Genomic DNA, 71,765 nt, shown 5'->3' with positions numbered 1-71,765 from the left:
TTTCTTGGCAAGTTTCTTCAGAGGGGGTTTGCAATTGCCATCCTCTGAGGCTGAGAGACTGTGATTTTCCCAAGGTCACCCAGAGGATTTCCATGGCTAAGTGGGAATTTGAACTCTGGCCTCCAGAGTTGTAGTCCAATGCTCAAACCACTGCACCACACTGGCTGTATATGTGAGAATTTATTCATAAATTCTCTGCATAAACATCCATTTTATATGGACCCTAACAGTGTTGTGTAGTGGTCTGAGAGTAATCTAGGGAGACCAGGGTTCAAATCCCTGCTCAGCCATGGAAACACACAGGACAAGTCACACACCTTCCGCTTCAGAGGAAATTCTCCCAATAAAACCCCATGATATAGTCATAATTCAGAAATGACTAGAAGGCACACAACAACAGCATCAGCAGCAACAACTATTACTGATATGCATTACTGATACATTATTGATATGTATGAGATCATGTGATCAAGAATGCCTTATCAGACTTTGTGATCATGAAAGCAGTCATCACATTAGGCCAAATACAGTTACAGAACCATTTGCACAGTTAGATGCTCAGTGTGTTGAGGGCCAGAATCCTGATGGACAATTACAAATAGGTGACATACTGTTACATATTCGTAACTGCTACATATTCACAATCCTCATGTAGCCCCTAGTTTAGGGGCCATGCAGTGACTATGAAATTACCCCAAACCCTACCTAATAGTAAGCAACCACTGAGAGTGATTGGGGTCTGTTAGGAGTGTGAGTCTTAATGTGTGGTGAAGACATCCTTCTCTCAGGCCAAGGCTCATGTGACTCCTGCACTGAGAAGCAGGCTGAACTTTATAGTATAATAAGTAAAGTTATGTTTTTCTGTACTGGTGGTGTAGTATGTTTTTTTTCCCATTTTTTCTTACACTAGTGTCCTATGTCAGCATCATTCCTACAATCCTGAAGATGAATTCAGCAGCAGCAAGGAAGAAAAACTTCTCTACATGCAGTTCCCAGATCATTGTGGTGGCTTTGTTCTATGGGACTGGCTTCTTTCAGTATCTGAGGTCTGATTCTGCTTTTTCAATACTTTGGGGGTAAAATCTTCTCTATCCAATATAGCATTTCAACCTCCATATTATCCATAGGGATCTAGTAGCACCTTTGAGACTAACTGAAAGAAAGAAGCTGATAGCATGAGCTTTTGTAGACTTCAAACTACTTCTTCAGATGCATAGGGTGGATCTGAGGAAGAAGATTGAAGTCTACTTCCTTCTCTCTGTTCCACCAACTTCACAGGTACAGTTAGTGAGACACAAGACAGGGCCTTCTCTGTGGCTGCCCCTGGGCTTTGGACTTCCCTTCCTAAGGAGGGCAGAATGACCCCCTCCTTGTTGTCCTTCCATCAGCAGTCAAAGAGAGTGCTGTATTGTTTTAAACTGAAGTGGTTTTTTAAATTCCTTGTTACATTTTAAGTGTTTTTTTTTTAAATTAATATTGTCAATGGCTCATTTCTATTTTAATGTTGTCTTTTTGTATACAGTGGTACCCCGGGATACGAATTGACCGCGTTACGAAATTTCCGGGGTACGAAAAAGTTAGATTTAAAAAAAAACTGTTCCGGGTAACGAAAGATTTTTCGGGTTACGAAATTAATTTTGGCGCGAAATTTAAATCCGAAGCGTGGCTAGCGGCTTTCCAGCGGCTTTCCAGCGCCTTTTCGGGTTGCGAAATTTATCGGGTTACGAACGGCGCCGCGGAACGAATTAATTTCGTAACCCGAGGTAGCACTGTATATTACTTATGGCATAATTGGTTTAAATTGTAACCTGCCTTGAGTCTCAATTTTTGGGGAGATGAGATATAAATTATGATGATGGTGGTGATGATGACAATGATGACAAGTTCAGTTTAGCCTTAAAGAAATCTCACCCCTGTCTTCCCTGTATAAGCTCCCATGCACACTGCAATGTTCTGCAGCCAACAAAAAGTGAGTACATAGTAGTCAGTTACTGGGTTCTAGGTTGCATCTCTCTATCCTCTTTGTCCATTAGCCTTGATTATAGCAGAAGGGACATTTTGTTCAGAGGTGGTGTAGTGTTTTGAGGATTAGACTCTGGGAGATCAGGGTTCAAATCTCTATTCAACCATGGAAACCCACTAGGTGATTTTGGGCAAGTCAGCCCCCAGAAGAAGGCAATAGCAAATCATCTCTGATTAAAATGTACCCATAAAACCCCATAATAGGTTCTCCTTAGGGATATCTTAAATCCCAGATGACTTGAATCTACACAAGGAAAGCAAAAAGGTTGCCACCTCCCATCATCCCTATGGTATAATCTTCAGATTTATACCTCCTTTCTTGTGGTTTCTGCCGTCAGGGATTCACAGAGATATAGATAGGAGCTAAACAGGCTATACAGAAATGACAGAGGCATGGTTGTGGAAAAGAAAACAGATACAATATTGATGAATGCCTTGAAGAATCAAGTTCAGGGTAAGACAAGTTCCCAGAACAGTGGTATCAGGCCCAGAAAAAAGAAGAGAGGGGTGCTTTTGGGGCCAGTCTTAAGGACCAGTTAACTTGCTGAGAAAGGGGTTAGGAAGACAAGTTAAACGTTAAACATTTATGTCAGCACACCCTGTTGCATGTTGGGATGAAGAGGCAGAAACAATGGCACCAGGACTTCTTCTTTCCACATTGGAGTGTCTGTTGTAAGGTAAGGCTAGAGCTTACTTTTCATTTTCTTTACATAGTTTATCAAATTGATGCCCGTGTCATCACTAAGCTTGAGACTGGAATTCTGTTGATGCACTACATAGATCTTAAAAGTCCATTAGCATAATGCAATTTTACTTGGTCTACATAGTAAATGAATGAAGTGAATGAATGAAGGTATATTTTCCAATGCCCTCTTCAAGAAAAGAAAGCCCCAGGCGCTGACCAGTCTATCTCTTCACCACTGGCCTTCATGGCCCAGGTGCTGGGAGGGTCTCAGAGTAAACAGCATCCAGAGAAGTCTGGAATGGAAAAAGTTTTGTACCACCGGTCAGGCAATTTAAAAGCCAGGCTTTCCAAAGCACGTTTAACTTTGAGGGCCTGTTCAAAAGGCTGCCTTGAGAGAAATAAACTGCTTAGAGTCTATAGCTTTCTTTTTACCTAGCCCTTTCTTTTCCCAGTGACAACTATGAATCATCTGCCCTTTCTTTGAGGTGACTTAGGGTGCATCTATGCTGTAGAAATAATGCAGCATGACACCACTTTGAGAGCTATTGCTCCATCCTAGGGAATCTTAGGATCTGTAGTTTTATAATGTTTTAGCCTTTTCTGCCCAAGAGTGTTGGTGCTTCACCAAACCACGAATACCAGGATTCTGGAGGATGAAGTCATAGCACTTAAAGTGATGTCAAACTATATTGTTTCTAAAGTATGCCTGTTTGTTTGTTTGTTTTAAACTGTGCACTGGTTAACCTCTGGACTGCAGCTGCACTACAAGCTATGGTTGCTTAGTTAAGTCACTGCACAGGTACACAACAAAATCTCTATCTTTGTCTTGCCTCTTTATCCAGTGCTACATCTATAAAGTTTTGCATCCTTGTTGGGGAGCTTCAAAGGTCTATCACCACACATTTCCCCCCTCTGCATTTATGTGGGAAGTTAAAGGTAGAAGATAATAGGGGGAAAAGTTATCGAAGAAAGTGAGTTATTTCTCACATGAATAACTGAATTTCTGCTTGAAATGTGTGCTCTTTTACTGAATTTACTCAAAGGAAATAAATACGTTTTTTCAGTTAAAGTCTCAGTCTTAAAAACATTTAGCAACAGAAGCCAGAAACAGTGCAGATGTCCATCCATCCAACCCCTTCTGATACAGATTTTCTCCCATTCTGTTTGCATATTAAAATTAGGACAATAGACTGAATGCACAGGAAGATAAGTGGCATTTGGTTGGTCAAACTCTGAAATCTCCATCTTGGTTTCCTCATTAGGCTTTGATAAATTTCTTTAAGTCAATTGAATCTTTAAGTTTGATTGAATCTTTAAGTTCAATTTTTAAAGTTAATTTCCTACAGCATAAAAATACTAAAAATTGGTAAACATTAGGCAACAGATCAATGTATTAGTGCTCAGTGTATTAGCACTAAGCTGGCAAACAGTTTCTGCAATATTCCACCAAACTGATTTATTCAAAGTCCTGTTAAACAAAACTGAAGCAGGAATGGGATGGAATGAACTTAATCTTGTTAGAACAATAAAATAACTGTTCATGGACTTGGCAAATCTGTCAATCCCTAGAACGAATCATAGAGACTAATTCTCTCACAAGGACATAGTTGATGTGTTGCTTGAAAGACAGCTATCTGTGTTAATTTTCACTATTTTCCATGTTTTCTTTTTCTTCTTTCAGCCTAGGAATGCATACTGATAAAAGTGTTCCTGTAGACCCTTGGACTATTGTCCCATTCTGGAAATCTTCCTTTCACCCCAAATATCTGAATTTCTACAGTATCTTCTCTTACATTATGCTTCCTCAAATCTGTGGGTGAAATTACTGCTTCAGATGCCAAATAAGCTTTTGTACTCCAATGATTCTCCCATTATAAAAACATCAGAATTTTTGCCTTGCTGGATTTTATTGATCCTTCCCCCCATCTATTCCTGAAAGATATTCATGCTTTTATGTAGACCACAATGGAATCATTTTAAAGTTTAAATTAATCAGCAAAATGAGTGGAGGATAATCCTTTGTATCTAAGGGTGTTTGTATTATATCTTTCATTTGTTGTATTTGATGCTTGTGTGTTCATTTAAATCAGTTCTTGCTCATATTTAGTACATATTAAGCTGAATGTGTTTATTCTCCATTTGCTCAGATTTTAGATTAGTTAAAGAGATCCATATGGCAAATCAAACTGTAATAACAGAATTTATACTCTTGGGGTTCTCCAATAATCCATGCATACAGGTTTTTCTATTTTTTTTATTTCTATTAATGTATGCAATTACATTGCTAGGAAACATTGTGATCATGCTTGTGATTAAGACTGAATCCAGCCTTGGCACCCCCATGTTCTATTTTCTCAGTCATTTAGCTTTTGTTGACATTTGTTATTCATCTGTCACTCTCCCAAAGCTACTTAGAAATCTCAACACAAAAGAGAAGACTATTTCCTGGGAAGGGTGTATTGCGCAGATATTCTTCTTTTTCCAGGCTGCTTGTGCTGAAGTATTCATCCTCTCTGCCATGGCTTATGATCGGTATGTTGCTGTATGTAACCCACTGCATTATACCACAACCATGAAAAAAGAAATATGTAGACAACTAGTAGGTGGTGCCTGGACAATGGGTTTTTTGTATGGCGTAACGAATGCCCTTCCCTTGACCAGTTTGCATTTTTGCATGGACAATAAAATTAACCACTACAGCTGTGACATCCCTTCACTTCTGGTGCTGTCTTGTGATGAGACTGTCACTAATTATATCGTACTCCTTTCCTCCAGTTTTCTCTTTGGTCTAACATCATTCTTTTTCACTTTGGTCTCCTACATTTACATCATCGCCACCATCATGAAGATTCATTCAGCAGAAGGAAGAAGCAAAGCTTTCTCCACATGCAGTTCTCACCTGATTGTTGTGGTTTTATTCTATGGAACTGGTTATTTCCGCTATTTAAGACCTAATTCTTCCACTTCATCATTTATTGATCAACTCTTCTCCATCCAATATAGCATCTCCACACCCATGCTGAACCCTATTATCTATAGTCTGAAGACCAAGGAGGTGAAGGAAGCTATTAAGAAACTAGTGAGACAAAGATTGCTTACTCATGTGAAATGAATTTTACCAATATTCAACCAGACAATATTTTGGCAGTGAACCGACTTCAACATTAGCTTTCTTTTGCTTCCATATTGTAGAATGTACTAGAATTAATTCTCAATTTGAGAAATGGCAAACTGGTGTCCTTGCAATCTATGTCACTATCATTTTAAAAGAACAAATCTTGCTTGTGCTAAATGAATTTTAACATGAAAACTCCATTACATGTTTGCTTTAGGGTCACCATTAAGTGGGAAACAGCTTGAAGGCACAGAGCAACAACAAAGGCAAATGTGTCATGGAGCTTTCATGACAAGATTTGTTTGGAGGAGGGTTTGCCTTTGCCTTCCTCTGAGGCTGAGATGGTGAGACTTGTTCAAGGTCACTTAGTGAGTTTTGATGGTTGAGTGAGGATTACATCCCAGGTCTCCAGAGTCATCATCCAGTGCTCAAACCATTACACCACAGCAGCTTTACCATACTGAGAGGCAATTGCTGGGCAAGGTTCTTTGTAAAATCTGATTGCTTCCTTTTGGAGTTTCCTATAACAATAATGATAATATAATGTGTAAAACTGCTAAAACACAGCATTACCTCAGGGAAGTGGAACACAGATCTCTAGCAGAGAATTCCAAAAACCTTATCTTAGATATTAAGATCCATTGTGTGAGGCTTGGCAAGACATAGATTGTATTTCCTAGGGATGTAATATCCTAGGGATGTAAATCTTCACTCATTCCATTTTCAAAAGAAACAATGAATAATATTAGCAATTTTCTTCTCACCAGGAGAAAGTATTTACAGTTCAGAACTTATTCTGTGCAGTGTGTGTGTGTGCGTGTGTGTGTGCGTGTGTATAAGAAACAGCATTTTCTGGACAAAATATTATTTCATGTGCAAAAAATGTTGTTTTCTGTGCAAAAGAAAGGTGTGGGTTTTGAGCAGAATAAGTCAAAAACTATAAATATTCTTGTCAGTCCAGGATTCTCCTCATCAGGGTTTCCCAGCCCTGAAGAAACATGGTTTTCAATATTTATTTATTAAATATTCTTTCCATCCATATTCGATCCATCACAATAGTCATCATTCAAGTGTACCTGCACTACATCATTATAGCAGTTTGAGCTCAATGTAATTGCCATGGCTCTATCCTACAGAATTCTGAGATTTGTAGTTTCATGTAGTACTTGGTTATCTGTTAGAGAGCTCTCAGATACACTCTGAGTGTTCTGTGAACGATTAGTTCATGAGTAACAAAATCCATCTGAGAAACTACACTGAAATCTATGAAAGCTCACCCTGTCCATTTCTTTCTTTTGGTTAGCCTCAAAGGTACTACAAGATCTCTCTACATGCTGATTCTACAGACTAACATGGTTATATCTTTGAATTGAGTAGCGTATAATTTGTCACCAAAATATCACAAAATATAGCTACAAACAAATGTGAAGATATCTTCATTGTGTGCATTACATAATGTGATTTGAGGAGGTCCAAAAATGGTTTTAGTAAAGCATAGAAATTTCTTGATCAAGGTTCATACATCTTTAGATGGATTTTTATTAATATAAACTTTAAAGCACTTTAGAATTCCTACCTGAAGAAAGAAAAGAAAAGAAAAGAAAGATTACAATGTTAGGAGCTCTAATTGCAAGTGAATTCCCATTGGCAAGAGAAAGTGCATTGGGAAATGTTCAGAAGGCAATTCATTAATGATTTCATGGGTTTGAATATGCTTAAGAAGAAAGTCTCAGTTCCTGTATCCTATTTGAAAAGACATCTTCTGAGAATCCATTTTTCTACAGTCTATCATGTCAGGAAAGAGGGAACACTAAAGAAGGAGGCAAAAATATTTTATTTCAGCAGGTTAGCCAGACAGAAGGAGAAGAATCTAGGTGAGTCCAGTTCTTTTCAGGTTGCATTCAAAATGACTATTTTGAGGACACACATGCTGTGAAATTTGGAGAAAAAAATTATTGTAATCATTATTAGCTTCATTTTATTTTGGCAATAACATAAATAATTGTGCAAAATAATAACCCATAAATATGCCTTGTGCTGTCGTCATCATCATTCTTAAACTGACAATAACATAGGGTGCATCCACACTGCAGGAATAATCCCACCTTAAGTGTCCTGGCTCAATACAATTGAATTATGGGAACTGTAATTAGTTGTGATCCCAGAACAGAATGGAGTGGAGTTGCATCAGGGGATGTCCTGCAAGAAGGGACATCTTTTGCTCCTCTTTGTACAGTGCTAACAAAGGTCAGTGATGGTGATACTGCTGGTCTCTCTGAGAGTTAACCTCAGTGTTGCTCATCACTACTGCTGGTGCCCAGTAGTCGTTCCTATGACTATTAAGGTACCAGTTTTTCCTTCTCCCCCCTCAGTTCTATCTCTGTTCCCTTTCCCTCTCCCATAGTGTAATGGTTTCCAGGGAGCATTCCTGGAGTCGAGTCAAGAAAACAAGCTAATCATGATTCTTTATGCCAGAAAAAGGACTTTGGGAAAGAGAATGAGTAATGAGAGTCTCTGGCCAAAACTGCAGATTCTGTGGATATGGAAGAGTGATTTTAGCTAAAAGAACTTAATTTAGGCAGTTATTTCAGCAGTTATTTGCTGACCAACCCTGAAATGATGATACAAGACACAGAAAATGGGTTGAAAATAGGGCCGTTTATGTCATTGACCTATTTATGAATTTCTTAACAAACCAGCTGGGAAAGCAGCCTAGTGTGAGAGCAGCTGTAGCTAATGGGCTCTTCCTCCGGCCACCTGGGCAACCACACCTGATCCCTAATGTTAACCCAGAATCTGGGTTATTCGCTTACTGGCCCGCATCAGGAAGGCCAACCAGAATCTCCCTCTTCCCAACCCCAAGGATTAAAGAGTTGGTTTATCCTTCAGGCAGCTTCAAGGGGCATATCTTTCTCACGTCCCAGGTCCCAAGACCCAAAGACGTAGTTCTGGAGATCTCCCTTCCACCCAAACAGTGGCCTAGGTTCTTGTTGAAATCTAAATTACCCCCAACATCTGCCTATGATAACCTAACTAGACACCATCCAAGCCAGTTACCCAATTTCTGACTGGTTATGGTATGGGGTAAGCAAAAAAGCCCTTGGAAGGAAGAAAATTTCCTATCCGGCTTTCAAGCAACCAAGAAACGTTATACTATACCGGTGGTGGGAGGGTGGTTTGAACACAAGGGTGCAAATAAAGAAACTGGGGGTGTCAGGATCATATCCTCTCTGGCCATGCCCCCAGCATCTTCCCACCTTAGCATAACTGCCAAGGCAAGGTTTAAAAGTTTGTCTCGCCTTCGTGGAAGCCAGCAGATTGTACACCATTGGCAGGTTTTATTTTTATTGATTTGATCATTTGTATGTGCAGCACTGTGTATGTTTACAGTGCTTTTGAAATTAAACTATAATAATAATTATAATAATAACAACAACAGCAAACTATATGTCCCATCCCAACACATGCTCACTGTCACAAATATATGCACACATAGTTGTATAATTCAAGCCTAATATTCCCTTGGGCTCACTATTTCAGAAATTGTCATTTGCAGTATGAAGTTATAATTAAAATATGTCACGCATTACATCGGAAGTGTTATTCATAAATTTGATTAAACCACTGACACACAAACATATTAATAAATCTATAGATTGCAATCCTTCTGAATATAAGAGCATTGACTTCTGAGTAAGTTTGTGTAAGATAAGATTATATATACAGTTTTAAACAAGTATCTCCAATTGTGAAATAATATACTAATGTTTTATTTATCTCCTCATGCAGACATTAGGGATATTCAACCAACACTTCATGGAAAATCAGACAATTATTACTGAATTCCTTCTGTTGGAACTTTCAAGTGATCCACAAGTAAAATGGCTCCTCTTCTTTGGGTTTATAAGCATATACACTGGAACACTATTAGCAAATTCCATGATCATATTGGTAATCGGGAATGAGCCTCGTCTTCACACTCCCATGTTCTTCTTTCTCAGACATCTAGCCATGGTGGACATTTGCTATTCATCTGTTACAGTTCCAAAGATGCTAGAATAATAATAATAATAAAATTTTTATTTATACCCCGCCCTTCCAAATGATCAGGGCGGCTAACAAAATGCACCAAAGTGCAAACAAGATACAAAATTAAAAACACACATTAACAACAACAACAATCCTTAAAAACAATAAAAAACCCCTAAGCCCAACCTCACGGCCACGAGAGAGGAGGGAGGCCCACAGGATGTTTAGTCGGGGAATGCCTGATTAAATAGGAAGGTTTTTAAGCCCTTCCTAAATTGGGCCAGGGTGGTAGATGAGCGGAGCTCCGTGGGCAACGTATTCCAGAGGGCTGGGGCAGCTGTGGAAAAGGATCTTCTGGCAGTAGCAGCCAACCTAGCCCCAGGCACCTTCAGGAGTTGCTGCCCAGATGTTCTGAGGGTGCGAGGCGGAATGTACGGGGAGAGGCGGTCCTCCAGGAATCCTGGGCCCAAGCCATTTAGGGCTTTATAAGTGATAACCAACGCCTTATATTGCGCTCGGAAGCGAATGGGCAGCCAATGGAGATCTTTAAGCACGGGTGTTATATGGCTGGTCCTGGAAGCACCAGTGACCAGTCGTGCTGCCATGTTCTGCACCAGTTGCAGCTTCCGAGTTTGGTATAAGGGTTGCCCCATGTAGAGTACGTTACAGAAATCCAGTCTCGAAGTTACCAGAGCATGTACAACAGTTTCAAGGTCCCTCTGAGCCAGGTATGGGCGCAGCTGGCGAATCAGCCGAAGCTGATAACAGGTACTCTTGACCGTCGCATTCACCTGAGCAGTCAGGTGAAGGGAAGAGTCAAGAAGCACCCCCAGACTGCGCACGGAGTCCTTCACGGGGAGCGTGACCCCATTCAGGACAGGTGGAACCACCGTCATTCCTGGTCCAGGGGAACCTATCACTAGTACCTCCGTTTTTTCTGGATTAAGCTTGAGTCGGTTTTCCCTCATCCAGCCCATTACTGACTCCAGACAGGCCACGAGAGGAGAGACGCCATCCCTGGTCACTGCATCAGTCGGAGACATAGAGAAAATAATTTGGGTGTCATCAGCGTACTGATAACCCCGCGCCCCATATCTCCGGATGATCTCTCCCAGCGGTTTCATGTAAATGTTAAATAGCATGGGGGACAAAATGGCTCCTTGAGGGACCCCAGTATTAAGGGCCCGCTCGCTGGAGCACACGTCCCCCAGCTGCACCATCTGGGACCTCCCAGAGAGGTAGGAGCGGAACCACTGGAGCGCAGTGCCCCCGACTCCCACCTCAGCCAGGCGCCCCAGAAGGATACCATGGTCTATGGTATCGAAAGCCGCTGAGATGTCCAAGAGCACCAACAGGGACACGCTCCCCCTGTCAATGCCCAGACGGAGATCATCGACCAAGGCGACCATGGCCGTCTCAACCCCGTGACCCGCTCGGAAGCCAGTTTGAAATGGGTCCAGATAATCCGTTTCATCCAAGACCGCCTGAAGCTGGATCGAAAACTTTGTGGGAAAGCAGAAATCCATTTCAGTGGAGGGATGCTATGCACAGATCTTCTTTTTCATCCATTTTAGTGGTGTGGAAGTTTATTTGCTTTCAACAATGGCATATGATCGCTATGTTGCTATCTGTGACCCACTACATTATTCAACAATTATGAAAAAACAAATCTGCAGGCAGCTGGTGGGGGCAGCCTGGGCAATGGGTTTATTCGATGCTGTTGTCAACACAGTGCCTTTAATACATTTGACCTTCTGTGGACTCAACAGAATCAGCCACTACACATGTGAACTTCCTGCAGTTTTGAGTATGTCTTGTAGTAACACATTTATCAATTACATATTAATAGTTGTCTCTGGTTTTGTGTTTGGTTGCACCTCCTTCCTCCTCACCCTTGTGTCGTATGTGTATATCATTTCAACAATCCTGAAGATTCATTCAGCCAAAGGCAGAAGCAAAGCCTTCTCTACCTGCAGTTCTCACCTCATTGTGGTTTGCTTGTTTTACCTTTCAGTGTTTTTTCGATACTTGAAGCCAAGTTCCAATTCCCTCACAGATCTGGACAGAGTGATCTCTGTCCAGTACCTCGTTTTGACTCCTCTGTTGAATCCTGTCATATACAGTCTTAAAAATCAAGAAATTAAAACTATTCTTTGGAAAAGGTTTGGGAAATGTAAGTAAATCTTGGTTGTTGTTAGCTGCCTGCGAGTAGATCTCAACTGATGATGACCCGGTGAATGAGAGGTCTCCAAGCCCCCCATCCTCTATTTCCCTGCTCAGGTCCTGCAGGCTTACCCCATGGTTTCCCTGATTGAGTCTATCCATCTGGCATGTGGTCTTCCTCTCTTCCTCTCTTTCTACTTCCCTCCACTTTCCCCAGCATTATTGTCTTTTCTAATGAGTTGTGCCTTCTCATTATGAGTGTGAACATGGAAAGAGTACGTTCACCTTGGTTTGTTTTTCTTTTATTAATTTTGATTTTTGATGCACAAAGGTCACAGGAAGGAAGGTATTAGAAGCATGTGACACAAAGAGGAGGTTTGGACAAATATTAATCACATTCAAGTGTAAAACTGTAAAAACAAATGAAAGACGTTAAGTGCTGTCACTCTGACCACGGAGTCTTTGTTCTCACTTAATTGTCAATGTATGTGTTGTGTTTCAAGATTGTATGTTTGTTACTTTTAACAGTTGTAAACTTTGTCAAACAATACCATGACATTTTTAATACCATTTGTATTCTTTTCCTATAAAGTGATCATGTTTTCCTTCTATGAGCCCATCTAAGATCTTCGGGGGAAGACTTCCTCTCTATCCTGCTATCATCACAGGTGCATTTGGTGAGGACAAGGGAGAGATTGTCTTCATGGGGGCTGCTCCTAAGCTGTTGAAATCCCTCCCATGGAAGCATTATTTGGCCCCTTCTCTGCTCTCTTTCCACTGGCAAACAAACACCTTTGTTTTAGAGCAGGCCTCTGGCTCTTAACGTACTGTAGGATAAATATTATTTTTCAAAGGGCTCTGTTATACTTTGAACTTCTTACTATGTTTTAATATGTTATAAACTGTTTCCAATAGAACTGCCTATTTAATTAAAAAAAAACCTTGTGGATCACATAGATTTGAGTTGTACTTTGTTTTTGATTTGATATGAGCCACCTGGGTTCCTGTAAAAGGAAAGAGACAAGATATAAATAAAATCAATAAATAAGTGAACATGGAAACCATCATCCTGCTCATTTGATTCTTAAATTCTTTATTTTTTGTATTTAAATATGTCTTTTCCAAATGAAAGTACAAATAACAACTAATTGACTTAGCACAATCAAATATCACAGGTCAAATCTGCTCTGCACAATGTTATTTATACATTATCTAGTGGCTTTGAAACAAACTACCAGCTACCAAAAGGTTAATTTACCACTTAGGGTGGCACAGAAGTATGCAAGATCAGGGGATAAATCCTTTGATAATCAAACATCTTGAACCTTTGGAAGTCAGGAGTATAGTAGCTTTAGTGCCTATGGTCTCAACGTCTGTTGGTCTGGGTTTGTTTGTTTTTTCATTCTCTTTGGTTGGTATTAAGAGTATTAGGGATTTTTGTTATGCTTCTATAGCTGGTTATTGGTTCCAAGATGTCTTTGAATGTAATCTGTTTCTGCAACTTTGTAATTTAGTTAAGCTATTGTATAGAGAAGGTTGTTTCAAGATATTATAACCAGAAACCTGATGTAACCCTATATACTTAGAATAAAACTTTCTTGAATTGCTTTCTTGAAGCTTCGGAGTAGTTTGGACTCCTCTGCACATACACACATTACTTTCTTATCCAAGGGGATGGAAGGGAAAAGTGGTTTTATTTGGATTCTTAATATCTCTGTCTTTCATGGGAAAGGTCGAGAAGAAGACTCTGGGGAGCTTGTGGGGAGCTTCTGTTTAGCTAGCCATTTCTTATTTACCCAAGGGCTTAGGACAAAGAAAAAGCTAGGAGAGTCACCTACCTTTATCTACCTATTATAAATCTCACTAAACATAAATGCTTAGGGTTTTTTCCTCCAGATATTTAATGGTAAAATGGAATAGATTGAGCAATGGTCTATGATTCTGGAGTTCAGAGTTTAAATCCCTGCTCAGCCATGGAAACCCATTGGGTTACCTGGGGCAAGTCACACTCTCTCACACTCATAGGAAGTGGCAAACCCCTTTAGATAAATCTTGTCAAGAAAATCCCACGACAGCTTCACTTTATGGTCACCATGAGTCAGAAATTACTAGAAGTCATACAACAATAACAAGGGCAAAGCAAATTCTATAAAGCCAAACAGTTACTGAAAGTCTGTGGAAGCTTTCCCTATATTTGCAATTTTCGTTTGGCCAGTTTCCAATAATACAGTTAGAAAATATTTAGGAAAATGGCCCTAAACTCTTCCCTGTCCAACCTCTTTGGCAATCTTTTTCTTAACTATGTCCTACATTCTATGAACCCTTTGAGGAGGCTAAGAGATCTAATGTGAGAGAAAGGTATATTTGGGCTTAATGTCTGGAATACAAAATATGGTGAATCAAAGTTGGTCAGGGTAGGCTCTTTCCTTCCTTCCCTCTCCCCCAACTTACTTAGATGACTTCCAACAATCTTGCTAAAAAGGACTGAAGCCATTGCTGCAAGTGATAAGAGAATATGGTAGATCATAGAGTATGGTAGATTATAAACTTGCCCCCTCAGTAGCACTTTTTTGTGTTAAACTACTACATGGGTTCCATAAAGGAAGCACACACATACAATTCTTTGTCCTGTTGTGGTCTCTTCCAACTCTATAATTTTTATGCTTCTATGATTCTCTACATTTGTCACCTGTGGATCCTTGGGGGCTACCCCCTCGACTGTTCCAATAAAAGAAATCCAAAAAATTAGCAAACATTTCTGTTGATCAAAATATCCTTCAAAACCCCCAGGCCTTTTTCTGTTCCCTGTAAAAAGAAAGAGAGGAAAAAAGGTCTTTCCTGGGCCTAAATTAGCCTAGTGGAGAAAATACTGGAAATTTGCTTCCATGCTAATTTAATTCCTGGGGAAAGTGACTGATTTTAGCATATTTTCTTCCCGCTGCAAGAAAGTATTTGATAATGGCACAGGTTTTGAAAACGATTAATAATTTGGGCAGCTTGCTCTGTGCAAAATGCATGCAGGATGTCTTTGTACAGGATTTATGACCCAGAAAACAGATCTCCCACTCCAAATTACGCTGTTTCCCATGCAGTAAATTTTCTCAGGGCACTCAGTAAGTAACTGTTGAGCTGACTGAAGATTAAAATGGAATGGGGTGACCTTGAAGGCAGGCGGCAAAAGTCAAGATAAAGGTGCATGAAGTTAGTAAATACAAACAATTAGATCAAATGCAACAGTGGTGTGCACATGTGTAAATCTCAGTAAAGAATGCTAATTACTTCAGTTACAAATCAACTACCTTGAGAATTGACCCAGAGAAACATGCTGGGAAGATATCTGGGAGACAATTGATTAATACCTTAAATATAATGTGTTCAAGAAGAGATTCTTCACTTCTTTAGCTAAATGGTGAAAAGATCATTTTGGAACATATGTCAAGACAGATGTTCCACACTATGAAGACAACCAACTATTTGAAGTGACTGAAGATTGGGAAAAGGGACAAAAATATTCAGAGAGAAAGGATTCTTGGAGATAGTGTGAAGAGTTGCAGGTAATTTTAGTTCTTTTGACAGAATTTCAGTATGGGCACCTCTCCTCCTCCTTGTTCTCTATTTATTCCACCTTTTTCTTTCTAATATTTATATTTTAAAAATGTCTTTAAAATAATTGTGAATGACAAGTAAAACCTATTTGCATTCATTTTCTTTTAATTGGGAAAGGAGCAGAATCATGGTTGAACTGGTCTGAAATAAATGGTGGATTGAAGTTCTGGCGATACATTGGTGCATACTTGTAGCCACAGGGTGAATGGTGTACACAAATTCCAGCTCAGCAGTGTAGCTATAAGAGGACAAAAAAGAGGTGAGAATGATTTTCAGTGTCTCATTTTCAATGCTAGAAATTTGGGGGTTAAAGGTAAATTTTATTTGGGGGCAATATTTTTATTTGAGAAGGCAAAGCCCTTTCCTCCCCTCCCTGTACAATCCTGCACCAGCTTTATTTAACAACCATTGCCACCCGTGTGTAAATATCAACTTCTTTATCTGCGCTTAGATTAGGAAATAGGGCTGGTTTCATTTTTCCCACTTCTTTTACCTGCTAGCTACCTAAGTGGAGAAATTCCCTCTCTCTTTGCTGGGCTGTTTCCTTTTGAGACTGAGTTCTTGTACCCAGTATGTAAGGGTCCAAACACACTGCAGAAATAATCCAGTTTGAGACCAATTTAACTTTCCTGGCTCAATGCTAGCGAATTCCGGGAACTGTAGTTTTGTGAGACATTTAGCCTTCTCTGACAGAGAGACCTGGTGCCACAACAAATTTAATTACATGGCCAGAGAAGTAACTGGGATTGGGCATATTGCTCGAGTCCTAACTAAAATGGCTTAATTACATTATTTATCTTACAGCCACAGTCAAATTTTAAGGTTTTCTTTCTACTTTCTGCTACTGACCATATCTACTTGTATAATATGTCCCTTATGTGACTTGGGTGATTGTATAACGACAACCTGAACTCATGCAACATAATGTTTATGCATCACATCATAATTAAGAACTACTACATCCTTTGTCCGACTGTGTCATGGTACAGGCACATCATTTCTAATATTTTCAAAGAAACAAATATCTAAAAAACAATATATTAAAGAAATAACTGTTAACCTGTTGCAGCAGAAATGGGATTATTTCATCATGAACTGTTGTAAATTCTAGTCTTCTTCAGTGCAGCTGAAGAAGTGTATTGAAATCCATGAAGGTTTATGCTGAAATGTGCTAATCGTAGAGATGCTTCTCAGTTCCTCCCCCCCCCCCCCGTTTTCCCCTTTTCATTTCTAATTTTGAAATTCTATTGATCTCTGTGCATTGCTTTACCTGTTATAGATATTATAAAGGTCCCACCTCTGTCTTCCCTTGGAAATTTAAAGTGAATATTTTTTAAATTAATAATTCTTGCTTATATTTTTCCCTGTTTATGCAGATCTTCCAAAGTGTAATTCTTCATGGAAAACCTAACCAGTCAAACAGAATTTATTCTCTTGGGGCTTTCAAGTGATCCACAAGTAGAAAATCTTCTCTGCTTTGTGTTCCTACTAATATATGCCACCACATTATTTGCAAATTTTGCAATTTTACTGTTAATCAGGAATGAGCCTAGTCTTCATACTCCCATGTTTTTCTTTCTTGGACATTTAGCCTTGATTGATGTTTGCTACTCCTCTGTTACTGTCCCAAAGATGTTGGGGAACTTCTTTGCAAAGAAAAAGTCAATTTCTGTGGTTGCATGCATTGTACAGATCTCCTCTTTTCTCCATTTTGCTTGTGTGGAAGTTTACCTACTTTCAGCAATGGCATATGACCGATACGTTGCAATATGTCACCCACTACATTATTCAACCATGATGAAAAAGCAAAGGTGTAGACAGCTAGTCTGTGTAGCATGGATGATGGGTTTCCTGAATGCTATTTTGAACACAGTACCTTTAATGGATCTGACCTTCTGTGGATCCAATTTAATCCACCACTACACCTGTACACTACCTGCAGTTTTGAGTTTGTCATGCAGTGAACATTTCATCAGTCATGTGTTGATGCTTTTCACTGCCACTTTCTTTGGTTCCACCTCCTTCCTCCTCACTCTTGTCTCTTACATTTATATCATATCAAATATTTTAAAGATGCAATTTGCAAAATCTAGGAGAAAAGCCTTTTCCACCTGCAGCTCCCACCTCATTGTGGTTTGTATGTTCTATCTTTCAATTTTTATTGAACACCTGAAGCCACGTATTAGTTCTACCACAGATCTGGATAGAGTGGCATCTATCCAGTACCTAATTTTAACTCCTCTGTTAAATCCTATCATATACAGCCTCAAAAATAATGACATTAAAGCCAGTCTTTGGAAAAGGTCCAGAAGGTTTAGGTAATGCTACCCAGCTAGCAAGAAGCATCCCCCAAAAAGCAATAAATATATTTTGGGCAAACATTGGTGGCATGTGAAGATACAGGTTGATTTTCCTTTATCCAATATGTTTGAGACTAGAATTTCAGATTATTTATTTATTTATTTATTGGATTTTGAAATATTTGCATATACATAATGAAATATCTTGGAGATGGGACACAAGTCTAAATGCAAAATGTATTTATGCTTCATATACACTTTATATATGTAGCTGGAAGGTAATTTTATACACAATAGTTTTTACTAATTTTGTGCATGAAATGAAGTTTGTGTGCATTAAATCATCAGAAAACAAAGGTGGCACTATCTCAGCCACACATGTAGACAATTTGGGTTTTTGGAGAATTTAGGATTTCCTGATACTCAACCTGTATTTAAGAATTGATAGATAAATGTAATGTGATGGGTAATTTTATTAACAAAAAGATAAACTGGATGTTCTAAAAGGAGTACTAAAATAGTTTTGTACTATTTTAATCCTAATTTTGTGTATTTGTTTAGCTTTGTGCATTTTTATCTGTATTTTTTATAAGCCATCTTGAGACCCAGGAAAAAGATGAGTATAAGTAATGTAATAGAGTAGGATTACTCAAAATCTTCCAAACACATGACCTAAATTTATCATGGTGCTGGCAGAACTGCCATCTCACTTTTGCACTGTATGCAATGTGATGTATGTATGTATACTCCTTCTTCTTACTCTTCTTCTTCCTTCTTCTTCTGATGGACTATCCTTGTTCTGGACTAAGACCATTGATGGGTGTGGTAAGCAATCATTCTAAAGCAGAGGGGAACTTACTAGAACAATGATAAACATGATGACAATGGTGTTTCTGTTTATGATGATAATATTCATGAATACTTATATTCACTTATATTCTGTCTTTCACCTTGGAAACATGCCTCAAAGTAGCTTAAAGGTTAACATAATATGTAGATTTAAAATGTACATAAGATTGACATTGCAGCATAAACTATCAATGACACTAAAACAATTAAAAAGGAATTCAAAAGCAGTACATTTTATGGGAGTACAGCATCCTATTTTAAAAAAATTAATATATTTAATTACAAAAAAGAATTTATTGACTAGATGTTAGTTCTAGATGTAATTGGAGTCAATTATAATATTTCACTTTAAGCTTAATGAGTGTGTCATTTTAAGCTTAATGAGTGTGGTATGTGCATCAACTTACTATGATGTGCATATGTGGTATGCTCCAGAGGGTTCTACAAACTTCCTGTTGCAATGTGTAAATGTTTAAAGAATGGCCTTCTTTGAAGAGGAGCAGGACAGAAGATTGCCTATCACATGCAGAAGAATACAGCCATAGCCCTCAGAATGCTAGAGTGGGGGACTGCTGATAGGGAGGAATATAAAAGTAGACAGTTGACTATTGGTGAGATAAGGATATACACAGAAAGGAACACGGAGGGATGCTGACGCACCTTTTACCATGATCAGAAAGTCTGAAAAATCAGAGCTTTGAAAACTGTGCATAGGATAGGTATCAGTCTTGGACCAAACTAAGACCTGCTTAGAGTTCTGAGTCCTAGAAGTGGGTGATATGGAAAGTTCATTGTACATGTCTGGAGTCATATATTACAATAAAAAGTGGGATTTGTCAAATGGAAGCATCCAAGAGTGGTAGTAATATATCAAAATCCCACCCTGAACTATTTAACATAAAACATTTTCTGCAGTTTCTTAAAACCAGAAGCTGACTTCCAGTCATTTCTATTCTCTTCCCCTCCGCATATTGGGTATTCTTGGCAGGCTATATTTTTGAATCCTTTCTCTCAGTTAGAAGCTTGATAAACCGCCACTAAGAGGTGTCTCCAAGCCGTCCCTGGAAGCCATGAGTTGGGGATGTAGCAACCGCACACCACATCCCAACCCGGCAGTTCTGTGGTGCAAAAAGAAGCTGTAAAAAACAGCTCCTTTTTGTGCTGCAGAAAGGGTGCACTAGCTGCTGCCACAGCTTTCCCAACGACTCTTAGACATGGCATATTTACATGCTGTGCCAAAGACACAGCGTGACGCCACTCAACGTGCAGTTGGTTGGGTGGCGTGAAGCCGGCATGACACCAGCGTGGGGGCATGCAGCATGTGGTCACCGTGCCCCCACTTTGCCCTCACACTGGCATATTTTGCCAGTCTTTTAAAGCTGTTAGTCTCAAAGGTACCATGAGACCCTTTTACATACTGATCCAGACTAGCATAGCTACATCTTTGCATAAAACAAATATCAAGTTAATGTCAGTTTCAATTTGTAGAGTCAACTATTCATACAATATCTTGAATATGTTTTCCTCTAGATTCAATGCAATTGTGGCTGGTAAGCAAGGAAATTTCTCTCCATTAATAGGGATGCCTGAGTACTTTGGTCTTCATTGGCTGCATCCAACTGCAGAAATAATCCAGGTTGACACTATTTTAACTGCCATGGCTCAACACTATGGAATTCTGGGAATTGCAGTTTGTTGTGGCTCTGTGACAAACAAAAACCTAGAATTCCCAGCATTCCATAGCATTGGCCATGGCAGTTGAAGTGTTGTCAACCTGGATTATTTCTGCAGTGTGGAATAAGCCTTAAAGGTGTGTGACAGAAAGTTGATACTATATAAAGTATCAATATAGAGAGCACAAGTATGTCTTTCCTTCCTTCCTTTTTACTGAACGTGTTAGATTAGAATGTATGTGTTTCTATGTGTGTGATAAAGGGAGTGGGAGAGAGAAAAGAAATAAAGACAATATGTGAGGTCCTTTATTGATGATCCACAAGAAGTTTGGTCTTTTTACACATATATTTAGCCCCCCATATCCACAGATTCTGCATCCACAGATACAACTATCCACAGTTTAATTTTAAAAAATCCGAAAAATAAACCTAGCTTTTGCCATTTTATGTAAGAGACACTATTTTGCTATGCCATTGTATATAAGGGGACTTGAGCATCCATAGGATTTGGTGTTCATAGGGTGTTTGTGTGTCTTGGAACCAAGCCCAAGCAGATACTAAGGGCCCACTGCACTATACAAAATCTCTCCAATATAGAAAGCATAGCTCATATCCTTCCTTCCTTCCTTCCTTCCTTCCTTCCTTCCTTCCTTCCTTCCTCTGTGTTGTTTCTATGTGTGTGATTAAAGTGGGGAGGACAGAAAGAGAAGGAATAAAGGTATAATATGAGCTAAAAAAATGCCCCCAGAAATTCAAATTGATATGATAAATTGTAGGGGATGATAGTTAGCATGCATTGTAGTTCTTAATTATTTCATTAGCTTAAATGCACCCGAGGAGAAAGTCAAACTGGTATGAAATGGACTTTACTGTTTGTTTTTGTTTGTTTCTCTCTGCCTCAGAGGAAGGCAATAGCAAAGGTTCTCTAAGCAAATCCTGCCATATAAACCCTGTTAATAGGTTTGCATTAGGGTCATCAAAAGTCAGAAATGACTTGAAGGAATGCAACAACAAAAGTCAATTGCAACCCCTCCTCTGTTTAATTGCTCAGCTTAGTACTGGGGCAATAAAGTCATCCAGGATATCAAATTTTAAATGGAAATCCATTTAAAATCCATGTGAGGGATGAAAGGGAGCACAGTAAATATATTTCCCATCTTTCTCCAGGGAGGATAAGAATGTTGACAACTGTTTCCATAACTATTAGTTAGCCTCTTTCTTCACATTTTCTGGAAAAGGAGCATCCATGGGAACCAACCAAAATAATGGCTGCTAGTTTACCCCCACACATGGGATCCAACTTTCAAAGGCTCTTGTAACCAAGTTTAGTTAAACATCTTTTGTCTATTTTCTTCACTAGTCTAAGATGAGTTTACTGAGACTATAAATTTAAATTTTCTTTTAAACTTACAATTGCATCCAGATTACTCATAATAATAATTACTCATATTTCTACCGCAAATGTATGTTGTGCTAATCCTGCCGCCATCAATGCACCATTAGCACACTGGCGCATCAATGACACAAGTGCGGTGCCCTGATGTGCGGACATGACACTGCGCTTGCATCATCATGCTGCCCCCGTGTGGACCAGAGGCCGCCATGATGGTGGCGCTGGTCTGTATTAGGGTTCAGGAGTGGGCGATTGCTGCATGCTCCTGAACCCTAATTTTGGCTTGAGGACAGTGCTTCCTGCCCATCTGTCTCGGGCCTTAGTGTTAGTTTTAATGTGCAGATAATAAAACATAATTCATTTAATCATTTGAAAATGTTTTCCTTTAAATGAATTAAAATTATGGTTGCAGAGCCATAGTCCCATGCAAGCAAAGGAAGTTTTCATTTGCTTTATTTGTGTTTCTTAAAGGTGTTGGAAAGGAAGTTGATGCTATATAAAGTTACTCCCTCTCGTCCTCCTTTCATATTGCACATGTTAGATTAAAATTTGTATGTCTGTATGTGTGTGATAAAAGTGGTTGGAGACAAAGAAAGATAAATAATTGCATGGGGAGATAATTAAAAGCCAAGTCAGTCCTTAATTATTTCATTGGTTTAAATGCATTAAATGAGAGAGTCTTTTAGGATTTTTACTACCACCTCTCTCCACTTCTGTGATTCTAAACACAGAGTGTTAATCTTTCTGCTTGCATATGCAAGCACTTGAGATTTCATTGAATCAGAAAACATCCTGAGAGGTTTTACAGAAGGTGATTATTTATATAACTGATGGATTATGAAGAGACTACTTTCTAATGGATCTTAAGGTATTTATTAACTTTTTTAAGGCAATAAATAATTTATAGTGGCCTGAAGAGTAGGAAAGACGATAAGAAGAATTCATTTAAGAACAAAGTTTGCTAGGCATAATATGAAGAGCACAGGTAAGTTATTTTTTTCCAGATTTCATCAAGGGGATAGCACATTATTTGTTAAAGTTAACTCTGAAAACCACATGAAAATTCTTCTCCTCCTTCTCTTCTTCTACCTCCTTTTCCTCCTTTGACTTTAGGAAAATCATATTTAGAATCCAGTCATTTAAAAATTATTGTGAATCACAATTAAATCCAACTTGCACTCATTTTCCTGTAATTTGTAAAATGATAGTTATGGCTAGAACAACATGATGCTGGCCATATATTTATGCACACTTGCATCCAAGTGCAAATTCCATGATTCATCAGTTTTATCTACAAGCCAGCTCCACCAGTGTGCAAATGCAAGTTTTAATTTTAAACAAGTATTTTCAATTTCAATCTTTATTTAGAGTCAATATACCCAGCAAGACATGCCACAACTTAAAACCATATAAAATAGAAAGGTTACATATAACTTAACCCAAGTTACACAAATATAGTTGCTGGTTTATTTGTCACCTGTATGAGTGGAAAGCAAGGCTTGCTCCATTTGATTCTTCTACGCATGTGTCATGGATTAGAGACTTTCTAGGTATTTCTTCTTGCTAAATATCATAGAAATTCAAAATTCAATGAAGAAAGATCAGATCAATGGAAATATGATAATATGGACTTCACATTTACATTGGGTAAAAGTATGATGTGTATAGGACAATTTATTTCATTTACGTTGTATCAAGGTGAGTTTTTAAAGAAATGGCTGTCGAACCCTCCCCCCCCCAAAAAAAAAAACAGTTAAAGGAAACTTTTCCTCTTTCTTCTTCTCCCCATTCCCTTTCTTCATATTAGTATTTAGAAAGAACAGTATTTAAATTATGTGTTTGTCAGTGACTAGTCAATCCAATGTACATTTTTCAGTATGACACAGATATGGCCGGGATGGATATGGCTGGGTCAGTGTTTCTTTAATTTCATGCTTCCGTTATAGAATATCAAGGGGCTAGAACATTTGTAGACACAGGGTGAAAAATGTTTGTAATTTATATGAGCCATAAACCTTATTACATAACTAGTCTTGCTAGTGTGTCAGTGAAGGTTTCTGCACTGCATTCTTTCTAGTGTTTTAATTAATTTTCAGGGAATTCCACCTCTAATGTCTCTTCATATGACTAGCAATGAATTGACCAAGATGATCAGACTATGATTACAATTCTGTACCTACTTGCACAGCAGAAAACATCATTGTACTCATTCCCAATTACATGTATGCATAGATTTTCATGATGGGAATACCAAAATATAGTGAACATTGAAATTAATTTTAAGAATCTGTCTGCTCCATGAGGGCTGTCTGGTGACAGTTTGATTCCCTTGAACATGTTTCACACAAAGTAGGTTTTTTCCCCTGCGTGCATATTCTTGCTCAGCATTGGAGTAAAATAAAAAGCAACAATACAGATTCTTTCTCTTTATGTTTTTTCTCCAGAAGAAGAAAGTGATGGTCAAAGCAGTGGATCTATGACTATACAAACTTCATATATGGACAAATATTTCAACTGAATGGTAGAAGAAGTATGCAAAAAATAGACGTTAAATCACTGTCCCATGGAAAATCAAACTGAAGTGGTAACTGAATTTATTCTCTTTGGACTTTCAAGTGATCCACGAATGCAGTTGTTTCTGTTCTTCATGTTTCTCATCATATATGCTGCCACATTACTAGCAAACTCTATGATCATATTGGTAATTAACACACAGCCTAGTCTTCACACCCCCATGTTCTTCTTTCTCAAGATACTAGCATTGGTTGACATTTGCTACTCAACTGTCACTGTTCCGAAAATGCTAGAAAATTTTGTATCAAAGGAGAAATCAATTTCTATGGTGGGATGTTATGCACAGATCTTTTTCTTTATCCATTTTGCTTGTGTTGAATTTTTTCTGCTTACAGCAATGGCATATGATCGCTTTGTTGCTATCTGTGACCCACTACATTATTCAACTATTATGAATAAGCAGATGTGTCATCAGCTAGTGGTTGGAACCTTTATAATGGGCTTGTTGGATGCTACAGCCAACACAGTGCCTTTAATGTGTGTGACCTTCTGTGGAGTCAATAGAATTAGTCACTACACTTGTGACCTTCCTGCAGTTCTGAGTTTGTCTTGCAATGGATCATTCACCAGCTATATGTTAATTCTTGCCTCTATTTTTCCCTTTGGTTTTACCCCTTTCCTCTTAACTCTTGTCTCTTACGTTAGAATCATTTCAACCATCCTGAAGATTCACTCTGCAAAAGGCAGGAGCAAAGCCTTCTCCACTTGTAGTTCTCACCTCATTGTGGCTTGTTTGTTTTATTTTTCTGCCTTTGTCCGATACTTGAAACCTAGTTCTAATTCTCTCTCTGACCTGGAGAGGGTGGCCTCTATCCAGTACCTTATTTTAACTCCTCTGTTAAACCCTATAATATACAGTCTTAAAAACAATGAAATGAAAACCAATATTCAGAAAAGGTTTGGGAAACGTAGGTAAATCTACAAACAAACAAGCTTCATTTATATACCACTAAGCAGTGTCTAAGGGGTTTACAACTGTAAGCTAATTTGCCCCCAACAATCTGGGTCCTCATTTTAGCTCCCTCCTCGGAAGGATGCAAGCCTGACTCGAGTTTGAGCCCTTTTGCTGGTCTTGAACTTGCAACCTTATGGTTTTGAGTGAGTGGCTGCAGTACAGGCATTGAACCACTACACCACCAGGACTCTTACAAGTGGTACTACAATCTACAAGTGATACTACAAAGAAACATACAGAAAAATGTAATTTGTTATTGTAAAAGGGTGGGCACTTTACTGTGTTTTACAAATTTAATAGGACTTATGTTAGTAATGGCATTAATTTCTATCTATCTACTTTGAACTTGACTAAATCTTGTTCCAACTCACAGTTCTTTTGATCAGAAACTCTATACAAGTGTGGTATTGATATAAACCTTTATTTTCTAACATATTATAAAAATGATGTGTGTGACTATATTTACCCATGTTGTAGCCCGACACAAGATGCAGAGAAAGAGTACAAGTACAAAGATAATAATGTGACACTGACAAAAAAATAAACAAATAAACCCAGGAATAAAACTAAAACAATGATACGTATCTTCTCGTTTTATGGTTAGATCTTCCAGACAGTTAAGATCTTGCAATTAAACTAGGAATCTGTTAATATGAGTGCATTTTTCTGGGTGTGGTAATTTGCTTTGTGTTTTGAAGTGCTAAGGACAATGAAAGAAATGAAAGGAGTGATGTGTGTATGGCATACTAAAGAGGTCGGGTGCAGTAACCCTTTTACAGAAGTACAGTGGTTAAAAAACAACAGCAGCATAATATCCATACCTGTAAAACTATGCAGGTTTCCTGAATAGTTCCCCGGCCATCAGAAGGAAAATCTCATTGCTGAACTCTGACCTCACCACAGTCTATTGTATTGTTTTTAAGTATGCTTTATGTTTTAATTCTACATTGTTTAATTGTATTTTAAGGGGAGGTTGAGGGTTCGGACTGTATATTTTTAGTCTTGTAAGCAGCCCCGATTGCATTTTGTAGAGAGGTGGGATATAAATAATAATAATAATTATTATTATTATTATTATTATTATTATTATTATTTATTAAATGAAAAATATTAAGTGGAATCACTCCAAACAAAGAGTTACTACTACTCAGCAGTGTGCTATAACAAGTAACATACATGCTGTTTTCTTGAAAGGATAGAAGCATAACATGATAGAGCTGGAGGCCATCCACCCAAATCCCCGCAGATGAAGAAATCTACAAGTAAAGCATTCCCCAGACATCATCCAATTTCTATTTTAAAAGCCCCAATGAAGGAACTCTGCCACCTTCCAAGGTAGTCTATTCTAATGCTGAACTGACTGCCCACCTAGAACAAAGTAATGAAGCAAGACACATAAGTTGTATTAATAGGTCACTTTATTTTAACTGTTTCAACTTCTGAACAGCAATTGGGGGGAAGAATCTATTTTGGGTCAAGCTGAGGCTGATGTCTTACCACAGATCCCCTCCTCAGCCACCCTTGGACAAAGCACCTAAAGCCCCAGGAGCAACTCAATTGCAGATTGTTATCCAACCAGCCTTTGTGTTTAAAAAACCTCCCCCCCCCCCCAAATTGAAGGGTTTAAAGAAGAAATGTGCATTGGGAACCCTAAGGGGTATCTTCCCTCACCCACACCCTGAGCCCCATAACTATAGGAGTAATTTAGGAGACCTGCCCTTTCACTAAATGGTGCCAACTGGTGTGTGCTGACCTGCATTCTGCTTTGTCCTCCAACAATCTGCCTTGGGACAGCCTATTATAGGCACTACCATTTGCCAATCTCCCCATGGTCCACACATACAGTGTAAGGAAGGCAAAAAAACCAAGGAGAAAATTTCTATTGAAATGACTGGCAAAGCTTCTACGGAACTAGAGGTGGAATGGTGGGTTGAGCACTGCTGGGCCAAGAGGATGATGCTAGGGTGGATGGGACTTACATGCTTTCTGGCTCAGCCCTCTCCCTCAATGCCATGGTATCATCACCTTGGAATCCTTTTACTGTCCAGCCTCCATTCAGCTGAGCAGGCAAAGACAACCTTTTCCTGTAAGCACGCACACTGCAGGACTGGGACTGGACTTTATTCACTAACTTCTTACTATTTAGTCAGAATCTGATTTCTTTAAATTCAGATGATGTAAATAATCCTGGTTAGAATGTGCGATGAATCTGTGTTGTTCACATGAATTTCAAATGCATCTGAGTAAGGTTTTTTGGGGGGTGGGGGGGGGGAACTGCTAAAACCTTACTAAATCTGAGATAATTGATCTTGGGTTTTTTCCTCCCAAGTTTTCTTGAAAAATTTGTGCATTGTCAGCTGTGTGAATAACTGATGCAGATAGACTCGGGATAAACCAGGATAAAACTTTGTATGTATTGAATGTGTTATACATCTGGATTCCATCTTTATTCTCAGAGCTGAGACTTGTGAGCAACAGAACCTGCAGAGATGTGCAGAGATGTTGTTCCAATTTAAAAAAATATATAGTGTGAACAACAAAACTAGAATGTGTGACTGCATGAATTCACATTGTCATTCTAAAAAAACAACAACCAATGTGTAGATAACCCCTTGAAGTACAAACCCACGAGTTTGGCTTCTGATGGTTGTGCTGTAATGTGCTCTGCATGGGGCTACCCTTGTGCCTAGTTCAGAAACTTCAGTTAGTTCAAAACATGGCAGCCAGATTGGCTACCAGAAAATCTAGAGGCGACCACATAACACCTATTTTAGAATTTCTTCATTGGCTGCCTATTAGTTTCGGGATGCAGTACAAGGTGTTGGTAATAACCTTTAAAACCCTTCATAGCTTGGGTCCAGCTGACCTGTGGGAGTGCCTTCCGTCATACAATCCACCCTGCACACTCAGTTCCTCTGGGATGAACTTACTGCAGCCAAGAAAGACCAGGTTGGCTGCAGTTACCAGATAATAATAATAATAATAATAATAATAATAATAGTTTATTCTTATATACCGCTATTCCTTATACAAGATCATAGTGGTGTACAGTTAAAAACAACATTAAAACAAGAAGAATAACGATAAAAACATCAATATCAACATCTAAGACCATATAAAACATCAATTCCCGCAAAATACCAAATCAATAAAACAACAGAATAATACAACTCAAGCTCATTGGGGGGAAACTTGGCATAAGAGGAAAGTTTTTAGCATCCTCTTAAATTCCTCAAGGGAGGTGACGGTACGGAGCTCGACAGGCAGGGTATTCCATAGTCTAGGGGCTGAGGTAGAAAGTGCCCTCTGTGTTGTACTATAATGTGCACTCGGAATAGACAGAAGATGTTTCCTGCCTGACCTGAGAGTGCGGGGCGGATTATACAGGGAGAGGCGGTCCTCCAAGTACCCTGGGCCCAAGCCATTTAGGGCTTTATAGGTAATAACCAACACCTTGTATTGCGCTCAGTAGCGAATGGGCAGCCAATGGAGGTCTTCCAACACAGGTGTTATATGACTGGTCCTGGGGCATCCAGTGACCAGTCTAGCAGCCATATTCTGCACCAATTGTAGCTTCCGAGTTTGGTACAAGGGTTGCCCCATGTAGAGTGCATTACAGAAATCCAAATGAGAGGTTACCAGAGCATGTACCACGGTTTTAAGGTCAGCCCGGCCCAGGTAGGGACGCAGCTGGCGTATCAGCCGAAACTGATAACAGGAGCTCCTGAGCGTCGCGTCCACCTGGGATGTAAGGTTGAGCGACGAGTCCAGAAGCACCCCCAGACTGAGAACTGTGTCCTTCACGGGGAGCGTGACCCCATTCAGGACAGGTGGAACAATTTCCTTCCCCAGACCAGTGGGGATTCAAACTGAGTCTGTTTTCCCTCATCCAGCCCATTACTGACTCCAAGCAGGCATTTAGAGGAGAAATGCCATCCTTAGTCACTGCATCAGTCGGAGACACAGAGAAGACTATTTGGGTGTCATCAGCGTACTGATAACACCGCGCCCCGTGTCTCCGGATGATCTATCCCAGCGGCTTCATGTAAATGTTGAATAGCATGGGGGACAAAATCGCTCCTTGAGGGACCCCAGATGTAAGGGCCCTCCTATCGGAGCGACAGTCCCCCAGCTCCACCATCTGGAATCTACCCGAGAGGTAGGAACGGAACCACTGCAGAGCAGTGCCCCCAATTCCCAACTCCCTCAGGCGCTCCAGAAGGATACCATGGTCGATGGTATCGAAGGCCGCTGAGATGTCTAAGAGCACTAACAGGGACACGCTACCCCTGTCCATGCCCAGATGGAGGTCATCGACTAAGGCGACCATGGCAGTCTCAACTCCATAGCCCGCCCGGAAGCCAGTTTGAAATGGGTCCAGAAAATCAGCCTCATCCAAGATCCCCTGGAGCTGGAAGGCAACTGTCCTCTCGATCACCTTCCCCAGAAATGGTAACAGTGAGACAGGCCGATAATTGTTCCGAATTAGGGGGTCTAGGGAGGGCTTTTTCAACAAAGGTTTTACTATGGCCGTCTTCAGAGTAGATGGAAACTGCCCTTCCCTAAGAGATGAATTAATGATGCGGTGTAACATCTCTGTAACAACTGCTCCCCCTTGAGCTGTTAACCATGAAGGGCAGGGATCAAGAGAACAAGTCGTCTTCCTAACGCTCCAAAGGATCTTGTCCACATCCTCAGTACTAACAGACTCAAATTGATCCAGTATAACCAAGTCCACGGAAGCTCTGGATGCCTCTACTCTAGGATCTGAACTAACACTGGCGGCGAGATCAGCTCTTATCCAAGAGATTTTATCCACGAAGAAGTTGTTAAACTCGTCACAGCAGGCCTTGGATGGTTCCAAAATATGGTTCAGGGCAGGAGGGAGTTGAGTGAGCTCCCTCACAACCCTGAACAGCTCTGCCGGATGCGACTCCGCGGACGCAATACATGCAGAAAAGAATGAGTTCTTCACTGCACTTATTGCCACTCCGTAGGCTCTCAAATGAGACTTTAGGAGTGCCTTGTCGGCTAAGAGATGATATCTTCGCCAGTCGCGCTCTAGTCGTTGCGCAGCCCGCTTCCTTTCCCTGAGGTCTTCCGTATACCAGGGCTTTTTATTGGAAGCAGGCCGGAAAGGACGCTTGGGAGCGATACTGTGTATAGCCCTGAAGAGATCAGTATCCCAGGTGTTAGTCAGGGCATCAACAGAGTCGCCGTCAGTTCCAACCATATACTCCTCTAGGGCTTCTTGGAACCTTTTGGGTTCCATCAGCCTTCGAGGGTGGACCATTCTAATAGGTCCGCCACCCCCGGGGGGGATCTGGGTAGATGCCTTGATGTTAGCCTCAACCAGAAAGTGATCCGTCCATGACAAGGCGGAGATGTTAGTAACTTCTGCCCATGGAGAGTCCATATCCGAACAGAAAAGGACATTGAGAGTATTACCAGCTGAATGCGTGGGCCCTGAGACCAATTGGGACAGGCCCATGGCAGTCATGGTAGTCATGAACTACCGAGCCGCACCAGTTGGACCATGACTGGCCTCGAAGGGGATGTTGAGGTCCCCCAGGACAAGGAGCCTGGGGGACTCCAACATCAGCTCCGAGACCAGCTGTGTCAGCTCAGTCAGGGAATCTGTTAGCGCACGGGGTGGCCTGTAGACCAACAAAATCCCTAAACTGTCCCTAGCCTTCAGGGTCAGGTAAATACACTCGATGTATACAGTCTGACGGAGATGGTTCCTGGTCAAGGAAAGGGTGTTCTTATGGATCAAGGCAACACCCCCCCCCCCGCCCACTTAGCCTGCACTGGTCCTTGACTGAGTACCCAGCTGGGAGGGCCTGTGCCCACACCGCTTCGCTCTCAGGCCCAAGCCAGGTTTCAGTGATGCAAGCCAGGTCACAATTGCTGTTCTCTATCAGATCGGCAATAATGTGGGTCTTACTTCTTACCGACCTGGCATTGCACAGGAGCAGAGACAGGGTTTGTGGTACAGTTGGACTGACCCACAGGCCTCTTTGGCTAGGAGAGTGGATGGAAGGAGAGATAGATATTACGCATCGATCTCGCCTTCCCTTCCTATGATACTCCACTCTCCTACCGCTATATCTCCCCCTATAGGAGCTCCGCCTAATGCAGCACCATCATCCATCCCCTTGCCAAGCCCTTAATCCCCCCCCCCAAAAAAAGTTCTCCTGCCCAGGTGTCAGGGGGCATGCGTCGGCGTCCTTCGGGGCCCAGTAAGCAGGGATTTTATGGAGGAGAAGCTGCTCTCACCAGCTCCTCCCTCCCTCAGAGGCGCCGCTCGGGGGTAAGGCAAAGTCCTCCCCACAGCTGGAAGCTCTCCTGCCCAGGTGTCAGGGGGCAGACGACCTTTTTGTCTGCTGCTCCTAAGTTATGGAATGGCCTGCTGGAAGAGATCTGTCATATTACCATTCTTGACACCTTTAAAAAGGCTATCAAGATGGACCTCTTCCGGCAGGCCTTTCTGGACTGACCTTCCCATACACTGATGCAGATTGCCATTTGTTTGTCCAAATGTCTCTCCCCAATCTTGCCTATTTTAAATTGATTTTGATTTTATTGGTATTTTAGTTTAAAGTATGGGATAAGGGGATGTGCAATTTTGAATTGTGTGCATCGACAGGGGAAGTGTGGCCCTGTTGGTGCTCTTGGACCTCTCAGCGGCCTTCAATACCATAGACCATGGTATACTTCTGGAACGCTTGAGAGGGTTAGGAATCAGGGGCACTGCTTTGCAGTAGTTCCAGTCCTATCTCTCAGGTAGGTTCCAGATGGTGTCGCTTGGGGACAGTTGTTCAGACAAGAGGGAGCTCAAATGGGGTAACCCTCAAGGTGTGATACTGTCTCCAATGCTATTCAACATTTACATGAAGCCGCTGGGTGAGATCATCCAGAGACATGGGGCAGGGTGTTACGCTGATGACAACCAAATTTGCTTCTCCATGTCTCAGACTGCTTTGGTGACCAAGGATGGCATCTCCCCTCTGAACGACTATCTGAGGTCAGTAATGGATTGGATGAGGGAAAATAGACTTAAACTGAATCAAAGTAAAATGGAGGTACTCGCTATAGGCAATCCTAATCCAGGAATGGTGATAAGCTCTCCAGTTCTGGATGGAGTCACACTTCCCCAAAAGGACTGTGTTCGTAGCTTGTGGGTACTGCTGGACTCGTCACTTCAGCTGTCATCTCAGGTGGCTGCAACAGCCAGGAGTGCCTGTTATCAGTTTGGGCTGATACGCCAGCTATGACCCTTCCTGGAACGGGAAAACCTAGAAATGGTTGTACATTCACTGGTAAACTCTCATCTCGATTTCTGTAATGCGCTCTACATGGGACAACCCCCAAGCCATGTTTGGAAGCTGCAAATGGTCCAAAATATGCCAGCCAGATTGGTTACAGGGAGTTCGAAATTTGACCTTTTACACCTATCTTAAAATCCCTACATTGGCTGCCTATTAGCTTCCGGGCACAGTATAAGTTGTTGGTCATTACCTATAAAGCCCTGCATGGCTTGGGTCCAGCTTATCTAAAGCCTCCTCCCATACAATCCTTCCCGCACTCTCAGGTCCTCTGGGGAGAATCTCTTGCAATCTAAGAAAACCAGACTGGTAACAACTTCCCAGAGGATGTTTTCTGTTGCCGCTCCAAAAATCTGGAATGACCTGCCAGAAGAGATCTGCCTTATAACATCTTTCGAGGCCTTTAAGAAGGCAATAAAAATGGATCTCTTCTGGCAGGCATTCCCAAATTGACCTCCTTGGAATATTCACTCTCCAGTTGGGAATTGTCATTTTTAATGGTATTTTAAGGTGGGAGGGAGATAGGGAATTGGATTTCATATGTTTTGCTATGTTTTTACTTGTGGTTTGTTGTGTTTTATTTTTATTGTTCTTATGTTTGCTGTTACCCACCTTGATCCAATACAGGCAGAGGCGGGATATAAATAATAATAATAATAATAATAATAATAATAATAATAATAATGTATTTATTTATGTATTCTATTGATCCTTCTGGAAATGCAGGATTGCTTATGTCCAGGGAGAAAGCTTGGGAATGGGGAGGGGAAGGAGGAGGGGCGCACACTATGGCAAAGCCTGAAGGGCTAGCATACCCTTTTGACTACAGCCAGTACTGCAGCTTCAGCAGCTCACCCCACACCAGATGACACCCAGCATGGGGATGCCACTGTGCCAGGTTGGGGAGAACCCAGACTTTGTAGCCTGTGTGGACAACACCTTGGTCTGCTTCCTCAGATGCATGGAGACAACTTTCCAACTCTCAGTTATCTGCATGACAAGTTGTTAACCTGCAATTATTATGCTCCTTATTTTAGATTCTGTTAAGTTAAATAAAGATGTGATTTGTTTTCTTGCACCTATTGTGTCTTTCCTTTATGCCATATAAGATGGCAAGGAGATGTAAATTACAAGCTGAAAGTCTTGTGTGTTTGGGGTGTGTGTGTGTTTTCCTTTTGTTTATACCTTCCTTCTCCACCCGCTTCTATGATTCTAAACAAAGAATGTTAATGTTTTTGCTTACATGTGAAACCCTTTGAGAGTTCTATTCATCCAGAGCTTAAAAATCATATGAGGTTTAACAGGAGGTGATTATATTTTCAATTTACCCATAACTGTGAAGAAGTCACTTTCTAACAGATCTCAGGGCAGTTGCACCACTTTGTAATACCAACTGATCATCTGAAGTGATTCAAGAGTGGGAAAAGAAGCCAACAAGAATATTTTACAAGCAGCTTTATGGAATCCATATGAAGAATACAGGTAGCTTCATTTCCCCGCTACTTTTCACTAAAAAAGGGCCATTATTTGATGAATTTACAATTGGTGAAGTTAAACCTAGAAGAAAAATGCCAGAAATTTTCTCCCCACATCTCTTCTTCCTTCCCTGTCCTTCTTTTTCTCTATTCTGTAGACATATTAAGAAACCAATCATTTTCAAATTATTGTGAATGCTAAGAAAATCCAACTTGCATCCCTTTCCTTGTAATCTGTAAAAATGACAGAGTTATGTCTGGAATATTCAGCTGAAAGCTGTGTAATCCAATGAAAGAATATCAAGGAGCTGGCTATGTTTTTATTTAGCAGAAAATGTCATTGTAATCAATGGGAATTACATTTAAGTAGACATGTATAGAATGACAGAATGCAAAAGTAGATGAAAATAAAATGAATAAAATAGTCTTTTTTTTTAGTACTACCTCCTGATAATTTAATTCTTTGTGCCACAGATTACTCCTTTTCTCGCTACACGTTATTGCTAGACACAGCACAAAACAACAACAACAATAAAACAGACACTATATGTTTGTATCTTTTCCCTTAACAGGAAAGAAAAAATGGTAAAAGCAGTGGATGTATGACCATACTAATGCCACACTTACAATGGACAAATATTTCAGCTGAATGGTAAAAAGCAAATTCAAAAATATGACAAGTAATGTCCCTCTAATGTTGAAATTCTATCCATATCAATGAGGTGATTCATGCAATATCCTACTCACACAGATTTTATAGATATTAAATCATCTTTTAATGACAAATCAAACTGTGATAACAGAGTTTATTCTCTCGGGACTTTCCAGTGATCCAGAAGTGCATCATCTTCTCTTCTTTGTGTTTCTAGTCATATACGTCTCCACATTGTTAGCAAACTCTATGATCATATTGGTTATCAGTGAAGAACCTAGCCTTCGCACCCCCATGTTTTTCTTTCTCAAAAATCTAGCCTTGGTTGATATTTGTTATTCATCTGTCACTATCCCAAAGATGCTGGAAATTTTTGTATCAAAGGAGACATCCATTTCTATGGTGGGATGTTATCTACAGATCTTCTTCTTTATTTATTTTGCTTGTGCAGAAGTTTTTCTACTTGCTGCCATGTCCTATGATCGCTATGCTGCTATCTGTGACCCACTACATTATTTAATAATTATGAATAAACAGATGTGTCATCAGCTGGTGGCTGGAAGCATTCTAATGGGCTTGTTGGATGCGGTATTCAATACAGTACCTTTACTATATGTGTCCTTCTGTAGATTCAACAGAATCAGCCACTACACCTGTGATCTTCCTGCAGTTTTGAGTCTGTCATGCAGTGACACTTTCACTAATCATACAGTGATTCTTGCCGCTGCTTTTCTCTTTGGTTTTATCCCACTACTCTTAACTCTTATCTCTTATGCTAAAATCATTTCAACCATCCTGAAGATTCACTCAGCCAAAGGCAGGAGCAAAGCCTTCTCCACTTGTAGTTCTCACCTTATTGTGGTTTGTCTGTTTTATTTTTCAGCTTTCTTTCGATACATGAAGCCAAGTTCTAACTCTCTCTCAAACCTGGACAGAGTGCTCTCTATCCAGTATCTCATTTTAACCCCTCTGTTAAACCCTGTCATATACTGTCTCAGAAACAATGAAATTAAAACTTATCTTTGGAAAAGGATTGGGAAGTGTATGTAAAACGATCCAGCTGTGTTTATGTCATTTGAAATGTCATATGTATTGGCAGTATTTTTATGTATTTCACAAATCAAATTTCATGTTCAAGGAAAACAAGAATTGTAACATTTAAAGGTAATGTTATAAGATGCTATTATGAGTATTAAATTCAGTTAAGAGAATCTATACTATGGCCCCATACAGACTGCCAAAATAAAGCTGCTTCGGGACACTTTGGAGGTATGCTGTTTAAATGTTGCATGTGTCCTAAGAGTCTGGAAGCTGCGCCAAAGCCACGCTCCAGTCCTTAGGACTAGATTGTGGTTTTCGTGTGCCTTCTGGATTCTTAGGACGCATGCAACATTTAAACAGCATATCTCCACAGTGTCCCGAAGCAGCTTTATTTTGGCAGTTTGTATGGGGCCAAAGTGTCTTTAATGTTGGAATGAATTATTGATGAAGCTGATAAAGGAATTTGGAGAAACAACAGGGTGCAGATTGAATAAAGAAAAATCGGTAATTATTGGTTAATACTTAAGCAATAAGAAGGAAGTCAAATTAAGAAAACAATTGGGAATTGCTTTTTAAATTTTATATTTATACACTTTAACCTTCTACTGGTTTTAAATTGCACTATTTTAAATCTGCTGTTCACCACCTGAATCCCTATATTGGGAAAAAGGCAGGATATAAGAAAATAATAATAATAATAATAATAATAATAATAATGAAAGTCAAATACCTAGGTATAGTAATAACAAATAAGACTTCAGAATTATATGAGAATATGAGAAAATAAATCTGGAAGGATTTTGTTTTACTTGTAACATTGGCTAGCATTGTTTTTGCTCATAAAAGGAAAGCTAAAATGATTCCAAGTGAAGAAGGTTGTATTTGAAAACTATATGATATAACAGAAATGGAAAACTTACTTTGAAATTGAAATATGAAATGTCTGAGATGTTCCAAAGGGCTTGGAAACCTGTAATAAAATATTTGAGGGGAAATGGGGCACTTAGTTGTAATTAATTTACTAGAGAAGCTAAGCTTGATTTGGATACCTGTTAGGAAAATGGAGAGAATTTCAGAGGGATTGAAGACACTGTTAATAGGATTGGGGTACCAATGTTAAATGTGGTGAAAGAAATACACAACACATGTAAATACAAGCTAAAGAAGGCAAGGGAGGAAGTCAGTATGTGTGATGACATGAAAAATGAAGGGAAGAATGGAAAAGGAGAGAATGGAAAGATAGGATTAGGTAAGTAGGGGAAGGTTTTGAGTATGTAGTAGAGGATGTAGAGGATGTAAAGGTTGAAGAAATATGTGAGTTGAGAGAATAGAGAGGTATGGTAAGGAGATGGTGAGAGCAAAGACGAATGAAGGAAAATAAGTTAGATAAGAAGGTAAGAAGATTAAAAATGGAAGAGTGGGAAAGTGAAGAAGGTAGTGGATGGTAGTGAGAAATTGTATGATGGGATATGTGAAAGTAGAAAGGAAAAGAAGTTAAAGTGTGTAGCTATGTTGAAGAGAGGTTGCAGAAGGTGACTGTGTGAATATATGCTCATAATAGTCATAAAACCGTCTTTAGATGTTATTAGTGTTGTTATATTGTTAATACTACTATTATCACAGTTATTTGTTTGATATAAATATGTTATGAGATATAGCTATGTTAGACAATATAGGTAGGTTTTTGTAGATGTATGTATCCTTAGGTATGTGTGGTTTGTATGTGTTTTTATTACTGAAATTGTTTTATTTTGAATAAAGATGATGATGATTATTATTATTATTAAATTTTGAAATTGATTACTATATGTGCAAGCTGAATTTTTGTAATGTTTATCAATAGCTTAATAAAAATGTAAATGATTTTGTTTTACTTTTTCATTGATCTGACATTTCCTATCAGATGTTTCTTTACTTTTCTTGTATGTGTTTTTTCTATCAGTGTGTAACTTTTTCCTTTTCTCTTGTTATTTGTGTGATAACATGGTATCCCTTGTATTAAAGAAAAATGGAAAAAATAATCTTAAAAAGAGTTTTGTTGTTTCAAACATGAGCAGTGCACAAAGGTTAGAAAGAATACTGTAACACTGATAGAAATTACTTTCAAGTTTAAAAAGTATGAAAGATAGACAAACTAAAAGGTAACTCAGCAGAAATATTAGTGGAACAGCACAACTAAGTGATCAAGAACTATTAACAGATATCATGAAGGAAAATAAGAAGGAGCTGTAGAAGATATTAGAAGATAACTAAGATAGGAAGTAAGATGCAAGCTTAGAAAAATGACTTGGGTAAAATATATGAAAAACTAAAATAACAACAAAACTCAAAAATGAGGCATGCAGATGTAATTTAGAAGCATGCACGCCGGAAAAAAATGGTCAAGGAGACTGAATCAGTGCTCTTTCTGCAATATATGAACAACAGTTGCTTAGACTCTAAAGGATGAAGCAGATGGGTGATTTTCGGCCACTCCAGCCTCCATCACTCTAGGACCCTAGCAACCTGACGGCCCATTCCCAAAGTGGGCCATCGGCAGCAGTATCAAGCCGCCAGTGGCAGGAACAGTTTTTTTCCATTCCTTTTCTAGCTGGCTTCAGGCCACCTTAGGTGGCTGTGGCATGGCTTCCTTCTCCTTTGGGGGCATGTGTTGTCTAAATGCCATGCCCCTGAAACTGGCGAAAGCTGCTCTAATTGGCCCATCTACTTTGGGCCTAAGGTTCCTTAGAGAGCATAAGACTCTTTGCCCATTGTTTTGTGCATTTTTCCAAATTTTAAATTGTGCCTGCATGCCTCATTTTTTAAGTTTAGGGTTTCAGCATTCTGTCATAGCTCAGTGCAATGGGATTCTAGGATTTCTGTGCTTTTAGTTATTTAGGCCCAGCACAGATGGGCCACTTGCACTGATATTTGGACTCGATAGGGCACAGCATCCATATGCGCCGAGCCCTAATATTGGCGCCTGTACATCACAAGGCTGTGGTCCCATCCACAAGGGGCACAGCCTTGTGATGTCAGGGCACCTGAGCATCCAAACAGCTCTGGGTGGAAAAGTGTCGCAGCCCTTATGATGCCTCAAAGAAGGAGCTGCTTAGAGCATGTGGATGCTGCAGCACAGATGCGGGGCAAAAATGGGCGGCACGGATCCGCCTGTTTCTACTGCCCCTTAGACTTCTCTGTCAGAGAACCCTGGTGCCACAACACACTGCTGTTCCCAGGATTCCATAGGATGGATCCATGACATTTAGAGCAGTGTTAAACTGTATTAATTCTGCAGTGTGGCAGAAACCTCAGTGGATGTCTCTTGGGCCAGTTGCTCTCTCCCAGCTCGATCTATCCTGTAGAGTTGTGATGATAAAGTTCGAGAGAAAGAGCCACATTTATTTATTTATGGGATTTATATCCCACCTTTCTTTTAAAATGGAAGTCAAACAGCTTACAATAATTTTTAAGTTTTACAAATATATATGAAAACATATTTAACACATATTTAACAGGTGATTATATATCATATAAGTATGAAATAGAACCCTCTCAGAAGCTTCTCATAAATTGACTTCCTCAGTCCTTCCATTAACATGCCCCTAATCTACTCATCATTTCTATTTCTAATTTTAAATAAAGTTGAAGCATTACATCATAGTCCACCTAGAGCATTTTCTATCTTAAAATAGTGTCTTGTTTTTGTTTTGTTTTACAATAATTTAAAAAGATAAAACTTAATCATTAATTTCAAAAGTGAAAATATAATTAAATAATACTAATATTAATGCAGTAGTACTTTCAAGAAAACCCATTGGCCTAAAAAGAGCACTAAGAACACTAACACAGTACTGCAGAGAAGATCAGCTAGAACTCAGTTATTTTAAAAAAACTAAAATCATGGCATTTGCTAAAAGGCCCAAGAACCATAATTGGAATATAGATGGCCACAAGATTGAACAGGTCTCCTGCTTCAAATACTTGGGGGTAATCTTTCATGTTAGGAAAGCGTATGGGGGCTATGCTGCTGGCAATGTGCAGAGGAGCTCAACAGCCATCCAGAAATTTCTTATGACAAGAGAAGGCTGTTGTATCATGTTGGCACTCAAAGCTTTAGAAGACAAATCAATTGCAGAACTGTTTTATGGATCCTAACCGGGGCCTCTCTCCAACTCTGCACCATTTGGACTTGTGCAATCCAAATTTTTAAGATGAGCATTCCAAGCCCCAAAATGTATGTCTAATGTAAGACTGGAGTCACACTTTATGAAAATGGAGGCCAGAGTGTAGGTGACTATACTCAGCTACTCAGTCCCTGCTATCCTGGCCTGATTATTCAGCCCTTAAGTCAGAAATTCTTCCAATGAGAGACAAGATAGACTCTCACAAATTTAAAACATGTCTATATTCAGCCTCAGTTTCTGCGGGGGATCCATTCCAGATCCCCAGGGGATACCCAAATCTGTAGATGCTCAAGTTCCATTGTTCTTAATGGTGGCACGACCACATGGCTGCACCACAACTGGGGACAGTGGGAGTTTGCTGTCCCAGCCACCTGAACTCTGCCTTGCCATGGGCGGTGGGCGGCAGGGTGCTGCTTCCTCTTCGTCCTCCTTCAGCTGTTCCTGCCTCCTCCTCTTCCTCCTGCCTCTGCCTCCTCTTTCTCCCCCCCCCTGAAACTGCTGCCTCCACTTCTACTCCACTTCTATGTCCTCTACCACCACCCTGTGGATGCTGGGATCTGCGTGTCTCAAGTCTGCAGATACCAAGAATCGACTGCATTTTGATATTTCTCAAATTCTATTACTTAGCATGATGGTCAACCAGTGCTTAGCTCTGGACCCATAATAAGGCTAAGCTTCTTCAGCTATAACCAATGAAATTGTGGCCTGTTTTGTTTATTTGTTTGTTCAGAATAAGTTTGTCATTGCCTTCAACTAAGGCTGAAAGAGTGACTTGCTCAAGGCCACCCAGTTGATTTCTATTTACAAGTGAGGTTTCTAACTCTAATCAGCAGTATCAATGTAGAGAAAGCCCTGGTGTATGCACACACCAATCAAGCCTCAAGGAGTAGTGGAACATGCAAAAGAGCCTTTACTCTGAGTCTCAGGCAGATTCATATGGTAGAAAAGCCAACATGGTGTCTGAGTGCTCATCCAGGATTCCAGGAAATTAGAATTAGAATCCTTACTTGTACATAGAAATCGGATGGGTGGCCTTGGGCAAGTCAACCTCTTTCAGCCTCAGCAGAAGGCAATAACAAACCTCTTCTGAACACAAGGAAACCCTCCTGGCACAAACTGGAACCAAGAGGAAGGCTTCTAACAACAACAACATACAGGATAAGAGAGTCTTTCAGATATCCTGCCTCCAAGGCATTTAGATTCAGCACCCTGAATTGAGCTCAGAAGAACATTGGAAGTTCTTGCAAGACTGGTAATATATGGTCTCTGAAGTATACACCTGACAAGGATCTGGCTGTGTTCGTTTGTTTGTTTGTTTTGCTTTTGCACTAATTGTAGCGTTTGCACTTTTCAAGAGCAGCTCCACATAGGGGACATTGCAATAATCTAATTAGAAGACAATTGAGGTATGAACCAATATATTTCTTTGTAAAATAAAGGACTTTTTAAAGTGAAATATATTGAATGATAGAATCATAGAGCTGGATGGCAAGGGCCATCCAGTCCAACCCCTGACATGAAGGAACACAGAAACAAAGCACCCCTGACAGTTGGCCATCCAGCCTCGTTTTAAAAATTTCCAAAGAAGAAGAGTCCATCACATTCCAAGGAAACGTATTCCACTGTTAAAAAGCTCTTATCAACCCCTCTTTTATCATGCAAAAAAGAACTGCTTCCAGCCGCTTCAGGGACTACCTGAATAACAAAGCGATGTTATTCAAGGTGAACCATCAGTCTGCTTCACCCCCAAGTCAGGAAGTTCTTCCTAATATTGAGGTGCAAACACTTTCCATGTAGTTTGAATCCATTGCTCTGGGTCCAGTTTAAAGATATGGGGCAAACGCTGAATCCATCTTAGCTGCCCATTCAAGTGAGAGAGAAAAAGTATTCTGTCTGCTCCACTTGCAAGTTTCATCATGTTTCATCTGAGAAAGAAAAAGGGTTTATGCATCCTAAGGATGTAAAGAATAGTCTCTCTTATTCATTTCCTGCTCAAAACAATGGATGTCCCAACAATTAAGAAAACCCATTGGGAAGAATAATAGACCAGTGAGACTTTTGTGTAGTTTTCTCCTAGTATTCACAAGTATCCCAAAGTGTTCTGGCGGATTGTTCTGCACAGAAAAACATATGGCTTCTCATGCAGGAAATATGTTTTCTGTGCAGAAAAACGTGCTTTTGCTCAAAGGATTCCCCCCCCCCCCAAAAAAAACCCACACATTTTCTGGAACACATTAAGATGCTGAAATACAGGACAAATGCTGAACAAAAATATTCAGTTTTTTAATTGTGAATTTACATCCCTAATATACCCAAAGCAAGCTATATTTGATTTCCATAGCCTCATTGTCTGCAAAAGTCAGAATATTCACTTGAGTGCAAAATTGTACATGCATACACTTTAAAAATACATACTTATCCATAGTGGTGAGTACATGTGTTTAAGATCTATTACTGCCTCTCAAGGCTTTTTTTTTTAATTACATAAAAATTTCAATTATTCCACATCAAATATAATACCAACCATTGATTTGATTACCATTTTTTATAAAATAAAATAAGAATGACAGAACCACTAGAATATTTTACAACTTAAGCTTGAGGCCCTGGGAGCAGTCGGCTTTTTCCAGTAAGTGTCTTAAGGGCTTTTTTAACCTCTTTGTTTCTCAGAGAATATATAATGGGATTAAGCACTGGTGTTACCACAGAATACAGGAGAGAAACCAGTTTGTCTTTATCTAGAGAGTAGACAGAAGAGGGCCTAATATATGTGTAAATAACCGAGGAGAAGTAAAAACTGACTACAATAAGATGTGAAGAACATGTGGAGAAAGCCTTCTTCTTCCCTTCAGTGGAACGGATTTTCAGGATGGTTCTCATGATGAACAAATATGATGTTAGAGTCAAACCACAGCTACAGATCCCAAATATGACATCTGACACAAAAGTCATATTCTCATTGATGCTGGTGTCTGAGGATGCAAGCTTCAAAAGTGGAGGTATATCACAGAAGAAATGATTGATTATGTTTGAGTTGTGGAAGGAAAGCTGCAGCATTAGCCCAGCATGAACTGCAGAGTTAACCATTCCAGTAACCCACACTCCTGCTGCTATGCCAATGCACACATCCTTCCTCATGATCAGTGTATACTCCAAAGGATGGCAGATAGCAGCATAACGGTCAAAAGCCATGAATGAAAGAAGTAGAAGTTCTGTCCCCAAAGCCCAGATGAAGAGATATACCTGTGCAATGCAGCCATAAAATGAGATAGTCTTTCTGTGGGTCAAAAGAGCCTGGAGCAGTTTAGGAGTTGTAACTGAGATGGAGAACACATTTGCTAAAGACAAATTGATGAGCAAGAAATACATAGGGGTGTGAAGCTTTCTGCAGGTACATATGGTGAAGATAAGAAGTAAGTTACCAGAGAGGGCCGAAGCATAGATGATTGCAAATACCCAAAAGAGGAGTGTCTGTAGTTCAGGGGAATAGGTTAAACCAGCCAATATAAACTCTATAGTGGTGGACTGATTTTTCATGTCAATATTTCTTTTGCTGATGGTTTGGAGATAGATACTGTAGATTGTGTTAACTTACTTACCAAGATATTTCCCATGACCTGGATACACCTGTTAAAATAAAATTCATTATGGGGTCATTTCTGAGATTAACTATTGCTTATTGAGAACTTCTGAATGCTTTCCATAAACTATATTTTGTCATCTTGATTTTTGTCAAGTATTGGTAAATGCCTGTAGTTGTAGGATAACCTGATGAAATATTTTGTCACATAATCAAAATGTTTCTTTAGGAAGGTTTGATGAACTCATCCCTGACAGATATCGTTGCTTATCAATAGATACACCTATCCTGTAAAAATAATGCAGTTTCACACCATTGTAAGTGAAATTGCTCCATCCTACATAATCCTGGAATTTGTACTTTTGTGAGACACTAGCACTCTTTGGCACAGAAGACACTGAAAGCTACATATCCCAGGAATCAATAGGATAGCGCTGCAACATTTAAAGTGATGCATTATTTCTACAGTTCAGATGCACGCCAGAACTTCTAAAAGCTTTCAATAAATAACTCCTGCCTGCCTTCCTTTTTATTAGGTGTTGGTACATGCCAGCAGATGTTGAAGACCCTGATAAAATATTTTGCCCAGGTTTTTTTTAAAGATCTCCAAAATAGGGAGAACTGTTTAGTATTTACAGTGTTGTAAGACATTGTAAATTTTGGAATCCACGTTTATGGTCATTGCACTGATGCAACAACATAAAGGTTCTCAAAACCTACCTTACTAGCCATGCAGCCCCACCAACAAAATAGAGGCAGTGAGGGAAAAAGCATCCCAGCCTCTCCCAGCAGTGAGGCCACACTTCCCAATACCTTGGAAATCCCTATGTTGGTAGGCCTGCTTGACTTCTAAGGTAAGCTTTTTTGGGATCACATCTATGTCTCCCAATAGTATTTCAGCCAATGGAGTACTCAAGAACAGACGATCCCAGCCTTTTTGACTCAAGGAGCCCTTTTTAGAACCAGTTTCTATGGCAGAACCCCTAAAAGGCCTACCTTATGTCTTACAAGTTAATGGTGTGTAGGATTAGTGTTATGAGTGAAGAGGAGAGGAAGATGGGATAGACTGCAATTTTCCTGGAGCAGTGGCTTCTCAGAGCACAGGTTGGGAACCTATTCTCTAGGATATAACTAGTCATCACAGAGGACTGGCTTTAAATGTATGTCTCCCCTCCACCATACACACACAAAGCAAATTAACTATATCCGGAAAATATCCTAAGCCAGGGAAAGAACCATTTTTAGTCACATATACATCCAACTCAAGTAGATGCAAGCAGTCTTAAACATGGACAGCAATGCATATCTGCAAATGGATTTCATGTAACAATTGGGGAACAATGTTTAGGAAAGATGATCCCATTTTACCATGGGATCTAGTGGAAAGGATTGCATGCATTTTTGTAAGCACATTGTCATAAAACATTTTATAAATAAATGGAAGGCTCACGAAAGCTGGACTAAATTAGTAAGTTATTAAAAGTGGTGTAGATTGGAAGCAGCTGCAAGAAATCAACAGGAATATTTTTATATATGTATATGTGCATAGCATTTAATGAAAGCATAGGTTCTGCAATAGGAAAAGAACACATTTCAGGAAAAGAGGCTTGAGATATTCCCTGGTTGTTCTTTTTACATTTGTACATTTTGAAGACTTCATAGCATTACTTAAAACACAGTCACTTTCTCTAATGCGGGTGGGAGGAGAACACAATGGTTCTGCAATTATTGGGGACTTTCGTTCTCAGCTGAGCCAGCGTGGCCTATAGTCAAGGATGATGGGATGTACAATCCAGAAGCATCTGGAGATCCAAAATATCCACATTTAAAATGGATGCTTTACTCAGATCATCTGTTTGTACACAGCCGCGTGAATAGCCTCACTTGTATTTTTAATTCTTCATAATTTCAATAATATCAATAGGAAGTGGTTTCTTATACTCTCAGTGCTCTTCCAGCTAGCCATATCTAATGTGTTTGGTGGTAGTAGTGAAGATGACTAGAGCCAAAAATCTACTGGGGATGAACTGAAAAAAACCAAACAAAATCATGAACAATATCTGTTGCAGGGATCAGACAAGCCTCACAAATTCAGTCGTAATGCTGATCATGACCTACCTCCATTTTAATGAAGTTCTGTATGTATCTTTCTTTCACTTGAGAAGTAAAGATAAGATATAGGTAATACCATATTTTCACTCTTTATGTCGTTTGTTATACTCTGTAATGATCGAAACAGAAGCCTTACATTCAATGGCTATATGGCCAACTTAAAATCTAAAGTTTGTTATTTTTTTTATAAATATCAGGTGGGAGATGAAACCATCTGAAATGATCGGGGTTTTTTTGTTGGTTTTTCAGGCTATGTGGCCATGTTCTAGAAGAGTTTAATTCTGACATTTCGCCAGGATCTGTGGCTGGCGAAACATCAGGAATAAACTCTTCTAGAACATGGCCACATAGCCCGAAAAACCCACAAAAAACTATGGATGCCGGCCATGAAAGCCTTCGACTTCACATATCTGAAATGAAATTAAATATGTACCTTCATTCCTATATGTCTTTGCTCCTTCTTGGTAGTGTTTCTCTTTCCTCCTTATGACATAGGTGGGATCTCTTTTGCTGCTGCTCATCTAACAAATATCACAGCCAACCACATTTCTTCAATATACTGTAATAATTGGGTTCTAATGGGTTCTAATGGCAGAGGGCAACTAGCTTAGTCCTGCTGCAGATACATGTTTCAGACCATAGTCAATAGCCAACTTTAAAGTCTTTCTGCACATAAAAAGATAATGCCATTGGGAAAAAGACCTCTGAGGTATCATCTGGAAGATGGCAATTATTTAATGTACTGCTGAAGATTTTTTGTTTCATAATTTCAATTCATTTATTTAATTATTTGATATATTTATATATCATCCCAATGGCAATGCCCTCAGGATATTTCTGCAAATGCAGGGGGTGGGCATTAAAAGGGAGTAAATCTCATTATATGGCATTAGAATGTATAAAAATCAGACTATTAAGGGCATGTTTGGAATATTAATATCCAAAATAAATATAAAATAACAGATATACTCAATTATTTGTATGAAGATCTGGAAACCCCCCTTCTCTGATTAGAATTTGCATAATTTTTCATTGAAATTCTAGGAGGAGATTCCTACACTTAATTTTTGAAAATACTTTCAAGATATAAATAAAGGAATTCAATGTATAATATAAACAATTCTAGGTATAATAGTCATTTAAATCATGTTTACCTTATCCCACAGGCTCAGCTTCAAGCCTGCTCATCTCTCTAAATATTGTGCAATATCTTACCAGTTTACTTAGAATCACAGAATCATAGAGTTGGAAGACACTACAAGGGCCATTCAGTCCAACCCCCTTCTGCCATGCAGGAAATCTAAATCAAAGCATCCCCGACAGATGGCCAAGCTTGTTCCCCCCTCAATATGACATCCCTTCAAATATTTAAACAGGGTTATCATATCACTTCTTAACCTTTTCTTCTCCAGGCTAAACATCCCAAGCTCCCTAAGTCGTTCCTCATAGGGCATGGTTTCCAGACCCTTCACCATTTTACTCGCTCTCCTTTGCACACGCTCCAGTTTCTCAATGTCCTTTCTGAATTGTGGTGCCCAGAACTGGACACAATATTCCAGGTGGGGGCTGACCAGAGCAGAACAGAGTGGCACTATTACGTTCCTTGATCTAGACACTATAACTCTATTGATGCAGCCTAAAATTGCATTGGCCTTTTTAGCTGCCGCATCGCACTGTTGACTCATGTTCAACTTGTGGTCTACTTGGACTCCTAGATCCCTTTCACGTGTAGTCACCTATCTGATATCTGTGCATTTTATTTTTCCACCCTAAGTGCAGTACCTTACATTTCTCCATGCTGAATTTCATTTTGTTAGCTTTGGCCCAGCTTTCTAGTCTATTCAGGTCATCTTGAATTTTGATCCTGTCCTCTGGGGTATTAGCTACTCCCCCTAGTTTGGTGTCATCTTCAAATTTGATAAGTATGCCCCCAATTTTGTCCTCCAAGTCATTGATGAAGATGTTGAATAGCACTGGGCCCAGGACACAGCCCTGGGGGACCCCACTGGTCACTTCTCTCCAGGATGAAAAGGAGCCATTGTTGAGTGCCTTTTGGGCTTGGCCAGTCAACCAATTACAAATCCATGTAATAGTTACCTTGTCTAGCCCATATTTTACAAGCTTATTTGCAAGAATGCCATGGGAAACCTTATCAAAGGCCTTACTGAAATCAAGATACACTATATCAATAGCATTCCCTTCATCTACCAGGCTGGTAATTTTATAAAAAAGAGAGATTAGATTTGTCTGACATGACTTGTTTCTCTGAAACCTGTGTTGACTTTTTGTGATTATGGCATTGCCTTCTAGATGTTCACAGACTCTCTCTTTAATGTTCTGCTCTAGAGTCTTTCCTGATGTTGATGTCAGACTAACTGGACTATAATTGTTGGGGTCCTCTTTTCTCCCCTTTTTGAAGATGGGGACAATGTTTGCCCTCCTCCATTCTGCTGGGACTTCTCCTGTTCTCCAGGAGTTCTCAAAGATTATTGCCAATAGCTCTGATATTACATTTGCCAGTTCTTTTAATACTCTTGTATGTAATTCATCTGGTCCTGGAGATTTATATTCCTAGGTTAACCAGGTATTTCTTATTCTGTGCTGAAATACCTCTGTTCTGTCCTCTGCTCCATTATCCTCAGGATGAGCACCCTTTGCCTTTTCTGAGAAGACTGAGGCAAAGAAGGTGTTGAGTAATTCTGCCTTTTTTCTGTTCCTATTAAGATTAATTATTAGAGATAAATCCCTAGGGATAGTAGACTAAAGACCTTACAAAATTAAAAATCCCAGGATTCCATAGGATGGACCTACAGCACTTAAAGTGCTGTAGGTCTGCACAGCCCTATAGTCAGATTATCTAAATCTGTAACCAATTTAATTATTTATAAATTTATAAAATTTAGGTGCCTCAGAAAAGTCCTTTCCTTGCTAGTTAATTTAAACATTTAAGCATATACAAATGCATAGGAATAATAAATGCTGGGTATAATAGTAGTTATAATTTATACTCTGGAGTTCCATTGATTTCAGTGGAAGAGTTAAGCACACACTTAAGGTTGCAAATATATGAACTCATATCTATGAATAACTCTTATTGAATTAAATCTAGTGCTCTCTTAAATAGACATGCAAGCCTCCTTTATAGAACTCAAAGTAATTACAAGACTACAAATGAAAGGATTTGGCTGAGTGTCAATGCAAACTGAAAGTTATGCTGAGACTTTGAAAGTGTGCCAGATACTAAAATGGTGCAAAACGTTTGCTTCAGCAGTGCAGTGGAGAATTGTTATCTTCTTAGTGATGCCTCAGAGGTGCTTTTCCCAATTGCCCTGCCATTTTATTAAAAGAAAGATGTCAAAACTGGCCACCAGGTTTCTCCAAAATGAGGTCTGCCTTCAAAAGGATGGGAGAAGTTTTCACAGCCATCACACAAATGAAAAACATTTTTGCAACCAGCTGCCAAAGCAGAAAATAATTTCAGTCCTGAAGAAAGAAATCTAAATATATCTGGCAAGGAAAAGACACAACGACAAATAGGAATGAAGGTAAATATTTTTATCTCACCCTTCTGCCTTTCACTCTGACAAACTGTGTTAGAACTACTAGTTTTATATTATTTGTAAATGTATCAACAACTCGGTATTGAGAACACTCTAATTATGGGTTGGTTAAAATTGTGAATAATAATAAAAATAATAATAGTCAGAATGAGAAAGAGACAAAGAAAGAGGGCATGAAAAAGATTGCTACTCTGAGCAGATGAAACCGATGTTTTCAACAGGTTTAATCATTACTTTCCATCAGCAGACCATTCAGGACTGTTATGAATCAGGAATGGTCAACACTCTCTTTAATCATTCTCTATCTGTCCATCTCTCTCGCTCACACACCTACAGAATAGTCCCTTCCCAAAGTTGTTGATAGTTTTCTTGGTGTTGTTTGCCATGTAGGAACTATCTGTGCTATTTACCGTGTTTTTCACATTATTTTTTGCCTGGTGCAATAAAGCATCCTTTTGTTGGCTGTTATGCCCATGACTATTCACTATGTGAAGAAAACATCTTTTAGTGGTCTCTCCTATATTTCCGAGGAGAGTCATATATTGCAATATCAATACCAGCACATTGTCATTTCCTCCTTTTTATTTCTCTATGGGAGAAGTGTTTTATGGTATATTTTGCGCTAAACTGATTGTGTGACAGAACTGAGCCTGCTAGTCCTCCCTCCTTTGTGAAAGATGTAGCACATAGATTCATTTTGTAATATCAGTCTACCTTCTTGGTTATCTAACATTTGCATCTCTTCCGCTCCACATCCACAATGACAGGGAAGTGGTGCTGTGTGCATTTGGCCAATGGGTGCTTATCTACTGATGCCTAAAGATAGTGATATCAGACATATCGGTGGTCACAAGTGTGGCCACAAGTGGAAATTAATATACTAGCGGTGGTGGGGGGGGGGGGAACAAAACAAAAAATAGCACATCATGCAGTTCATGGCATGGGGAGATATTCTGTACACTTAAGAGACATAGCTGTGTTATGGAATATCAGTATGCAAATGGATCTTGCAGCACATTTGAGACTGTGTGAAAAAAACTGTAGCATAAGTTTTTTTGGACTTGCATCTGAGAAAGCAGACCAAGTCTAGGAAACCTTATGCTACAATTCCTTTCACACATTTAGTCTCAAAAGTGCTGCAAGATCCCTTTCTATACCGCTTTGGTTGCAGTTGTTGCTTTGAAAGCAGGATGTTGCTCAAACATATGTCTTAAAACAAAAGGGGAGAGAAATTGGTAGCAGTTTTGGGAGAGAGACGGTGTCAAAATGCAAAATAACAAACATTTGGAAATTAAGAAATGTTGCATACTAATAGAAGTCTTTGAAACTTTAGAGCCCTAAGAAGGTATTCTATTTCTGTAGAATCAACATAGAGACAAGAGTAGGAGGGATAAGACATCCCAATCTACAGGCATAATTTGGAAGGATATCTCCCAAAGCAGAAAACCTCTTCTTCTTGGGCTCTCTGCACTATGTAGATTAGAACCTTGATTTACCAGGTTTCCAAATTTTGTAGAGAACTTTTAAATGTAGAGAAAGCTTCATGCTTGTCTCCAACTTATCAAGGATGTCAAATCTGGCATTGAGTGGGAGAGAGACGGTACACCCATTCTTGCTGTCCCTTCTTGCAGAACATCCCAGAGTTTTTGTCTAGAACTTCCTATTCCCAGAAAGGTAAGCAGCACTAGCACTACCATCATTCATTCATTCATTTTGCCATCTGCAAACAATCTAAATGGTAAATGGAGAGTGGGTGAAATTTTTTGGCTCTCTCTCTCTCTCTCTCTCTCTCTGTGTGTGTGTGTGTGTTTATGTGTGTTTACCAAATACTTTCTCTCTTGGAAGAAAATGAAGAGATCCCCAGGTTATACTTTGCCACTGTATCTCTGAACAATATTATTTTGTTATGTAAAAGGAATAGTGTAGCTAGAATCCTATTCATAGTCATAACTAGGGTAAATCCATGGAGTCAATTATTGAATTCCCAACACTTATACAAATATCACTGATTTATCAGTGTAGTTTAATTGGAACTAGCAACAAGATTCATGCCTCTGTGTGTTCATATATTAGTATCAGTATTAATAGTGTTGTGGTCAATTTAATCTTTAAAAGCATTGATAATGGGCTGGTCAGTAACTGTTATCATATTTCTGACTGTTATAACAGAGAGTGCATGTACACTGTAAAATAATGCAGTTTGACACCACTTTAAGTGCTGTGGCTCCATCCTACAGAAAGAAAGACGTTCTCAATAAGCAAATCCCACAATTATATAGGATGTAGCTACAGCACTTAAAGTGATGTCAAACTGCATTATTTCTACAGTGTAGATTCACCCAGAGAAAGAAACTACAAGACAAAGTGGGAGGAGAGATAGAGCTGTTTTACAACTGTTATTATAATCTCTCTGTCTAGGTCAACAGAACTGGAGGTACTGAGATAAAAAACCAATCTGCCAATACAGACTTCATACTGGTTGGACTAACTAATGACCCTGAACTACAGACTCCTCTCTTTGGGATATTCATAATAATCTATGCTATTGCCTTGGTTGGTAACTTCATTCTTATCTTCACCATATGCACTTGTAAGAAGCTGCATACCCCTATGTACTTTCTACTTGTCAACTTGTCCTTAGTCAACCTGCTCTCCATCTCGGTGACCATTCCTAAACTTCTCCAGACTCTTTTAAGCCACCAAAAGACCATTTCATTTTACGGCTGCATCACACAGGTCTTTCTCATCATATGGGCTTTGGGGACAGAACTTTTGCTACTTTCCTTTATGGCTTTTGATCGCTATGCTGCTATCTGCCATCCTTTACAGTACACAGTCATCATGAGAAGGGAAGTGTGCATTGGCATAGCAACAGCTGTGTGGGTTGCTGGAATGGTCAATTCTGCAGTGCATGCGGGACTCATGTCTCAACTTTCCTTCTGCAACTCTCATATCATCAATCATTTCTTCTGTGATATCCCTCCAGTACTAGACCTCTCATGCTCAGACACCTATCTGAGTGAGTCCATGACTTTTGTCTCAGATGTGATCTTTGGGATTGGGAGTTGTGGGTTAACACTAACATCATATTTATTTATCCTGAGAACTATCATCAGAATCCGTTCCACCGAAGGAAAGAAGAAAGCCTTTTCTACATGCTCCTCACACCTGGTTGTAGTCAGTTTTTACTTCTCTGCAATTATTTACACATATATTAGACCATCTTCTGTTTACTCTCTAGATAAAGACAAGTTGGTGTCTCTCCTTTATTCTGTGATAACCCCAGTGGTTAATCCAGTCATATATTCTCTCAGAAACAAAGACTTCAAAGAAGCCCTCAGAATGATCACTGGAAAAGGCAGGCAGCTCCTCAGAATTTAAGAGACAGAGCACACTTAAAAGAACAGTTTTTATAAACAGAAAATATAAAATGCCAATGTAAGTGAAACGTTGAAGAGCAGACTCTGGAGCTTACCAGATGGATTTTAAAACTGGCTCCAGCATCCCAGGCTGGAGCCAGTATGTGGGATGGAGGTGGGGATTATTGCATGCTAAAATGCCACCTAATTGCCACCCCCATTAGCCTGGGTCTCAGCCATGCTCCTCCAGCACTTTAGAACCCATAAAGCTTCTGGATCCTAAAACATGCTGGTGGAGTGTGGCTGGGACCTTGCTTGGACCCAGGCTGATGGCGGGTGGTGACTAGGGAGCGATTTAGCATATGATAATACCCACTTCCATCCCTCCAGCCCGGGAGGCTGTAGCCAGTTTTAAAGTCCATCTGATAAGCTCCTAAATGTGGCTCTGAAAACTTGAAAATTTCCTTTAAGCTGCTGCAAGGCAAGGGAGCCTCTTCTTTAAGCATTAGGCCACAATTCTTTGTGGGATTTCTGGGTTATGTGGCCATGCTCTAGAAGAGTTTGTTTCTGACGTTTTGCCAGCATATGTGGCTAGCATCTTCATTCTCTGAAGATGCCAGCCACAGATGCTGGTGAAATGTCAGAAACAAACTCTTCTAGAACATGGCCACATAGCCCAAAAAACCCACAAAGAACTATGGATGCCGGCCGTGAAAGCCTTGAACTTTACATTCGGCCACAACCTCATTTCTCCACTTTTCTCAGTGCGCGCATTGATGATGTCCCTTTGACTCAGTGCCCAAACAGGGCAGTGCCAAAGGGGCATGATCTTCAGAGGCATGAAAAGAAGCGAGAAAAACCAGCTCCTTTTTGTGCTCTGTGGAGGCTGTATTGGTGCCGCTGCTTGCGTTTGCCACAGCACTGATCTGGGGCAGAAAGAGGCAGTGTCTCGCCGCCCCTTTCCTGCCTGTCTGTACTGGGCCTGAGTCATTTGGTACATGGAATCACTCATGAGACATAAAAAGTGTGTAGCTATGATAATATGTAAATTATAGCTTTTTTACTCAAAACACATGGATGCACTTTAAAAAATATTATCATTATTTTACTCATGGTAGGTACTGCATAGATAAATATGAATTTAAAAGTAAAAGTAAATCTTGTATAAGTGTTTTATGTGCACTGATACTTCAAAAATATCCTGAGGGACAAAGAGGTGAATATTACCATGTTTGGGTTTCTGTGTGAACTATTTCAGGCTCAGTAGATAGGCCTTTTTTCAAACAGAAAGTGGCACAGAAAATAAAAAATGGGGGTGGGTAGGTTCTGGGAGCCACAAAAATGACCTTGGAACCTTATGTGGCCCACAGGCTACACTTTCCCAACTCCTGTTTAAAAACCCTAACATATAAATTATTACCTGCAATACTACATACATCTTAACGCCGACATTCAAGCAGAACCTAGGGTAGAGGCATCCAGAGCCTCCGTGGACTTTGTTAAACTGGATCGGTTTGAGTTGGTAAGTACTGATGATGTGGACAAGATCCTCGGAAGTTTTCGGAAGACAACCTGCTCTCTCGATCCCTGTCCCTCGTGGCTAGCGGCCCAGGGGGGACTGGCTGTGACTTTACTGTTACGCCGGATTATTAACACATCTTTGAGGGAAGGGCAATTTCCATCTGTTCTTAAATTGGCCATTGTAAAACCTTTATTAAAAAAGCCCTCCCTCGACCCCCTGGTACATAATAATTATCGGCCAGTCTCACTGCTGCCATTTTTGGGGAAGGTGATCGAGAGGGCGGTTGCAATCCAGCTTCAGGCGGTCTTGGATGAAACGGATTATCTGGACCCATTTCAAACTGGCTTTCGGGCGGGTTACGGGGTTGAGACGGCCATGGTCGCCTTGGTCGATGATCTCCGTCTGGGCATCGACAGGGGAAGCGTGTCCCTGTTGGTGCTCTTGGACATCTCAGCGGCTTTCGATACCATAGACCATGGTATCCTTCTGGGGCGCCTGGCAGAGGTGGGAATCGGGGGCACTGCGCTCCAGTGGTTCCGGTCCTACCTCTCTGGGAGGTTCCAGATGGTGCAGCTGGGAGACGTGTGCTCCGATGAGAGGGCCCTTAAAACTGGGGTCCCTCAAGGAGCCATTCTGTCTCCCATGCTATTTAACATTTACATGAAACCGCTGGGAGAGATCATCCGGAGACATGGGGCGCGGGGTTATCAGTACTCTGATGACACCCAAATAATCTTCTCTATGTCTCCGACTGATGCAGTGACTGAGGATGGCGTCTCTCCTCTCGTGGCCTGTCTGGAGTCAGTAATGGGCTGGATGAGGGAAAACCGACTCAAGCTGAATCCAGAAAAAACGGAGGTACTCGTGATAGGTTCCCCTGGCCCAGGAATGGCGGTGGTTCCACCTGTCCTGAACGGGGTTACGCTCCCTGTGAAGGACTCCATGCGCAGTCTGGGGGTGCTTCTTGACTCGTCCCTTCACCTGACGGCTCAGGTGAATGCGACGGTCAAGAGCACCTGTCATCAGCTTCGGCTTATTCGCCAGCTGCGCTCATACCTGGCCCAGAGGGACCTTGAAACAGTGGTACATGCTCTGATAACCTCGAGACTGGATTTCTGCAACGCACTCTACATGGGGCAACCCTTATACCAAACCCGGAAGCTACAAATGGTACAAAACATGGCAGCCAGGCTGGTCACTGGTACCTCCAGGGCCAGCCACATTACACCGGTGTTAAAAGATCTGCATTGGCTGCCGATTCGCTTCCGGGCACAATATAAGGTGTTGGTGATGACCTATAAAGCCCTAAATGGCTTGGGCCCAGGATACCTGAAGGACCGCCTCTCCCCATACATTCCATCCCGCACCCTCAGAACATCTGGGCAGCAATTACTTAGGGTTCCCGGGGCTAGGCTTGTCTCCACTACTAGGAAGACATTCTCCATCGCCGCCCCGGCCCTCTGGAATACGCTGCCCATAGAGCTCCGCTCGGCCACCTCCCTGGCCCAATTTAGAAGGGATCTAAAGACCTTCCTTTTCTGTATTGCATTCCCTGACTAAAGTCCAATGGGCCTCCTTCCTCTTCACCGGCAAGGGATTGGCTAATTCGGGGCTTTTCTGTTTTTTATTGAATTTGTGATATTGTATTGGTATGTATTGATGTTTTTATTATTGTTTTTAACCTGTTGTTAACCACCCTGATCTGTTGGAAGGGTGGTATATAAATAAAATTATTATTATTATTATTATTATTATTATTATTATTATTATTATTATTGTCTATAAGCAAAAAGTGACCTTTGGTTCATATATCATACATCATATAAAATTCTTTTATGATAGGAAATTTGTTTTGTTATGTGAAATTACAGAAAACAGTTTGACACTGAGAAAAATAAAATATTTCATGATTGTCATAGATGCACACAGTTTGATTTAAAACACACACACACACATTAAGATGCCAATGCCAAAATAGACAACACATGTCAAAGTATATGCATGGAAGACTCCCAGAATAGTTGGGGGGGGGGGTCATCACTCAAGATTCACCATTCAATCTGTCTCCCATCTTTTAGAAATGGAAACTAACAATTCAGCATCAAAATGTCATTGTTTTAGGCACACAGTATTTACACAGCTTTTCTCTTTAAAAGATAATTATTCTTATGGAATCCCAGTCATCCTTGGCCCTATGGTATTAGAGCCTCATTAAGGCAGCATCTAGTATCTGATATGAGATTGTTCAATTTTGTCAAGAGATTAGCCAGATGTTCCAATGTTGGTTAACCTGGGAATATGTTGTCCATAAAATCTGAGTACATAATTCCAGCCATCACAATTACTTATCTAGAGCGACAATGCTTTCCGGAAGAGAACTATGTACTAGAAGTAAACAATTTGAGGTGAGGGTTTTGTCCTTCCTTCCTTCCTTCCTTCCTTCCTTCCTTCCTTCCTTCCTATATTCACATGTTTGACAATATTATGTCAGTGTTCAATTCCAAAAGTTTGTAGCTATAATTCTTGAATTGGAAATGAGTCTACTGAGAAAAAGACAGACTAGACAAGGTGAATATGGACCCTTATATGTCCATATGGCCAAACAGTAGAACTTTTAAAATGTTGAGTTTTCATAATGTCTGCCTATGCTATATTAAACTCAGACTGAAAATTGCCAGTGAGAGTGAAATATCTGACTGTGTTGTTAGCAAAGAGGAACAGAGGTTGAATGCTCCACCATCACTACAGCATACACCAGAACTTTTCCACAACCTAGGAGAGGGTTTTTGAACTCTGAGCTTTCTAGATGCTTTGGACTGTAACATCCACAGTGCCTTTACTGTTGGCTGTTTCAGCTAGGACATCTGGAAAAAGTCCAAAACATGTTTTCACACCTCTGAACTGACTAGTCATAGACAATGTATAAGTATTGACTGATTCATATGAACAATATACAGTGGAGCCTCCTCATACGCTGCCTTTTTATAGGCGGCTTTGAGCATAGGCGCTCAAAGCCGCCGGCACGCGCGGGACGGAAGGGGTGGCGCGTCCCATTCAATTGAATGGGCACGTGCACCCGTTGCGCCTCTCGCGCCGCTGCGCCGCCGCGCCGCCGCGCACGAGCCCCATTGGAAACAATGGGGCTCGAGCATAGGCGGATTTTTTTTATACGCGGAGGGATCCGGAACAGATCCCTCGCGTATAATAAGGTTCCACTGTATTTTTATCAGCCATGGGGTGGCTGGGACTTTGGGGTAAAGGATGAAGGGGTCTTGGCTTAAAGAAATGGGAGAAAAGTGGAGAAATGAAAAATCCTGTCACTCTTACCATGCCAAACAACTGTAACCTAGGAGATTATCGCATGGACAAATAACCCGACTCTTCCCTAATGGGAAGCAGCCAGGCTGCAGGATGCAGGAGGGTATCATCACTCATAATTTGCCACCAATTCCAAAGGGCAGCTGCATCCCGGCTACATCCTGAGTCCCAGGTGTGCTTCGGAAGTTGCTTTTCAAAGCCGGGGGCTTTCCTCTGAAGTTTGCCTAGGACATGGGATGCAGCTGCCCAGTGGAATTGGTGGCAAATTATGAGCGATAATAGCTGCCTGCATCCTGTAGCCCAGCTGCATCCCATTAAGGAGCAATCAGGTTCTTTGTTCATGTGATAATCTCCCTAGTCAAAAAGAGAAGCAGTCTGTTATGCACAAAAACATGTACAGTAAGAGATTGGTCCCTAGGAACACAGATATTGGGTTGGATCCACAGTTAGACTGCAGTCCTATATCCTAAGTCAATGATTTGTCTCAACCAGTTTAAATGTTATTACTCAATCAGTATATGTTGCAGCATTTATTTATTGAGTAAGCAATCTTCTCATACCAAGTGATATTATCTCTACATAGAATAATATATGTATTTTTGCCTGCAGTCACATAATTTTGGAAATGAAGAATCATTCTGCCATTACAGAGTTCATCCTGATGGGCCTTTCCAGCAATCCTGAACATCAGATGATTCTCTTCTGGTCATTCACCTTCCTTTATGGTGTGGCTTTAATAAGCAACACCCTTATTGTCCTTGCTGTCAGCACTTGTAGCAAGCTCCACACACCAATGTATTTCCTGCTCATCAATTTGTCTATACTAAATGTTTTTTCAGTTTCTGTTACAGTTCCAAAAATGTTACAAACTATTTTAGCAAAGCAAAAAAGCATTACCTTTGCAGGCTGCATTGCACAGGTGTACCTTTTTACAATGGCTTTAGGGACTGAGCTTCTGCTCCTTGCACTCATGGCTTTTGACCGCTATGCTGCTATCTGCCAACCTTTTCAGTACATGGTCATTATGAGGAAGGAGTTTTGCATCGGGGCTATGGCTGGATTGTGGCTCTTAGGCATGGTTAATGCTTCAGTTCACACAGGACTTGTGGCACAACTTTCGTTCTGTGACTCAGATCTCATCAATCATTTCTTTTGTGAGCTGCCACCCATGTTTAAGATCTCCTGTTCAGACACAAGTCTGAATGAAACCATGGTTTTTGCTGCTTCTGTGGTCATTGCAATTGGGAGCTGTGCATTGACACTAACATCATATTGGTTTATTGTGCAAAGCATTTTCAGGATCCGTTCCACAGAAGGTAAGAAGAAGGCCTTCTCTACATGCTCTTCCCATCTCTTGATTGTCAGTGTGTACTATTCCACAATAATCTATACTTTCCTTAGGCCTGCTTCAGCCTACTCCCTGGAGGAAGACAAGATTATTGCTATCCTTTATTCTGTAGTAACACCAGTTCTCAACCCACTCATTTATTCACTGAGAAACACTGATGTTAAAGAGGCACTCACAAAGCTGATAGCCAAAAGACTCTTCCAGAAAGATTAGTTATCTGCCTCAGACAGAACAATGCATGGCTATTGAATCATGTGCATGTATTATCATTCTGTTTCTATTCACAAGACAGACACATAGTCTGCACCTACACTGCAGAATTAATGCTTTTGCCATGTTCCAGTTTTGGGAGCCATTTAGCCTTTTATGTCAGAGACCTCTGGGGCCCCAATAAACTGAAAATTCCAGGACTCCATAGGATGGAGCCACGGCAGGTAAAATGGTGTCAAGTTGCATTAATTCTGCTGTTGGGCAGCAGCCATAGTTCTGAAATGTTGTGTGATGAAATAGAAAAATGGAATTTTATTTAGACATAAACACTGGCATTTGTTTGGCAAAGCAGACTCTGTGATTTACAGGGCAGATGAATTAAAGAGTTTTTTCTTGATTTGAAAGAAGATGCATTCTGAAATGAAATGAAGAATAAAAAGGAGATAAAATATTGTTTTTAAAGGGATAAAATTAACATTTACATGGTAGAGATTACGATCATTAATATTTATTACCATTGGCTCTTTTGGCATGTTTGAAATTTAGGAATGAATAAGAGAAAGGAAAGAAGGGGGGAAATTGTATTTCATATTGCACTACCTAAGCCTGATGGCACAGAATAGAATTCCCCAACTATTCTCCCATCTAGACAAACAGGAAAAAATATTACCTTTGGCTCAAACAATGTGTTACTTTAAACTGAGATATGCATGGGATTCATACAAAACCAAAGCCTGACCTTCCTTAGGTAAAACAGGTTCCCTTCTGAAGCTACTGAAGCTAAATCTAGGTTTACAAAAAACACTATTATTGGTTCATGCTCCAGTGTATAGGTGGGTATGAGAGTCTGGTTTCTTGGTGTTAGGTAATTAGGACTAAGGGCAAGGATGGAAAGCAGGTTCGCCACATCCTCAAAGGAAGAAAAAAATGTGGATCACCAGTGTGGAATATAGAAAACAGCAAATCATGAAAGGGAAGGGGAGGGAAAGGAAAAGGCAAGAATTGGATTGCACTGCCAGTCTGCTCTCATTGCCAGTCTGGAAAGAAAATGCAAAATAAAATGGAATGAAGCTTTATGTAGTGAAAATCCCTTGCTGGAATAATGCAAATCTCTTTCTTAAAACACACACAAAGACACCACATCTGGTTTCTTCCTTGTCTCTATAAACACCATCTTTTAAGGTTCTCTTTCTTTGAAAATACTGAAGGTAGGAGATGGGGAGAGATTGTGTTTGAGTGACTGACTGGGCTACCTTCCAATTCTATAGCACATGCACCACACTCTCTCAAGTCATTATGGGCTACTGAGATAAAAGATGCTCATCTTAAGAGGTTCATAGATAGCTTCTGTTCCACATAATGATATAACAATGGCAGGTTATAGCCCGCCGCTTTGAGGAGGTCTGCCGCCGCCGCCGTTTGCTCCATAAGGGAGCCGTCGCAGTCACACTGAGTGGCTCCCTTGCGGAGCAAAAAAGAAGCTCCAAAATGGAGCTTCTTTCTGCGGCACCCTAATGACGTCGCGAGGCGCCGCTGGCGCACTCGCGACGTCATTAGCACCGCGACACGTTCGGATGCACAGCGTCCGATATGTAAAGATGGCGCCGGCCGTGTGGAACGGCCGGCGCCATATTGTATGGACAGAGTCCGTATTAGAGCCAGGGGCGTCTAGAAGAGACGCCCCTTTTTTAAAATGGGACGTCCTGCAGACGTCCCAAGTGCCGGTCTGTAACCGGCCAATGTCTGCATTCACATGTGCATGAACGGCAGTAACTGGGGAGTAGCTACTGTATTGGTGTGATGTCTCAAATATGGCATGAACACAGCATACCAGGGCAAACTCATCTGGGACTCTTCAAAATGATTCAGCCAAAATCTTTATTTTGAATCAAAATCTTTCAGCTTCTAAAAGTTTCTAATGTATTTATTCACATTGTAAAATCATAGTTATCAAACTACTGAATCGCTTGTATAATGTTTATTCTAATGTACTTTGTATGTATATATGTATGTATGTATTGTAAACTTGCTAATTGTAAACCATGCTGTGAAGGCCTTATGCCCACATAAATAAATAAACAAGCAAAGCAATAAAGGGAAAAAAATTATATAAATGGAACTTTTGGCTACAAAACTTTGGCCCGAGACACACCAGCCAAAAGTGGTGTGCCAGCGCTGAAACTATGGTTCCAGAGCATGTGGCAACCGCATGCTCTGGAACCCTAGTCTGTATGGGCGGCAGCATCATGGCGGCATCCTCTCTACATGGGTGCCGCCATGATGATGCCACTGCCGCTCAGCATTTGCACATCACTGCACGTTGCGTACGTCATGAGTGTGCCAATGGCACACTCATGATGTACACAACATGCCACAGAAAGAACCAGGAGAACCTGGTCTCTTTTTACTGCAGAGGGACGCCACATGGTTTGGCAGCTGTGGCGTCCTTCCCCAGTTAAAATGGGCAACTCCAGCCCACCATTTCGGGGCGGTCTGTACTGCCCCTTTACGATTAGATTGAACTTCAAGAAGAAGTAGTGTGGCTAGAGATAATGGAAGAAATTTGCAGAGTATTAAGTAGTCATCATTCAGTTTGATACAGTTTATTACAATCCTTCAGATTATACCCCTTTGAATTTTGTGATGCTTAAAATACACTCCAAAAAGTATACATAAATACAAAGCTGGATATAAAATATGTTCAGCCATACATATATTGTGAGAAAAAGTGGTCAAAATATTAACAAATAGAAATATTAATGTGCTCTCTCTCTCTCTCTCTCTCTCTCTCTCTCTCAAACACACACACACACACATAATCACAAATTAATAGGGAAACAGGACATCACTGAACAAGGTATGAAAAAATAAAGCTGAGACTGATCCTTCCATCCCTAAGATCTGCTTTGTATATATACAAAGTGCAGCTATGATCAAATCTTCATAACTATGAGCCATTTAGGACTTGCATGGAATGGAAAAAAGTGAAAATCCATTGTCCTGGATAAAATCCCACTTTTATGCTTAACCCCTTCACATCCCTCAAGCCTGCTATTCTACCTGCAATATCAAAATTTGCCATTCATTAGTTATTGATTTTCACACACTAAGGATGCTTCTATGCTGCTTCATTAATGCAGCCTGATGCCACTTTAAAGATCACGACTCCATTTTATGGAATCCTGGGTCAGTACAGTAAGATCTAGATTGCATCACATCCTCTGGCTTGCCAGAAGCCAATCTAGCTCAGATCAAAAGTCAGTCAAACAAGACTGGAATAAACAGAGATGTCTTGGATAAATGGCTATAATAAATGACTAGCAGAACAACTCTTTGACCTGCCCAGGCTCTCATGCTACTCTGGTTATATTAAAAGTGTGACATTTTCTGAACTCATATGAATAAACTGGACTATACAGAAATGCATTGATATCCAGAAAAGAACAAACACTCTGCCACAGCATATGGTTTCTATGCATCTTCCATCTCCAAGACTCTGAATGATATGATTCAACTGCTATTCCTGAGTAGAGAGAATTCATTAAACAATTGTTGTAGTTATGTGCCTTCAGGTAATTTCTGTCTATTGGCAACCCTAAAGCAACCCTATCATTCGGTTTTCTGGGGCTGAGAATGTGTGATTCACCCAAGATCACCCAGTGGGTTTCTTTGGCTGAGTCAGGAAATTTCATTTGGGGTGGTGAATTCTTATTTGGGGGGCAATGCATTCAATGGGGGTAAATGACACATTCTTTTGAAGTATTTTTCAGTGTTCTTTAAAACATTTTCTTGACTCATCGAGTTTATTTGAAATTTGGGCTATGGTACAGGACAGCAGAAAACAATATTTATTCCCTCTCTCTTCAATAATTAAAGTTGCTATATTCATAGTTGTTGGACAATATCCTTTTGGAATCCAGAAGCTACTTATTTTATTTAAATGTGATGAACTGAGATGAAATCACACATTAATCTCATTGAAACCAGTGGGAGATAGTTTTGCAATTGCTTGCCCCACTGATTCTTGTAGGTATAAAAAGCAGGACTATATCCATCTCAAGCCAGTGATATATTTCATATATATCACAGGTTTGGAATTATTGCTATGTAATAATAAACAAGAAAAATAACTTGTGAATTTTATTCTGCATATCATTTACGTGCAACAAACAGTGGTGTCTGGTTTGAATGCAGAATGGAAATACTGGTTTATCCTGGCTTTTTGTAGCAGCCCAAATAACAGTAAGTATCTCTTCCCCTTAGCATTTGTGCTTACCACTGGGGAAGTGCTCTCAGTTATGCTCTCAGCTATGTACATGTCTCAGTTCTGATGGAAAACCTATGCAACCTATGCAAACATTCCTTCACTATAAGAGCAACTAATGGAATTTGGTAGTGGAAACATTGCCACTTGCAAGAGAGAAAATTAAATGACCAGAGGGACACAGAGGCTACCCAGAGCTCCTTCTTAGATACACATGTATGGCAACACATATTTTGTTTGACTTGCTTGTCTGTGCTCCATTAATGAAACACATTTTCATTTTTAATCACCCTCACTGGGATCACTATATGGTTTCCTGATAATGATCCCCACTGGAACCTATTATTGGTGTGCATAATTGTCTCTTAACTTGTCTTTAAATTCTTCAGAGGATCAGGGCTACTCTGGGCCCTCAGCCAAGTTATAGTCATCAGACATGTTATAGATTGCTTTCACTTAATTAACACATTATATCTGTAGAATCTATTCTATCAGCTAATTGCTGAAATGAGACATTGTACCTGTAAAATTTATATTTATCTGAACTTTATCTCAATCTGACTACAGCCATGATTATTTTTATATTACCATTCTTATTCTTATTCTTATTCTTATACCACGACATTTGCTTGCCATGCCTGCTTACTGAAGTATACTGCATAATCAGCATTATTTCCCACATGGGTTACCTCACATACTGTTAATGATCTCACAGACAGTTTCCGACACAGTTTTACAGACAAAAATAAACTCTCTGTACTGAAGAATATGATGCTGTCTATTTACATGTTTTCAAAATAGATATCCACATATCCTTCTGCACTAGCTCCACCTGCTGGCCACAATTATCTCTTTAATGAGAATGCTGCTGTCTAGTGAAGCAGAACAGTTCATCACCATGTCCTCTGGCAAATCTAAAAACGGAGCTTGATGACTCACGGACATAGCTTTTCTCAAATTAAACGTAGTGTGAAAACTTGTAAAGTTACTTTTGAAAAAGTGATTATGGTTCTTCTCCAAGTTCATTGCTGCTGTTATAGTTGTAAAACTAATTTCTGAATTCTCAAAAGTAATTAGATTAGAATTGATCCTCTCTTATTTTTTCTCACTCTCTGTCTTACAACTACTGCCCTGTGCTACACAATGCATACTTCTTCCATTCACTATCCTGACATCTCTGTACCCAAAGAGAGCACAAAGCAGCAGCACAAGACATGGCATGAGTGAACATCTGAACTCTCTGACAGTCTACTATTTATTGGAAGCATGCTTCTGTAACTATAAAAGTAATTTTAAAAATGGCAATTATTGATAGTTACATTTCAACAGTAATGTAATGCAATTACACATTTATTATCAGAAAAGAGCATTATAACTAGAACACGGTTGACTGAGATCCTGTCCTAAAAGATATTCAGGTCTCACATAGCTAAGTTTATGTAGCTATGCCTCCCTCAAAACCCGCCTTATAAGCTATGAAGCCCTCTCCATTACAACCATTTCCAAGTTTTTGCAGAGCAAAGGGATCAGTGGTAACGCATCCAGCTATTTTCTGTTAGCTGGATATACCCACCTTGTAAGACATGTGGCCTACTTCCACCACCATGGACCTCCAGAGGTCCTTGGGACATACCTGTAGGTGACATCCATGCAGCATGTCCACCTAAAACAAAAAATGGCAGAATGTGTAAACAACCTGGAAATAGCCATGGGGGCATTACTTGGCTTACAAAGTGGGGTTGGAGTGGGACCTTTTGGTTATTTCACTTTTAGAAGAGAATTCCAACCTACACAATGACTGAAAAAGTGGGTTGTGATAGGCAGACTAATGATATTGTAACTTAATAACAAAATGCCACCCAGTCATTGGACTGTGTTGAATGTTTTTCATGGTCTCTCACCTGTACCATGTGGAAATGGGTAATTTCCTGGTAGAAACCCAATTCTGATTCAGTCACACTTAAAGGTGTGTTCATTGAAAGGATATTTAATAGCTATACTCTAATTTGTGCCTCTTCTCCCCATGTGCTTTCTTAAAGCTGAGACTAGCAAACTGTGTTTGGGCCTGTATTTGCTTCTGGTAGATGTAAACGGGATAATATTGCATTAAAATGTGAACTTAACAAATTTCTCATCCATGCCTAGCAACTTCACACAACATGGATAATGTCATTTCTGGTTATTAACAGGCATAACATAATAACTCTATTCAAATCATTTGTCTGCATATTTATATATATATATATATATATATCCTGTCTACATCACCAACAACCAATGCTGCAGAATGGTGTTGTTGGACACAATGGGGGAGTGGCTCAGTATAATAATATCAGAATATAAGGTAGACATTATATATGATAGACAACATGAAGATTTATCATGATATTATATTTAGCAATGGAGTCATGTGTAATTTCATCCTTCATTTTGAATATGTTGAATATGCTCCTGAGCAAGCCTTTCTACCTCAATGAGAACTTTCCCCCACATATTAGCAATTCCTACCCATACTTCTGTCTGTATTAAAACCTGAATATTTTTCCGGACAAAACATTGGTCTATCTGTGATGCTACAGGAGTGTTAGTCCTGACCTTATGTCAAAACTCTTATGAAACAGCTCACTGAGCAATTTCAGTTCAACACCAATCTTTTCACACATTCTGATTGGACTTATACATAGTGAGATCTTGAATACAAGTACAGTGGAACCTCGCCTTACGCAGGGGATCCGTTCCGGACCACCACCACCCCGTAAGGTGAATTCTGCCTATGCTCGAGTCCCATTCAAGTGAATGGGGCTCATGCATGCAGCAGCGTGGCAGTGCAGCAGCACACGCACGCCACAGGCACATGTCCCATTCACATGAATGGGACGTGCTGCCCTGTGCGCTCCTGCGTGGCTTTAACACTTACACTCAAAGCCACATATAACGCGCCCGCTTATAATGCAGCACACTGTATGAACCAAACCTAAGTTGATCTACTTCTTTCATATGAAGGATTATACAATAAATAAATAAATAAATGCTGAGCAGAACAAAGCTCAGACATCTTAGAGTACTTGGATGATTGGAGAGGTCAAGTAGTAGTATTCTCATGTTTAGATGCAGTGTTGGATGTAATACTGTGTAGGACAATAAAAGTAAAAGTTTTCCCCCTTGACATGAATATCTAGTCATAACTGACTGTAGCAGGTGGTGATCATTTCCATTGCTAAGCGAGGGAGCCAACATTGCCCGGTGGTCATGTAGCCAGCATGACTGCACAGAACGCTGTTAACGTCCCACTGAATTGGTACCTATTCATCTAACCTGCATTTTCATAAGACTATCAAAATTGTTATTGTTATTGTCATTGTTATATTGTTTTGATTTTGAATCTCAGATTGCTCACACAAATGTCAAAGTAAAAAGTTCATGGCCATTATGCAAAATCCAGAGCAAACTGGATTTTACCTCTGGAGTGATCAGGGTACAGATACACTCCTGTGATAGACCTGCATTTGGTTTGCTTCAGAATGAATTTCAGGATAAAAAAGTCAAAAAGTTAACGTTTATTGTACTAGCCAAAGGCCATGACAAAATGTGCTTATCAAAAAGCATAAAACATTTAATCACTTTCTGTCAGCTGAATTGGCTTTTTGTCAACATAGCCCCCATCTACTAACTGATTTCAGAGACCAGTCCACAAAAAGCAAAAACACCCTCCCAAAAGACAAGCCAGCTTCAGAAAGAAAGAAAGAAAGAAAGAAAGAAAGAAAAGATGTCACAAGAAAAAAGCCAAGCTGTGCCTTTTCCAACCCAATTACTACTCTTGCATAAATTTAGGTCAGAATCAAAATGATCTTAAGTAATTAGATTTTAGTACCCAGTTGCAGTTGGCCTAGTGAGCTCTCAGCACTTTCAGTCTTCTTTCTGAGTTAGGATTGTATTCAAATGCAAATTCTTGGTGTCATAAGAAGTCAACTTATTGTTAGTTATTGTTGTTGTATTTTTTAAAACCCAAGGAGAGATATTTATGTAGATATTCTGCCTTATCTATCAAAATAATTTCAGGTTTGGATGCCATACATCCTCTATACTTCTCTGTCTAATGCAACAACTTAGGTTGGGTTGGCCATGGCTAATTTTAGCCATTCAGCTAGCCATATGAATGAAGATGACAGCAGACATATTAATTCACAGCAGGATATATCCAATGTGACTCATAATTTTCATTTCCTTTTAATTATTAAGATGTCTGATAGAATTTCAAAGTGGAACTCTTGCATAAAAACATTAAATGTACACATATGCAACAATTTTATTACATAAGCAAATTATTTTAATATATTTTTATAAATCCACTGAACTATTTTAAGCCATATGAAATATACCCTTTGCTTAGAGATACATTTTGCCTTTGAAAAAGTTTGTTTGCTAATAGCTCCTCATGAGCCCTATTAGAGTTACCAAAACTTTCATATGTAATTCCACAAGAGATTAATCAACATCTCCAGTTTTCTGGACCACAGCGATGAAGCTGAATTGGTCACCATGAGCCTCATCACTGCAGCCCAGAGTTCAAATTCTCCGGAGTGTTATTAGGAAATCAAGATTTAGAAAAAAAAAGATCTGCTGGGAAGCTGCATCTTGTCAACTCTGTGACTAATTATAAGTTTCATTTTTTAGAAACAAATTGCAACTGAAGACACATGAAATGAAGCAGAATGTAATGATTTCAGGTGCTTGTTATGTTTTAGCTTTTGTCATAGTTGGGTAGCATTGGTACTAAAAAGTCATGCACAAAATATGGACAAAAAGAGGCAACCATTTAAACTAGTAATTTTTAACATTTCATTTCATTCTGAGAGCACAAATGTTTGTAACTGGAATGGTCTAATTAATCTTCAGGTCAGCCATTTTGACTAGTATGGTTAAACACTGCTTCAATGAGAAAATAATAATAATAATAATAATAATAATAATAATAAGTCATTTCCTTTCCTTTTTTTCTCCCCATTATGATATGACTTATCAATACCTAGTACCTCTTTTTCAGGATATACCACAGGGTTTTCTGGGCTTTGTACACATAAAGAGGATTGGATCCTCCACCAGGCGTTTTAAGGAACATTCAGAATTATTTATCTCTGGGTTGAATGCAATGCAACTTCTCCTTAAAGTGCTCCCATTACACTATTTTAACATCTACAGTTCTACACAAATCCCAATGAAGGTTTTGTCTGCATAGCCCAAATAAAATGGCCTCCCCTATCCTCTCAGTGGGGAGACCAAATGATGCACAGCCCAAACACAGCCCATTCAGCAGGGGTTTACCTCTGTTAAACTATACTAAAATACCTCCCTGTTTGCTCCAGATCTTCTTTGAAGATCTGGAGCCCATTGTTACAATGTTGGACAGCTGTTCAAAATGCAACATGCTGAGATGCCATTGTTACGTTCTCTGAGGTCAGAATGAGAAACCCAGCCATGATCACATGGGTCTGAAACAGACAGGCCACACAACACAGTTTACAACCATGTTTGTGGCATAGCATTTAGATGACACATACCCCAAACTTGGCAGGAAACTGTGCCAGACCCACATCATCTTAAAAGAATTGCTCCTTTTGCTAACCCAATTCAAATGGTATCAAGTCAGCTTTAATGTTTAGTGACTCTGAATAAGATTTTATTTCTGTTTTAAAAATGTGGAAGCTACCTGAAAGTCAGAAAGCAGAGGGAAATCATAGAATCATAGAGTTGGAAGAGACTGCAAGGGCCATCCAGTCCAACCCCCTGCCATGCAGGAAATCCAGATCAAATGCATGCACAATGCCTCAACCCAGAAAGGAGCAAGCCAGCCCATGTGGAGGGATTTTGCAAAGAGAATACCAAGGGATATGTGCATGATAATAACAATGTTTGTTGGCATGTGGAAGCTACCTGAAGGCCACAGAACAGGGGAAAATGCATGCACACTGTGTCCCAAACCACAAAGGCACAGGTAGTAGGTTTAACTTCCGATAACCCCCCTCCCCCAATGAACCAACCTCTTCTCTTGCGTGGTAGTGGCTCTGGCTCTTCCTTCCTTCCTTTCTTTCTTTCTTCCTTTCTTTCTTTCTTTCTTTCTTTCTTTCTTTCTTTCTTTCTCTTTCTCTTTCCTTCTCTGCGTCCTCCTCCTCCTCCTCCTTCCCCCCCTCACCGCTCTTCCATGGGGGGAGGGCTGAGGGCAGAGCCAGGAGAGCCAGGAGAGCGGAGCCAGAAGGCGAAGGGCAGGGCCAGGAGGGCGGAGAGAGAAGGGAAGAGGGTAGAGCCAGGAGAGCCAGGAGAGCGGAGCCTGAAGGGCGAAGGGCGGGGCCAGGAGGGCGGAGGGTGAAGGAGGAGGTGGGAGGAGGGTGTCACCCATTCGGAGGCCTGGCACGGCCCTGGAGCCCTCGAACAGGGCTCCAGGAAGCACACCGGGCCTCCTAGATGGGCGCCACCATTTTGTTTTTTAAAATGGCAGCGAAGTCTCGCACGACGAGAAAGGTCGCGCAAGACTTCGCCGCCATTTTAAAAAGCGGCAGGAGCAAGCGGGGGCCGGTCCTGGCGCCTCCGGGGGCCGGATGTGGCCCGCGGGCCGCAGGTTGCCGACCCATGCTCTAGCTTGTTCTTATCATTGCTAAATTGATACTGTTGTCAAACTGCTGCAATTGCCATTATTTGTGACCAGAATCACACAAGGAAAACAAACTAGCTGTTGCTGCAAAATGTACTGGTCACATAGGACTTGTTTTCTGATAGATAAGAATAACCCTTCCTTGGTGCCTTGAGCCAGATATGCCACAGGGCCAGATATGTACCATCTGGCTCCAGGGGCTGCAGAGATTGCAAAGTGTGTGTACGCGCACACATGCACACATGCACCTTCAAAAAGCTCATCAACATTTGGGGAGCCTGTGAATTTCCTAGAGTTTTCTTAGGTGAGGAATCATCAATGGTGATTTTTCAAGTTCCTTCCTCTGAAAGCTAGCATACTACACCTGGTATTCCCTGGCAGTCTCCCCTCCAAGTACTAACTAGGGCCGACTGACCCTGAATAGCTTCCAAAATCTGAATATTTTTGGACTGCAGCTCCAGTATTTCTCAGCATTGGCTACCCCAGCTAGGGGCTGCTGGAACTTGCAGTCCAACAACAGCTGGACTCTATAACTCCAATGAATTCAGTGCATTATCGTATGTGCTGAAAAGAGCAGGGTAGAGAAAGAGTAAAAAGGAGCTTGGAAAAGTTTTGGACGACAGCTCCCATAATCCCCCTTCCAGCTATAGGATTTGTAGTCAAAACTGATCCCAGCTTGACTTCTTCACTCTATCTTCCACATAAAAATATGCGAAGCTAACCCCCGCTCCCCCTCCCTCGTGTGACATTTTCTGTTTTAGCTTTGACAAATTTCAACCCAGTCCGTGCAAAAACACAAAACATCACACAATTTCATTGGCAAGACAGCTTTTTATGTGACTTGCTATTGTGTAAAAATGTACACACTCTTGCACCCCTGCAGTTTTATTACACTGATGCTGTAAAACAATAAACTTTTAGAACAATGAATTTCAAAGGTAATTTCCTGCCCCTTATTGGAATGGGTGATCGCTGCCCCTTGTAAGGGATTAGACATTGTAATTATCTCACACTGCTCATGGGGGGTAGAATAGTAATTTCATTACCCACCATTCTTCAGGCACCAAAATAATTATTCTGTCATTTCATGTTACTACTTGGAACTATTCTACCTAACCTACATTAGAAGCCTTTAAAAAGGCCGTTAAGATGGATCTCTTCAGGCAGGCCTTTCCAGATTAGCCTTTCCAGGTTATTCTCCTCCCCCACCGTCACCGACATTATTGGCCCTGTTCCCCCCCCCCCCCAGTAGATACTTACCTCAAATCTATGTGCAATTTTAGCAAATCTGAATTTGAAATTTTGAATTTATCTTGTTTAATTTCTGTTTTATTGCTCTTCGGTTAATGTTTTTATAACTGGGGGAGGGTTGGGATATGGGATTGATTATAATTCTGTATTTTTATTCTTATGACATTTTATTGTTATATTTGTGTTGTAGTCTGCCTTGATTCCCTTGGGAATCTATTGCTAAATGTTATTCAATAAAGTCAGTGTTTACTTTTTACAACAGAAGCCTCTGCCTGTGTGCATTTCAAACCACGTAGACACACAGAACTATGCTACCGAACATATTAAACTTGTAAGAGGAAGACATTTTGGACCCTAGCCCTGTACATTTAGGGAAAGTGTATAAAGGGTGGATGCTGGGCAGGTGTCATTGATGAGGGGCCTCTTAATAAGTAAGAGGTAAAAGGTAAAATGTAACCTCGAGGGAAGAAGGCAACATACCCCTCATTTTCCAATGTGTTCCCTGGTTGCAAAGGAGAGGTGGTCACTAAGGAGAAGGTTCTCTCCCATGTCCCCACTAACCATGATTT

General features: G+C 40.1%; 8 protein-coding genes across 8 annotated transcripts; 7 read left to right on the top strand and 1 right to left on the bottom strand.

Moving 5' to 3' along the window:
• Positions 1 to 4,880: 4,880 nt before the first annotated feature.
• Positions 4,881 to 5,819, top strand: LOC149303430 (olfactory receptor 5V1-like). Its single transcript, XM_089480445.1, has one exon. The coding sequence runs from the start codon at positions 4,881 to 4,883 to the stop codon at positions 5,817 to 5,819; it is 939 nt and encodes a 312-aa protein (XP_089336571.1).
• Positions 5,820 to 9,632: 3,813 nt separating this feature from the next.
• LOC149303429 (olfactory receptor 5V1-like) lies at positions 9,633 to 12,032 on the top strand. Its single transcript, XM_089480325.1, has 2 exons — positions 9,633 to 9,876; positions 11,347 to 12,032. The coding sequence occupies exons 1-2, from the start codon at positions 9,639 to 9,641 to the stop codon at positions 12,030 to 12,032; spliced, it is 924 nt and encodes a 307-aa protein (XP_089336451.1). The 5' UTR covers positions 9,633 to 9,638.
• Positions 12,033 to 17,018: 4,986 nt separating this feature from the next.
• On the top strand, positions 17,019 to 17,942 carry LOC149303428 (olfactory receptor 5V1-like). Its single transcript, XM_089481073.1, has one exon. The coding sequence runs from the start codon at positions 17,019 to 17,021 to the stop codon at positions 17,940 to 17,942; it is 924 nt and encodes a 307-aa protein (XP_089337199.1).
• Positions 17,943 to 24,389: 6,447 nt separating this feature from the next.
• LOC149303427 (olfactory receptor 10A7-like) lies at positions 24,390 to 25,325 on the top strand. The gene has a single exon (XM_089480435.1). The coding sequence runs from the start codon at positions 24,399 to 24,401 to the stop codon at positions 25,323 to 25,325; it is 927 nt and encodes a 308-aa protein (XP_089336561.1). The 5' UTR covers positions 24,390 to 24,398.
• Positions 25,326 to 34,900: 9,575 nt separating this feature from the next.
• LOC149303426 (olfactory receptor 5V1-like) lies at positions 34,901 to 35,869 on the top strand. The gene has a single exon (XM_089480547.1). It carries the CDS (start codon positions 34,946 to 34,948, stop codon positions 35,867 to 35,869), a length of 924 nt encoding a protein of 307 aa, XP_089336673.1. The 5' UTR covers positions 34,901 to 34,945.
• Positions 35,870 to 42,329: 6,460 nt separating this feature from the next.
• Positions 42,330 to 43,563, bottom strand: LOC149303425 (olfactory receptor 13G1-like). Its single transcript, XM_089480706.1, has 2 exons — positions 42,665 to 43,563; positions 42,330 to 42,429 (listed from the first exon to the last, which is right to left on the bottom strand). Exons 1-2 carry the CDS (start codon positions 43,561 to 43,563, stop codon positions 42,330 to 42,332), a joined length of 999 nt encoding a protein of 332 aa, XP_089336832.1.
• A 5,694-nt stretch (positions 43,564 to 49,257) lies between these two features.
• LOC149303424 (olfactory receptor 13G1-like) lies at positions 49,258 to 52,659 on the top strand. The gene is made up of 2 exons (XM_089480705.1): positions 49,258 to 49,263; positions 51,697 to 52,659. The coding sequence occupies exons 1-2, from the start codon at positions 49,258 to 49,260 to the stop codon at positions 52,657 to 52,659; spliced, it is 969 nt and encodes a 322-aa protein (XP_089336831.1).
• A 5,443-nt stretch (positions 52,660 to 58,102) lies between these two features.
• Positions 58,103 to 59,038, top strand: LOC149303423 (olfactory receptor 13G1-like). The gene has a single exon (XM_089480703.1). It carries the CDS (start codon positions 58,103 to 58,105, stop codon positions 59,036 to 59,038), a length of 936 nt encoding a protein of 311 aa, XP_089336829.1.
• The last annotated feature ends 12,727 nt before the right edge of the window (positions 59,039 to 71,765 follow it).

The sequence above is a fragment of the Sceloporus occidentalis genome, unplaced genomic scaffold, assembly GCF_023333645.1.
Source record: "Sceloporus occidentalis isolate IW3139 unplaced genomic scaffold, rSceOcc1.0.p SCAF_14, whole genome shotgun sequence".
Taxonomy (NCBI): Eukaryota; Metazoa; Chordata; class Lepidosauria; order Squamata; family Phrynosomatidae; genus Sceloporus; species Sceloporus occidentalis.
This window is presented reverse-complemented; position numbering and strand designations above follow the sequence as displayed.

Coding starts and splice junctions, on each gene's coding strand:
- LOC149303430 (XM_089480445.1), top strand. CDS start 4,881: ATGGCAAATCAAACTGTAATAACAGAATTTATACTCTTGGGGTTCTCC.
- LOC149303429 (XM_089480325.1), top strand. CDS start 9,639: ATGGAAAATCAGACAATTATTACTGAATTCCTTCTGTTGGAACTTTCA. Junction 9,877..11,346: donor TGTTACAGTTCCAAAGATGC/TAGAATAATAAT, acceptor CCTGAAGCTGGA/TCGAAAACTTTGTGGGAAAG.
- LOC149303428 (XM_089481073.1), top strand. CDS start 17,019: ATGGAAAACCTAACCAGTCAAACAGAATTTATTCTCTTGGGGCTTTCA.
- LOC149303427 (XM_089480435.1), top strand. CDS start 24,399: ATGGAAAATCAAACTGAAGTGGTAACTGAATTTATTCTCTTTGGACTT.
- LOC149303426 (XM_089480547.1), top strand. CDS start 34,946: ATGACAAATCAAACTGTGATAACAGAGTTTATTCTCTCGGGACTTTCC.
- LOC149303425 (XM_089480706.1), bottom strand. CDS start 43,563: ATGAAAAATCAGTCCACCACTATAGAGTTTATATTGGCTGGTTTAACC. Junction 42,430..42,664: donor GAGGTTAAAAAAGCCCTTAA/GACACTTACTGG, acceptor GTATGTATTTTT/AAAGTGTATGCATGTACAAT.
- LOC149303423 (XM_089480703.1), top strand. CDS start 58,103: ATGAAGAATCATTCTGCCATTACAGAGTTCATCCTGATGGGCCTTTCC.